We start from the raw sequence: 63,177 nt of genomic DNA on the forward strand, positions 1-63,177 counted from the left end.
AATTTGCATCAAAAATTTTTTTTTAAAAAATCAGGTATTTAAAATTTTATTTCTTAGGAACTATTGGATAGATTTCATTCAAGTTTTGTATTTTGCTATATAAAATTACATTCTTTTAAATGATGTGAAAATTTGTGCACCTCACGTTTCAAAAATGTTTGAACTGTTATGAAATAAAGTAGTAAAAGTTAACAAATGTTTATTTAAAATTATTTTTTGATGAAATTATCTTTGGATAAGCGAATTTTATGATTGTGTGCAAAAATGTCTTAATTCGCTTACAAAGTTTTCGAGATATGGTGAAATAAGCAAAAAGTAAAATTAACATTAAAGGAGCCAAACTTTTTCTGCTCTTTTGTCCAAACTATTGAGACCATACTTCCCAGTTTGCTGCTATCCCCTATTTTTTGCGTTTTAGAAATCATAATACGTTGAAGAAAAAAAAGTTATATTGATTCAGAGAAAGATACGTTTTTGTGTCTGATTCCATAATTTAAAATATCGCCTGTGTTAACTAATAAGCGTATTTTAGGTCACCCCTTAAATATATTACGACTGAGTCCTAGTACGTGAAAATCCGATCATTTGATCAAAAGTAATTCAAGGTTTTATTCCCCCCCCCCCCATTTTTTTCTTTTTTCGCACACACTGACCCCATGCCTAGGCAATGTACGAATTGTATCACTTCAGGCTTCATCGATTTTTGGCATTGTACACAATGTCTGTTTTTTTTCAACTCTTCTTGTAATATACAGATAAAGAAAGGAAAAAAAAGCAATATTTTATACTATCCTATATTATTATAATTGTAAATTTTCAGTAGATAATTCGAGTTGCATCCCAAAATCATTTATACATTTGTGTCTTATTATTGTTTAAACTCGTGTCAATCAAAACCCTTGCACATATAGCCAACAATTAAGCTAATCTTGCTTAACTGCAAAATAATGTAAAGCAATTTTTGTAAAACAACAAGGAAAAAAGTAACTTCTATAAAGAATTTTTATTTCTCTCTTTCAATATCAATTGCCTTACTTGACGTTCGACATCAACATAAGCACAACATATAAATATCTTTGATTATACAATTTTTACAAGCACTATGTACAAAGTTGTTTAGACATTTCTCTTTTAAAATTCGGTATTGCAGATGCTTTAAAAAGACTATATACAGATTCACCAATCAATTTAAGGACGACAAAAAATATTTGTACTAGAATAATCTTTCAAAAGAGTAAAAAGCGGTGGAAAAGTTATTTTTTTATAGATATGATTTTGAATAAAATGCAGTGCTGTGACGTATCGGTAGCAATAGACCACATAGATATCAAACATAAATTATCTCCATTCTGAAATAAAAAGTCTGATCTAATGTGGCAGAAATAATTTCCATCACTTTTTACTTCTTTAAGGCTGTTGCACACTCAGACAGTGCAGAGGCAGGCCTGCCAACTACTACGCTTTTTGTAAAATATTTTTCAGAGTGGTAGACATTTAGAAACGAAAACTTTCAAAATTTTCGGTAATTTTTGATAACATTCCACCTCGAAAGAGATGGAACAAAGTGGCGTTGCGTATGAGCTTTTAAATCATTTATATGTTGTAGTTTGGAAAATGAGTTTAAATGAATAAAAAATAATACATTAACTTAGCCACCACTAGAATAAATTTTTACAAAATGCGTAGAAAGTTGGCAGCCCTGCAGATTCATTGCCTCCTATAAATGAAACCCTCCTCACGGTTTCTTGAAGATAGTCCGTTCAGACAACGCCTCCTATAACTGAAAGCCTCCACACGGTTTTTTGTAGGTAGTCCGATCAGACCACTATGAAGGTAAACCATTTAGTGAAAGAACCATTTAATATGAAATCTATTAAAAATTAGAAAGCGGTAGAAAATATATATTTTAAAATTTTTTAAATTTATGAATATAATTGGTTTGTTTTATTTACTTGTCCGCCACTACAGATTCAATTCTCAAATATACGTATATGATAAATTTCTCTCAAGTACTTTTAAAATAGAACTTGGGTTCATGCGCACAAGTGGTTCGCTTTTTAAATAATCTGCGCAGACTACTTATAAGAAACAGTGAGGAGGCTTTCTGATGTAGGAGGTGATGGTTCAGACCACTATGCAAGTAAACCAGTTTATACACTAGCCATTTATTAAAGCCTACGTTGAAACCAAAAAGATGGTTGCAAATATTTGTATTAAAATACGTTTAATGAATGGATAGGATTGGTTTTACTTCTTTGTTAACTAAAACATAATAATTCATCAAATGTATGAATATTAAAAGAACATTTCTTCAAGTGTTTTTGTAATAGATGTTTGGCTCATGCGCAAAACTGGTTTACTTTTTAAATAGTCTGCGCAGACTTCCATTAAAAAAGCCGTGTAAAGGCCTTCTGGTGTTGGAGGTGATGGCAGAGGCAATCTATATTTCGCTAACACATGTAAGGAAAGTATCTATGCTGTGCTAATAACGAAGACAAAAATGCCCGTCTATATTCGTCTGTCTGGTAGATTGAATATGCATCAGGGCCTGTATTCATAATAGGGTAACTTGTGGGTGGCAAGCCCACAACAGGACTAGGCTTAATTGGTAACCTGGATTCATGATTCAAGATTGTATTCGAATGTAGGTGATCTGCTGTACCCAGAATCGAAGCAACAGAAAATGGTATATCTGGAGAAGTCCTTAATGTTTCGGGTGTTCTATAACCACCCGATGTTCGAATGTAAGGCATTGTAGGGACATTAAAAGGTTGCTGCAATGTCTGACTGATCTCTTGGCTCTGTAGAGATCGTTCTGCCAAGCATTGTTCCAAATAGTTATTGCATTTTAAAGATGCCAGTCTGTCTATTTCTGCTGCTGCGGGTAGTTTAACAGCATCATTCTGCTTAACCACATCCGGTTTGGATGAATCTTGGTCACGTGTTGATGTATTAGCTTTTTCTTCTTTGTCTGCTAGGTTTTTGCTTGGCGATGAATCGGACTCTGAGGTTGTCCATTTGCTTTCGTCAGCGTTGTCGTCCAGTTCTTTCTCGAAGAAGAAATCATCAGATGCTTTCCTAGAAAATAAGATAATGTCCCAAATTAAATATTAATATTGTAACTAACAAAATTAGTAAAACAATTGGGAGAAAGAAAGACCTTGGTACACTTGAGAGAAAATTTAAAAGGAAAATAAAACTAGATTTTTATTATCACTAGTAGTATTTTAAGTTTTATTCGTGTCGAAAAGCTAATAAAATCAGTAAATCAACCATTAAATTATTTCTCGCTATTTTTTAGAGATTCCGATTGTTACAGTTATTCCTGATTGTTTAACCTTTTACCTGGCAGACTCTTATTTTGCAGTAATGGAAAAAAGTGTCTTTATGAAAAATATGATAGAAGGTTTGCAAGTAAATTGTATGGAAATTTTATTCAATTAACAACCGATTTGGTTAAAAAAAAACATAGCAATTGCTTGATTTTAGAAGAAATATATATCACAATATATATAATTTTATATTATTCTGGTTAATCGGAATATTCAGTTTCTCCACTTTAAGTGCTCAGAATGAAAGATTCTAGCTATCAGTCTTTAATATTCATGGATTAAAAAAAATAATAATGTTGTACTAATTTGATTCTAATAATTTTATTAAACTGAAACCTTCGTAGGTTAGGTTTCAGTTTTAAGATTTTTCAAATGGAATGACAAAGTGACTGGTTCAAAAAAATTGAAATGTTGAAATTTTAAAATTTGCATGCAGTACTGTGCTTAGCATTCATGTACTGACAGTGTAATTGTTCACCAATAAAACATAATTTTTTTTTTTTATCTTTTAGAATTTACTTAATTTAGAATTTTTAGATAATTTTTAATATAATATTTTGTTAGTTTTTACTTTCTCCGTTTTCCTCATCTATTTATTTGGTCTCAGCATCTTAATTTGTATGTTAAAACTATTTACTAATATTATTTAAACTTTTTATTCACTTAATTTTTAATAAATTTTAATCATTATGGGGTAATGAACCTAATTAGTTTCAGGGTTTTATAGATGGTAATTAATAACTTTTAATGTGTACCATAGCATGAATATTGCAATTGTAAAGCTCAATAATTTTTTTTCTCAAGTTTGTCTACCATATTAATTTTTTTGAACCACTAAATGAATACCTAGGCTATCCTATTGGATCACTAAATTTCCACTGCTGGTGTAAATCCTAGACATGTTCCAAAAATGAAACTTTGGCGCTTAAACGGTGAAGTTTTGTTTATTTATAGTCTGTACCCTCTTGGCAGTTTTTTAATATTTGAAAATATTGGCACGCCAACACTGCATTGTGTGAAGTGGGGGGAAGCAAAAAGAAGAAAATAATCACCAATTTTAATGATTCTCATATAAGTAAACTTATTAAATTTTTATCTAATAAAAGGGACACCGGTGTGCCATCTTCGTAAAACGATTAAAACATTGAGATTTCTATAAATAGAAACACTAGACAAATGTGGTTAATCCATTTACCGCTAGAAAATGTCTGTGGTTTAACATTGCCCCAAATCCCAACAAATGTTGAAACTAGCATGGTTTTATAGAAAATTGGCCTTTGATTTTTTGCCTGCAATTATGTTTGAACTTTCCTTCAAATAGAATTGGCGAAAACGCGGAATCATCAGCGAGAATGACTAAACATTTTAATTTCCTCTGTTAAATCAGCTGAAGAAAAAAGGAAATATTGCTATAAAATGTTTTACAGCGATTGTTAAAAAAGTAATTGGAAAACTTTTATTGAATATAATGTATTTTTAATTCTTTTAAACAAAAGTGCTCACATCATAACAGTAATTGACTCTTGCACATAAATAGATTTCTAGTTTTTCTACTTCTTTTGAAGTGTACAGTTTATACAGTTCTTAAAATAGATGATTGCTTCATGATATTTAAATTTATCAGGTGCTTTTATAAAAAGTGTGCAATTCGTTTATCAAAAAATGCTCCACTCACCTTTTTAAACGCTTCGAGCCGCCTGATTCTCTAAATCCTTTAGCAAAGGGATTATTGTCTATCTTCAGTTTGGTAATCTGTAAATGAAAATTGCATATATTAATTAAATTTTAACCTAAAAACTAACCTTTAACCTAAAAACTCTACCAAAAAAAAAAAAAGAATTTATGATAATAAAAGGCATGGAATGGACAGAATATTAAGTATATACGTGTTAATTTACACGTTACTATGCAACACTAACTAATACACGTGTTTCAACTTTACAGAACATTACTTTTTCCAACTACATCGCATTAAGCCTTTAAATCAGTGTTTCTCAAAGTGTGGTACGCGTACCCCCAGGGGTACGGGATCAGTTAAGCGGGGGTACGCGTTCGTATGCGAAATATCTTGCAACAAACGAAAATTGCAGCAAAAATTTATTGAAAAACAAAGCTAACCATGAAAATTTACGATCACGTTTTTTTCTGTTGGCTATTTTTTGCAGAGTTAACAGTCAATAACTAAAATATATTAATAAAAATGTTAATAAAAACATATTTTTAAAATATGTATTTTTATTAATAAATATGTTGATAAAAAAATATTTTTAAAAATATACATTCATTTTTTTATTAGTGGTACATAGCAGCGTTACGAAAAATTTAGAAAGGGTACACAAAAGTCATAAGTTTGGGAAACACTGCCTTAAATAAAAGATTATTAGATTTTGCAAAGCTTTAAATATTATACAGTTAATTGACAAAATTTGATCGAAATTGGTCATTTAAAATCTTTGGTCCTCTGATCATTAAGATTGCATCTTCGTTATTAAAATATACAATCAATATATCAAAAGTTACAAAGGCTTTCCATTTGTACTTTGCACTCTGTACAACAACTACAAATTAAAAATTGTTGTTCAATAATTATTTGTGAAATGCTTTATTATTATTTTTTTTATTTAACTTACCTTTTTGGAAATTTACGGACATTAACAATATCAATTTTAAAGCATCCACTCGGTATATCATCGAAGTCGAGCATCACTGGCAGGGACCACTTTGATCAGTCTGCGAAGGGAGCGAGGTTGTGCGGTATTGATCCTTATTAAACTGTTTTACCGTAAAGTGTTAGATTTCTTGTCCAGGTTGTAGGGCTACCAAAAAGGGACTGATACCTCTCAGCCTCGGTTCATACGCAGGCTGATCAAATCGGTCACCCGCTGCTTACTGACCTCAGCTTGTGATGCTTGACTTCGGTGTTCTACTGGAAACCGAGTGTCCTTACGATTAGCCATATTTAGTTTGATCACTGAGGGACTTTTGTGATCAAACTAAATATGGCTTGTAAAAATATATAAATAAGCGTATATGCTTCAGGATAAAAAATCATTAGAAATTAGCAAATAAAGTAAGACATTTATGGCCTTAAATCAAATACAGAGTTCAGTTATAATCAGACGGTACAATCGATCTTTGCCGAAATGGAACATACCTTTTGGTTTTGGTAAGCAGTGACAGCTATGAAGTCTGTTTCTTCGAAAGTGAAAGTACGGAATTTCTTGAAAGGTAGCCTAGAAATATCGTCAGCTCTGACAACGTGAAACCTTGGCTGATATTTGTGCATCGAATTCAATATAGTCTGTAAAAGAGGAAAATTATTAACAAAAACAATACGTATTTTTTAAATTGCAAAAAAAAAGTTTCATTACTTAAAAAAAAGAACAAAAAATCTGCAGTATTTGCTAGGAAATCTTTAGGAAACTGAGATTTCATAAACTTTTCTAGCAAATACAATGTAATTAAATAAATTGCAGTACTTCCAAGAAAACCTCTAGGAAATGAGAATTCCACAATCTTTTCTAGTACCGGTACAGCTTCTTCTTGGTAACGAAGTCTACGTAACTTAAAAAGAAGCTGAACTACTGTACTAGAAAAGTTTAAAGAATCTCAGATTCCCACAAATTTTCTAAAAAAAAGTACTGTATAATATTTTTTTTTCTTTAAATTTCTGTGTGATTCCGCGGACATACAAGGAAGTCTACTACTGATTTTGTTCAAGATTTAATTTCTATAATAAAGCCGTAGTAAGGGCCGGGATAGCTTGTTTGCTAGGACGTTGGACTTGAGTTCCTGAGAATAGGAGTTCGAATCTTGTCGGCCGAAGAATCCCTGCGTATTAAATAGTGCCTGGTACACTTTAAATCTGTCGGGATCACAAAGTTCTCCAAGTTCCTAAAACAAATCAATACCTTTGGGGGTACTGATCCAGGAGTTCTCTTGTTTTCTGGATTAGGTTCGAAATTACAAAGCTACGGGGTTGAACATTGGTAGTCGGCTGTTCAACGACGGTTATAAAAAATAAAATAAAACGGTGCAACATTTATTCTTATCTATTTAATTGTTCTATCATAACTCTTAACATACATAGCAAATTATTCATTTTGATATACGAGTATACACACACAAGAGTTTCAAATTTTAGTATCTTCAATAGATTTTTGCTATTTATTAGTCGCCACTTTTTACTTTTTTAGTCGCCGTCTTTAAAATGATTTTGACCATCACTACAAATAAATAATAGCGTACATTTAAATACACAATTGGTGGGGATGCTGTTATATAGCAATGTGTTTTCCGGTTTAACCTTTCTAGCACTTTAAACACTTTAGTAATAAATCCATCCAATTTCAGAATTTCAAATTATGTTAGAAAACAGTTTTCTAATTAAAAGGTCTAAATAAAAATTATATTTAATATGAATAATCCATAATTCCTGCAATGTTTTAATAACTTTACGTTTGAATTGTTCAAAAAACTATCCTATATATTTTTAAAATTGCTTTTATTGTAGTCAAAATAACTGTTTGTGGAATCTAATGCACATTGCGAAAAAATGCTATATAAGTATGGTGCATTTAATAAGTAAGGTATAATGCTAAATCAATATAGTGCTATTAAGTTTGCTAAATAATTCTGGTGCTAAATGTATAATAATGCTAAATAAGTATAGTGCATTTAACATTAGCAATGAAAAAATGTGAAACAAATTATATATTTGCCGAGAATTAAACTTGCTGGACGAATCTTCAACGATTATTCAATCAAATATGATAGAACTCCATTCGGAACAATTAAATTCTTTTCAGCGACAAGAAATTAGGCTTTTACAAACTTTTTTTTAAAACCTCTGTCTTCAACTATTGATTATAAATACCACGGTATTTATTTAAATGCAGATATTTTTAATGAATGAAAAAAAAAAAGAACTTACATGGCTGTGCTTGTTTGATATGTTGTTTGTGATTTTCAGTTTGTGGAATGAAACAATTTTCTGCATCCATTGTTCACCAGTGGATGGTGAATCAGGATGGATATACATCCTCTTGGGCATCTCGGGGTCGGCCTTCCCTGCCACTACCCACCGGCTATTATGGAATTTATACCGGCAATCGTCTGCCGCTACTATGTCCATCAATAGAATGTATTTAGCTTTCTTGTCTAGGCCGCTCACTCGGACTTTAAAAGCGGGGAACATCCGCCTATGGAAAAGAAGTTTATGTTAATTCTTTTTAATGATTATATAGTTCAAAAACAAAAAAAAAAAAATACGTTATAGATAATTGACGCTGTTAAAAGCGATTTAATATTAAATATAAACTGTGAAAGAAGTATCTGAACAATTTGGACATGCAGTAACGTTTGAAATAATTATAATAATAATAAAAGACTGCCAAGATATGTTGCGCAAATCACTTTAAATCATAAAGCTACTCATGATAATTATTAAGTAATTCGCAATAACTATCTAATTCCATTCAGATGCTATTAAGCGATAAAATAATATTTGTTCCTTCAGTATAACTTTACGGATAAAAATGAAACTCAAAGCGTTGTGGTAACATGTGCAAGCAACCTATCTTATACATTTTTGTAGCTAAAGTTGCATGCGCGTATAAAAATTTCAGAGTCTTCTTTTTTAAAAATATAAATCTTAATACATTGCATAGAATGCAGCACGTAATTTTAAAAAAGAATATAGTCATTTAGTGCAGAGGCTCCTAAAAGGGTTCCGCAGAAGAGTCATAAAGCGTAGGCTTCGAGAGTTTAAGTTTTTTAAAAATCAGTAATGATTTTTGAGATCTATAATTAAATTTGTATCAAAACGAGAAAGGAGGGAAGAGTTTTCTATTAAATCCTGAAACTTTCCTTTCTAGTTATTAAAGTATGTCATTTAACTCAGAATGAGCTGCCTACTGAAATTTTCAATCAAAATTTGCCATTCCATAAGGGTTAAATGCAGAGATGCCATCTACTCTGGTTACGACAAAGTAAAACACGGTAAAGAACTACAAACTGAAATTTGTAGATTTTCGGTAAATTTTGCCTACATTTAAAAGTCTCAACACGGCTGAACATCAACAAATTGGCGCATCACATAAGTCTTAGAATTATATAAAAGTAATGGTGAATGTCGAATTTACTAGACCAAGAATCATACATTAAAAGACTACAACTCAAAAATATGTATCCGTTGTAAGTTTTGGAAGAGTTGGATAGTTCTTACATGGTCTGCAATTGGTCTATTGTAAGCCAAATTGGTGTATTGTATAGGTCAAAAATTCTTCAAATCTGACTTTTTGTCCACTTTTTATTATTTTAGGAACCAAAGGAAAGTATATAATTATTCAGAAGATTTTGACGAACACCTACCTTCCAGATTTGGTGATGACCATTTCTGTTCCCAAAGCATGGAATCTTGTCCATAAATCTTTTGATTCCAAAGTAACTTCCGGGTCATCTTTCACTCCATCCTCTTCTTCAGGCTCAGGGGGGTAGCAGTAACCTCCCATGGGGAACTCTTTAGGCAAACATTGTGGGTAAAGGAAAGGGGTAAAAAAGGGCAAAGAGGTAGGGGGAGTCAAGAAAGAATTGGTTCTGTAGTCCATCATTGGCGCCTGAGGGGCATAGGCACTAGGGGGTAGGTCACAGGGGTAGAGATGAGGGTGAAAAGCCATCCCTGTGGGTGGTAAAAACGGTGAATCCAGTGTCATGAGTTGCGATTCTTGTTAAACCTAGAACAAAAATAAGAATTTAGTTTGTACTTGGAATTGAACAAAAACAATATGCACTGTTTCTTTCTTAAGTATGACTGCGTACATTTTGAATTTATGCTAGCAATGTTACCACGGGAGAATAAACATGCAGAAATTGATGTCTAATAAAAATTCAAAATTTTATTTAAATAAACTATTCTTTCTAGCATATTTTTTACAGTTTGATTTTAAAAGTAAAAACAAAGAACTGAACTGTATTAAATATTTGGACAACCGAGGCCGCTTGCGGCTCTTTTCCCATTCACCTTTAACTTGAACATAGTGGGTTTTCGATGATGTGGTGGAATGCAAATGAAATAAAGGAGTATTCATGTAGATCATTGAGTTCGGACCATGTAGTTATATGCAGATAAAAGCATAATGTAAAAATATGAGGTATAACTCGAGCCATGATGAAAATGAGGTTATGTATATGCTACTGATGTGGGGAATATGATGCATCACTGCAATAGTATGCTGCTATTGGTCTCTTGTCTTCAGTTAAATATTCATATGGGAATATTTCATTGAAATTTGCTGCAGAGCAAGAGATGGCTTTTTCTTAGAATTTGATATTTAATTTAGTTATATGCGTATCTATTGTATTTATTTTGAGATAGTAAATGACAAGTACGTCTTTGGTTTAAAAATTAAAAGTTTTAAATGTAAATCATAGTGGTAGTTGAGACTTAAAGAGATAATAAATGAACAATAATGAGTTGCGTTTCTACCACTTTTTACATTCCTGGTCTCCTGTGGCATCCCTGTACTAAAGATTTCACTAAGGCAAAAAGTATCTTTAGACTATTAATGAAATACTTCATTATCATCGCATTTACCCTTTAATTTTATTTCTCAACGATTATTTATTTGTAATTCATTAGCATTGAATCTTAATTATTAGAAAAAACTTCAATTCATGGTTATTTTAATTTTAGACACTTTTCACAACCTTTGAATGTTAACATTTTTATCTATAACTTAAGTTTTGCTGCCGTAGCTGTATTTGTGTATTTGAACTCTATATTGCTATAACTAAATGTTTAAACTTTTACATTCGACGAAACTTAAAAAAAGAAAAAAGTGAATAACATATAAAATTCAAGAGAATAAAATATTAAAATAATTTTCATGTTCCGTTTGTATTAATATTAATGTTCGGGAATTTTAATTATGAGGAATATTTCCCCCTCCGCTAAGGTTAACTGCTAAATACTTGATAACACACTAGATGGCAGCAGTGTATTTCTTAGAATTGATTTGGGCTGAGATCTCTAGTCAAATTTCAAGGTCTGGCTTCCAAACGGTTCTAATTTTTCTTGAAGTTTTGTAAGAATTGTTCTATATGATGTTAAAATAATTCATATTTATTTTTACTTTCTGTACTTGACAGTATTTATTGTTTTTCACACATTTCTTCTTAAGATTAAAAAGTAAAATTTGAAAATACCAATATTTATTTTACCAGTTTAATGATTTCTTTCATTCTTAAAAATATATTATCACAAAATTATAATTAAAAAAATATATTTTTACCAATATTTAACACTAAAAAAAATAAATAATTCATATTTAAATTTCAGAACTTAAATCAGTATTTTTTGTAGCCATGTAATATGCAACTGACATAAAAACATGATTCAAATTTAGCAAACTTGTAGAATAAGTGTAATTACACCCCCTCTTCAACGGAGTCACCACAAGATAAATACAATAAAATTGCATTTCAAGTGATAATTTGAATTTTTGATTTATAATGGCAGGCCTGCCAACTACTACGTTTTTTGTAAAATATTTTATAGAGTGGTAGACATTCAAAAACCAAAGCTATCAGAATTTTTGGTAATTTTGCTAGAATTTAAAAAGCTTTATTAAAAATCAGCTGGCAAAAGAAAAAAAGGTTTGGATATAAACTTTTTAATCGTTTATATGAAGTGGCGTAGAAAATAAGTTTAAACGAGTAAAAAATAATACATTAAAACATAAACTTAGGTACCACTTAAATAAACTTCTACAAAAGGCATAGAAAGTTGGCAGCTCTGCATAATGGTAAAAAAATTACTTAGAATGAAAAATGCTAAATTAAAAATAACTTAGCCATTGGGAGGAAAATTACCATTATTACCACCAAATTACCTTAACATTACCATTGGGGAAAAAAAATTTATTGGAATTTTTTTCTTCTTTTTTTTTTTACAAATCGGAGCAAGTTGACAAATCTGGTTTTATACACGTTTCATAAGAACTTAATTTGCTTTCAAAATAAGAAATTTTTAATTTAGTCAATATTGCCAGAAAAAATATTTTGTTAAAACCTCAAATGTTAGAGATTATGAACACTGTTGAAAACTAGTTGATTATGCTTTGGTGAAAATCCACTTTATGATCCTCTATTAATTATTTATTAAGACTTTACTAATTATAGACGAATTCATAAACAAATCTTCAATAAAAATTTTTGTTATACTCACACATTTTTCTTACTATTGTGTGTACAAGAAACACTTACACTTCAATGCAAGAAAATGAATTTATTTGTAAAACCAAATAACTTCAAACACGAATCACGTTACGATGCAACACACTATCTATAGATATCATCAGAATATACAGATATCATTAGAGTATCTAGATCGATATCAGATGAAAATGTGTCATCATTGTCTTATCCACAATCTCTAACTCATTATTCCTTATTATCAGTGATAACTGCTTTCAACACTTTTGCAAAAAAATGATTAGTTTTGCAAACGCAGCAAATTTATCACTCTAAAAGTATAAAGTAAAAAACACGGAAATGTTTATGCAAAATATAGGTTTGAAGTTCTGTAGCGCTTAAATCTAAGACTGCGTTGTATTTAAAGGGTAAAAATTTTAAAGAATGATAAGGCTTTTTCCTCTCTTCACCTTAATGATCTTCGTATTTAAAACAAAACAACCAATATTCAACGAAATCAATAAACTTAATATTATTAAAAAAGCATGTTTTTCTAAAAAAAAAAACATTTACATAAGAAATTCGTACATTTACTTTACATTTATTCGTACATATTTACATAAGAAATTAAAACATTTACATTAATAAGATTTCATAAGAAAATCAGTAAATGCTAAAAATCTATGAAATTTATAAAATTTTGCTTTTAAAAAAATATGTATATAATAACCTACTTGAATTAACGTACTTAAAAAATAACCTACTAAGGGAAATCTTCCTCACAAATATGTTAAAATTTTGAAACAAAAAATGTAATACTAAAAGCAAAGCATTCCCGCAAAAGCCAATTATGGGCCCAGGGAGTCACGAATGATCAGGCTCCACAATTTAGTGACCAACGGCATAATTGCAGAAATGTGATCAGGACAGCACACAGGCCGCCTTTACTTCACAGACAAGCTGATACCCATCGATCTGAAAATGGGTGGGTTTCAAGCCGCCACTTGTTATCGAACCCAATCTCTTTACAATGACAGCTCATTCCCTCAACCACTAAGCCATCGCTGCCCAAAATGTAAAACTATCACCAGATTAATGAAATACTTTTTTTTAAAATATATATATATATATATATATATATATATATATATATATATATATATAAGGTGAAACAGCTTTTAGTAAAACCTTATATAACTGGTTTTCAGAATGAGTCTAGTAGCTTTTACTGTTTTCAATTATAAACTATTTATCATTATCTATATAGCTGCTAACCATTCTGAATTTTCTGCAAAATTCGATTTTTTTTTTTAAATCGCTGCAAAATTCATTTATAAATTTATTTTAATATAACTCTACCAGTACGTTTGATTAATTAAAGAATATAAATAAAAACGCTTTAATAATATTAGAAGAAGTGGTATTTAAACAATGTATGCTCAGCATTAAACACAGCAATAGCTGGTTGTAACGTATACATACTGGCAGTTGCTCAGGAAATTTAATGAAACACTTTTCTACGCAGCAACCTCACTGGCTGCTGACCGAAAAGACTCGACACAAACTGAACTTAAATTCAGGATGAATGATTGCCAGATAAATTGCCCTACTAGCACTAGAAAATTTTGTAGTAAATTCCTTTTTTATTAGATCCACATATCAACTAACGTGTACTGCTGTTGAGGAAAAATTTTCATAGTGGTAGCAACAGAATAGCGTTATGACGCATTTAATCTTCAATTTAACGTTTAAAGAAGAAGAAAAATTTCAACCTACCACGACAAATCAATAATTAAAAAATATCTAGATATCTATTTGGTAGCTTATTCAGCTCTTAAATGATTAATTAGTTAAATTTATAAAAAATATTTCCAACTATGTTTTTTTGCTACCCTTTTATAAAATCTTTTTCAGCAACCGTTCAAGTTGACACGTATGCATCCAGCTTTAAAGAATAAGTGAAATGAACAAAAGCATCCTCTCCTATATGAAACTTTTATTTTGTTTAGGTAATTTATCTACCTCACACTGACTGTTGTGGACGCGATGAATGAGTAAAGGCCATGTTAGACTCAGGTATACAGCTCCATTTGATAAGTGAAGTGGTATATTGTGTTTAACATGTGATAACGGGGAATTATATTTTTGCCTATAGGATAGAGTCTCGATATTTCAAGGAGGACAAGACCCAGACTACCTCAAACTTAAAATTTAATAAATATTTTAATTAATTGAAACAAAGCAATTTTTAAATTTTACCATTTAATTGAAAAATATACCATATTTAACACATTGCTGACCGGTCACGAGTTAACTCGTGCATACCTGCAAACTCTTCCGGATTTTCCGGAAGATTTTATTTTCATATTTAAAGTGGTAGTAAATATATACTTTTTTTTTCTTTTATAAACTTAATTTTTAAATGATTTTGATCACCACTATTCTTACAAAAGTTAAGCACATATATTAATATGCGTTACTATCATGGTTGTCAACTTAAGTTTTCACAAATGCAACGTATTTGTTTGCTTAAAATGGAAATTTTAATTCCATTTTAATACCACTGGGAAAAATGATAATGGAAGGGATTAAAAGTTGGCAGGTATGCTCGTGTTTTCGTTAGCAGTGATCTCGTGGTGACTATTTTAAAAAATGGGTACACTAACTGATTATTTGTTAACCACTAACTGATTATTTGTTAATAATTATAAATAAAAAAATAATAAGTAAATGATATAAAATAAAATATTGACTTCATTTGTTTGTTTATGTTATTACCTCTCTGTGTTATCTTCTTTTTCCACAATATTATTTAACTACCTAACATTAAGTTTACTAACCCAAATAATTTCGACATCAATGGCCTTTGATTCAGTTTGTAATCATATCATTTACACGAGGTGGTCTTTTTGGCCAGGTACTCCGCACTCACGGAAATGCTCACGGTTTCGGCACCGCTTGGCGCGGTCGAGAATAAGCTCTCTGAAAACCGCAAAATTAAGAATATGGTAACCCAACCGATCTATGCGTCACATCTTGCTACAGCGTGCAACCCTATTACGTTGATTGAGAAGGAAAATGATGGTTCTATTCCAGTTAAAAATTTCTTTCTTATTCACTTCTATCTTCACACCGCTCTTGTATTTTTTATAAGCGGTTTCCGTTTTGAATAAAAAATTCATACTTAATTTAATGTTTATGTCTCAGAATTTTATTTAAAAATAGATTCTTGTAAATATTTTACTTTTCAACTTCTTTTTTTTTATTATTGTTCTTGAAAGTGTAAAATCTATTGTTTTTTATTTTTATTTTATTTTACTTGCTAAGACAGTTTACCATTCTTTACTATGCTATATATATAAAGGCTTGTGTGCTCACTATATACTAAGGCATATTGCATTCAGTTTCCAATTCAAATGTAAGAAAATTTTATATAAGGTATTTTTATTGCAGTACATTGCAAAAATTACCTTTATCGCTAAATTCAGCATTTCAGATGCGTAATTAGGAAAAAAAATTAATTCTTTTATTCCAAATGCATAATAAAAATTCTTCACAATGAAATACATATTGTTACGCTAATAATGAACTATAATAGATTTGAGAAATGAGTTAAAGAAGAACTTTATACAGTTAAAAAAAATTGCCTCACTTTTATCAGATGGAGGAGATTTTATTAAATCGTTTTTTCTCAAATAAAACATTTAATCAGAAAAAGGTGATAATTTTCAATTGGAAATATATATAAGAAATTTTTCACAAAGGAATCGATACTTTTACGCAAATAATAAATTAAGATAGATCTGAAAAAATAAACCGGAGAAAGCAATTAATACATTTAAAGTGCTTTAATTTAACCTTATCATTTTAGTCATTTGTTTGCAGTTTCAAAAGTAATAAAAGTTTCAAAAAAAATGTTTATTTCATTCTCATACGCAGCACTTTACTTTAACCTTATTATTTTATTCATTTTCAATAAGATGAAGATTTTAATGACACTACTTCAATATTTTGAAAGTTTCAAAAATTATAAAAATTCAGAAAAAAAAGTTTTATTTAATTTTAATCCGATCAAATTTACTTTAACATTATTTTACTCAAATGCAATTTCAAAAGTGATGAAGTACAAGAACCAAGTTTTATTTTATAATTAAACGACTAAAAATTTGCCATTTCTTATAACATTACTAAATAAGATATTATATAATAGTATAAGAAAAAAAATGAATGGTAGATTCAAAATAAATAATAAGAAATACTTCACAGAAAAATCGATATTTCTACACAAATAATAATTAATTGGGGAATTTCTTAGGAAATGGATCTACAAAAGCAAATTATACAATTAAAATAATTTATCCTTAGAATGCAACAGTAAACTATTTTGTTAATATGAATTATATTTCAGATGTTTTTGTAAATAGTTTTAAAAACTTAAATAAACATGTATAATAAAATTAGTTACAATTCCTTGACATAAGAGTTTCTCTGTTTCTTCAGTTTGATTAGACCAATCTAAACTTAAGTATATATAAAAGTAAAATATAATTTATATTTCAGGGCCCTAAGAGAACTTTTGCTTTTATTTGTTCTTTAGCATTTATGCTATTTTTAACCTAATTGATTTGTTTTATCCACCGTGATTGCTTGCATCTTAAAAAATATCTGTAGTTGATTTATAGAGAAAATTACATTGTCAACTTTCGTTATAATTAATAACACTTAAACACGAAAAAAAGTTGTTCGCAAGTATAACACTAGTTTCCATTGCACGCATTTCAATTATAAATTTGGAGTTTAATTAAAAAAAAAAACTATAACTTTAAACGCGATAAAATGATTTTATTAAAATTTAAATCAAATCAGTAAAAATGATATTTCATTTATCTATTTAATTATTATTTTTTTTTAATTAAGAAATTGAAAATAAAAAACACTTCTGAGAAAACTCCAAACAAGTCAATACAATCAAAGTATCAGAATACGTCATCAGATCAATGCCCTTCACAGTCATAAAATTTTAAAATTAAATTCCAGCTTAGAAGTTCAGATTAAAACTAAATTTGAAAGATTTAGTTAAAATTATTACTAAATATTGCAAATAGAATTTTATGTTTTAATATTTGAGTTACATTATCTTATGAAAACACAAAAACAATGAAAAAAATTGTTATAAAATAGTGGAAACAATTCTATCCCTTGTTTATAAACGCTACGCAAAAGCAATTTGGCGACAGAGCAGGTTTGACTTAAAAGTTTCCGCCAAGAATGCCAAGCGGTGCCGAAACCGTGAGCATTTCCGTGAGTGCCTCCGGTGAACCAACTACTATTTAGTTTCCGCAGTTTAACGAGATAGTGAATAGCAAAATAACAATTTCACATCAAATAACTGTTTGCTTTTAATGTATCGTCATACATGCCAACTCTTCCGGAAGATTTTATTTTCATATTTAAAGTGGTAGCAATACTCAGGTTATTCCAATTAACTTTTTGAGTTATAATGATAATTACAAATGAGTTTGACCACCACTACATATAAATAATTACAATAAATATATAAAAGCATAATAATCCTTGCACTAGAGAATTTCAACGGGATCAAAATATAAATATATTTTTGAGTCAGATTGTTTTTCGTTTATTGTTTTACAACCACTCTGAAAATCCATTATCGGATAGAGAGAAAGTTGGCAGGTATGTATCGTCTTGTTTAGGATGACTTGGTTGGCTTATAGATTTTTGACTTTACGATAGCGAGAATTTAAACCTGGTCAAAATAGAAATCTATTCTTATTTAAATATATTTTTGAGTAAGATAGTTTTTCGGTAATTGTTTTACTACCAGTTTGAAAATCCATTCTCCGAAAGAGTGAAAGTTGGCAGGCATGTATACACATATTATTATTATATTGTTACTATTAAAGGTTCTAGATATAAGTGTGTGATAATCAAATAATCCTGTGTTTTAATTTAGAAATGTTTTTTTTTTTTTATTCTCAAATTGAATTAATTTTCTCTTCACTATTACTTTTAAAATCATTTCCAGAAAGAGTAGAAATTGTCAGTTACGAAATACTATATTGCGAAAGTACCATATCGTTTAGTATTGCAGGGTTCCGACCGTCTGGAATTTTTTTTTTAAAGTGGTAGTAAAAGTGATTGACACACACACACAATAGCATATATATATATATATATATATTTGTCAATAGCGAAGAAATGCAACCTTATTAACTTTAATTAATGTTTATCAATTTAACTTTTTCATGCTTACTGTCTTGGCCTATTTGCCAAGAAAGGCAAAAAGTGGTATTCATTAAAAAGCTGTAAACAACAAATAAGATTACGTGTAGAGAAGTTTTCCTATTTATTTATTTCAGATTGTTATAAAAATAACAGCTGAGAAAATTTTCGATTTAAACTTATTTCTATAACTTTTTACATTTTTAGGTGCAAGTACTATTTCTGCATTTAACTAATAATAGTATGTAAGTTTAAGTAAGGTTGCAGTAAAATATCAGGGTTGCTACGATCAAAAATGATTTTTTTTTTAAAATTTGCAGCAAAAATGAGAAAAATAGAGATGCTTTAAGTAATTCTTTACAGTTAAAAAACATTAAATTTAAAGAAAATATATACGGGTGTGAAAAGCCATTGAAATGTTTCAGTAATGCTCGTTGTTCTTTCTGCAGTTAAAAAAAAAGGGAAAAAGAAGGGGGGAAAAGGATGCCATCCCTAAGTGTTTACTAGACAAAACCCACATTTTGCACAATAATGATTTAACACTTGGCGACCTTACATAAAGTCGTTACTAACCGTGTATGCATAAAGTTTAGTTACAAGCGCAAATTATTAAGGGGGGTTGGTAGGGCATATACTAATAATGCTAAAACGTATCTTTTTCGATGTAACTTTTTTCAGCATCTAAGCCAAACATTGTTTCCGTTTTTTTTTTTTTTTTCAAGGAATATTTACAGATACATGTTTACACTGTGATAACTGTTAATACATATCTTTAGCCGAAATTTTTGTTTAAAAATTATGAACAGAAAACTTTTAAAAAGTTTCATAATTTTTGTGCAAAAATCGTTCTTAACAAGTATTCCTGTTCACTATAACATTATTACAAAATACAACTGATGTGATCTCAAATAACTCCCAAAAATTTCGAAGCGATATCATAGTTTCTTAGAAAAGATGCAATGAAAAAGATAAGTTTTAGCATTATTGATATATGCACTACTGACTCTCCTTAGTACATTTTACATAGTCATGAAATCATTTTTCTACCACTATTTTATTTTTAAAAAAATATTCAATATTTCTTAAAAAATTGAATATTTTTTATTATTACATACCTGCCAACTTTTAATCCTTTCCAATATAATTTTTCTCAGTGGTATTAAAATGGAATTAAAACTTAAATTTTAAGCAAACAAATACGTTGTGTTTGAGAAAATTTAAGTTGACAACCATGATAGTAACGCATATTTATATATGTGCTTAATTTTTGAAAGAATAGTGGTGATCAAAATCATTTAAAAATTAAAATTATAAAAAAAAGAATAGTATATATTTACTACCACTTTAAATATGAAAATAAAATCTCCCGCAAAATCCGGGAGAGTTGGCAGGTATGTTATTATCTTATACATTTGAGATTGCATATCCCCATAATAAAAGAGAATCTCATTTTAATGCTGAAGTGTAGTCAACGGAAGAAAGTCACTATTGGGTGCATGCAGAGATACTAACTGCTCCGGATCCGGCAAAATATTTTAAATAACGGTAGAGATCTACAAACAAAATTTGCAGGATTTCGGATAATTTTACCAGCTTTTTAAAAACCTCAACCTGGCGTAATTGCAACAAGGTGGCGTATCGCATGAACCTTCGAATTTTTTTGGATGTAGTGGTGGTTCAGAACCCTATAAATCGAATTTTTAAATCAAAAAACACTTATTAAAAGACTACCACTCGATTAATCCGCTGTCCGGAGCAAGTTGGCATCTCTGGAGTATGCATACTTGCCAAATCTTCCGGTATTCCCGAATGATTTTATTTTTATATTCAATGTGGTGTCAAAATTGTATAATCTCCTTAATAATCTCAATAAATAATTACAGTTTAAAGTAATTGTGACGACCATTACATTTGAATAATTAAAACATATATATGGTAGGCTTGCTAGCTGTCTCATAGTTCTCAGTATCAGATTATTACATGTCTACACAGTCCAGATAAATCGGTTGGTGGCGCTTCTCACCCAATACCGAGTTAGCAACAATAAATACCCAGCATCCTCTTCTCTAAAAGTGTTTTTATTTGTTAGATATATTTCAACTCAAAACCAACATACTTTCTTAAATTAATAGATTTCAATCTACCACTAGGAAAACACCTTCTTTTAAAGTTTATAAGTTGGCTGGTATGTTTACGTAACAGGCTTAGATATGTATGAAATGCCGGCACACTTTTGTATTACTAATAGCATATTTGCTAACTCTTCCGGATTTTCCGGAGGATTTTATTTTCATATTTAAAGTGGAAGTAAATATATACTATTTTTTCTTTTATGAATTTAATTTTTAAATGATTTTGATCACCACTATTCTTACAAAAATTAAGCACATATATTAATATGCGTTACTATCATGGTTGTCAACTTAAGTTTTTTCAAATGCAACGTATTTGTTTGCTTAAAATTGAAGTTTTAATTCTATTTTAATACCACTGGGAAAAATTATAATGGAAGGGATTAAAAGTTGGCAGGTATGTAATAGACTACCGTAATAAGAAAAGTACTGATATGAAAAAAGTGGTAGCAAATTTGAAATATTATTAATTAGATATTTTATCAAATTAAGTATCTGTTTAATTACTAGCCATGATTAAGAAGATAGTCCTTATCTACAAACTAATTAAAAAAATTTTAGCATATGCAAATACTACCTCTAACTTTTTTTTTCTTTTTCAATTAAATAAAAGTTCATATAATATGAAATGTTAAAAAAGATTTATGCATCATTCATTCTAAGGACATAGCTATAAATTAAATTCTGACTCAAATGTGTCCAAGATTAATGCAAATGATAAGAAAGTTACCATTCGTAAAAAGAATTGTTTTGATTTAAAATCTTCAGAAAGAGTTTAATTACTTATTTTTTCTTTGAGTGTTGCAGATTTGCTTGAAGCCAATTTATTAACGAAGTGTGAATGCTGTGAATTATATTACTAAACATTATTTATTCATAATCAATAAACACTTTTTACTTTTTGAATATATAAATATATATAACTACAATTATACTACTACAATATAACTATAACTGTATATATAACTACAATTATGTATATATATATTAAATTGTAGTTCATTTATTTCGGAACTTGGTAATAAAAGCTATTTCATATTTTTTTCATCACAATCTACGTTTACTGATTTCAGTCTTATGAAAGTAATTTTATTCTTACAATAAAATTTGAACTGAATCTTTATTCTCTCATATGTGGAATATCAAGTTTGCAATGGGTAGACTAACAAGTAAGTATATAAATAAAAATTTTCGTTACTCATAAAAGTCTTTCAATAAAAAAAATTTAAATACGCTTTAGATTTTTTCTTCTTGCGTATCATAATACGCAGACTTGGCATAAACAAAAAACTTTAAATTATTTTATTTATCGTCACTCAGTAAAATGTAGTGTACCCATCTTACAAATAAAAAACTAAACTAACAAAAACTTGTTTCAACTTTTTTTTCCTTATATTTTCTTAATAGCTTATCTATCGTAAGCAGTTGTTATAAAAACAATAATTAATTAATTATTATTATTTTTAATTTATAAGAAAGCAAAAAAAAATGTAAGGAAAATTAAGATAAATTAATGACTAAATACAATCGCAAAATATGTCAAGATAGTACTAAATAATGTGATATGAACTTTTTCTTAAGTTAAAATCTTTTGATCAACCGAGTCAATCATAAGCAAGACATAGGAGTTGGTTTTTGTTTGTAAACAGAAATTTTATGTAAAATTATTTAATCGCATTAATGAAAATATATAGATTAATAATATACATTGATATACTGATAAATAATACTAATTAATAATATATACTGATCAATAATGTTATTACTACTATATTTTTCATAATGTTGCATTTCACACCATCTGATATTACTAATAATACTTATTACTAATAATATTAATTACCAACAATAGTTTCCAAAAAGATTAATGAAATAAATAAAATTCAAAAATCATCTTCTTAAATTATAAGTAAAAGCAGTAACAAACAAGTCATTAGATATTTAGCCTTTTCTTTAATGCATAGGATTTTTATTTATTTACAAACAACCTTTGTTTTTCATATTCAGTTTAACCGCAAAGATATTTAAATAATTGCTTAATACAACTCAACACAACTTACCTTTTAGAAACAACGAAATGATTGGAACACTTTCTCAGAAGTAATTTCCAGTAAGGCTTCGGAAACAAACGCGCACTGTTTCTAAAAACATGAATTCAAAAATTGAAGGAGAAAAAAATAACAGTTGAAAAGAAGCAGCAGCAAGTAAGCACAACAACCTCCTTCAACCATATATTCCAAGCAGTGATTCCACTATAACCGCTAGGGTGGGCTCTGTAGAGGCGGTGGTGTTGCCCCCACTATTCCACCCTCGCTGTAGGCGCCTGAAGATGGGATGTCTGGCGCCGGGAGTCGTGTTCATCGCCAGGTCTTCAGCCAATAGAAAAGCTAGAAATAATGAGGTGGAGTTAACTGATAAACTTCTCGATAGCTAGTGACATCTAGCGGTGAGCGTTAGTTTTTTCAAGAAGAGTAATAGTAGTTGTTTTGTTCTGGTATTTTTTAGTTCATGGTTTAGATGACGAGTTATCGGATTTTGAGAATCTGTTGTAAGCTTGATTTGAGAAAAGGAAAAATGACTAATGTCCTTTTCTAGATTCTAAGTAACCTTTTCCCTTGATCGTAATTTCATAAAATAATAACTGAATTGGCATTGAAGGGTCGTATAACAAGACAATACTAAGCCTATCTGTAGACTATTGTCAGGGAATAAATTAAATATTTCATTGCTTAAATTAAGTTATAGAATAATTAATGTTTATGAACAGAAGTGATGATTTGAGTTATGGTTAGGAAATATTGTGATGATAAATAAAATATGTATATTTATTAAAATATATTTGTATTATTATTAAAAATAAATCTCAAAAAGTAGCTAAATAAATAAGTGTTTAATTAAATGTAACACAGACATAAGAAATGGTATTATTGTTTATCAAAAGTTATTTTAATTAGAAAATTTTAAAAAAAGTACTTCTAAAAAGTAGCTTTGTTTTTCGAATATGCGAAGATTTACATTATTTTAATTTATCATTAGCTATAAGCAGCTTGTGTCAAGTATGGACTGGATTAACTCATCTATTCTGTGCGAAGGATCCTTTTTTGCATTTTTTTTTTTTATCAATGTCGTTGAACAGCAGCCCAATATTGAGTTTACTACTTAATTTTTAATTCTGTAGTCTTGTAATTTTGAACTCAATCCAGAAGACAAGGGAACTGCGTGATCAATTATAGGGAGAAATTTGCCTTTGTGGTAGACCTTTTGATGAAACTAACCCCCATTTGTGTTACATGGAGAGGAAAACCGAAAAACCTCCCACCGTTAGCTTCATGGCAAGGGGACTTCAACCCATGATCCGTCTACCACCGAGGATATTTTACATCAGTAATGTGATCGGCACGAGTCCGGTGCGGAATTCGTATCGACCAGCCATAGCTGGAATTCTTACGCGGATTACCTTATTGGGAGGCGAGAGCTCTATCCATTGAGGCGCGACGGCTTTCTAAATGTATTATTTTATGAATAAACAAAAAACTCTACATTAAGCATAGATGTAGCTACCACTAGTAGTAATTTGTTTTCTAACAGACTATAAATTTGACAATCACGTGTATACATAAGCTAATCATTGTTTAAATGATGATGGTCTGCTGGTATGAGTAAAGTTATTCTGAAAAATTCTTTTATTTATATTTTTTTGGGGTCATTTTTTCATGAGTTAGATTCTTCTTTTATAAACATATCTTATTATAACAAAATATTAGTATAGTTTTAATTAAGATATCAGGATTTTTTCTAAAATTTAAGCAACTATGAGCAGAGCTTATAAGCGTAACTGCCTAACTGAAATATTTTATGCATCATCTTAATCACCTAAACATCATGGTCAAGTTCTTAGCCCCATTCTTAAGGTTCTACCTTTTAACGGCAATGGTAGAAATGCCACTTAATTTTGACCCTGGTCAGACGATGTGGACAGCGCCTGAGCTGGTACCTCTCACTCCAAACTTCCATATCAAAACTAATATATATCTCATACATATACGTATGGGTTATTGATTTGTCTTGATAGGTGAAAGAATTTAACTTTTAAACTTAATATTTATAACGTTTATAAATACACCGACATAGGACGACTTCAGGCATAATATTGTTTAAACATATAGCATTGTTGTCGCGAACTTTTATTTCCTCTAATTGAAGTGCTTATATATTTATAATCATTTAAATTTAAAAAAAAAAAACTGCTTTTGATAAAAGATTAATCAAACTTCTGTTTACGAAAAAAACAAATAAAGGAAAAATAAATAAATCGACTAGTAGCAATGCCACAACTGTCACACTTTTCTTAACCTAAATTAAAGGGAAATCTACTATCATTTCTAAAGATAATTATATACTTAGAGACATTTAATAACAGTTATCATTTATCATGTCAAAAGTTATCTAAGTACATAATTATGTCAGAATTAAGTATTTTAATTTTTAAATAGTAGTTGATTTTACTTTAGGTTTTGGTTATAAATTTATAATTGATTGTAAATTTGGATATCTACCTTAGACTCTGTTATTTTTAGTCGAATTTGTAAAAATATATTTTTCATATAAAAATAAAAGTTAAATTAATCCTAATTAGTGTTACAACCACAAATAACGGTTAATTAAAATTCAAAGCAAAACATGCGTTTTCTAAATTAATTAACGCAATACATCATTATTTAAAATTAGTTGAAAGAAAGCCATTATATTTCAGACTAAAAATTATCACCAATATTTGTAACAGATAAAAGAAAAATTTACAACTATTTAGTGTAAGTTATGGTGTACGTGTTGACCAGTCTCGAGAATAGTTTTTGATGGAAAAAATAATTAAAAATATATTAAAATTAATAAGTTTGTAAACTGAGAAGCTAATTGACCGATTTTGATCAAATTCTGTATATGTACGCTTGCCTAGTTTAAAATGATGTAAAAATGTATATAAATTACCACTCAATTGTTTTTTTTTCTTTCTTTTTTTTACTATTAAAAAATAAAGTAGCTAAACAATAATTATCGGAAATTTTTGCAGCGATGCCAACTTGCTCCGCCTTGTAAAATAGCATTTTCTAGAGGTAGCGAAATTTAAACTACTTTCAGTTTAATATTTTTCCTTTTAAGTAATTTTTCACCACTTAATATCAAAAATTATAAGTATCATATAAAATACAACGTTAAAGCATCTAACTATTGGTTACTGTATTAAAAGGTAAGGTGTACCATACCCTCCAACTGCTACGGAATTTCGGTATTTTCAAGATTCTTCTTTTCAGACGGTAGCAAAATTAATGTCTTAATATTTAAAAAAAAATTAATTTTAGCGTAACTTGTCCACTATTACTTATAAAAGTGCAGGCCATATGGCTAGATTCTTAAGTTCTGATAAAAGTTTTATGACAGATCCATTTGCTTTAAAAATTTCTACTTTGGTTCGCTACCACTAGAAAGAATTATTTTCAAAATCAAGTTGGTGGGTATGGGTGTAACTATCTTTCTTTAACGAAATTTACTATATAATTTGCTACTACTTTCTTAAAACTAATCCAGAAAGCGGAGCAGTTGGCATCTCTATTATTGTTCACATAAAATTAACTTTGGATTTCCAGAATTTATAGTTGTGTTTAAAATTTTCTGAACCTCTTGGGGACGGGGGATTAAGAAAAGCATTCGTAGAAAATCAGGATCAGGATATAATTAAATAAAAAACGGTAACTTAAATGTAGTCGTTACTAATTTGACAGAGTTACTTTGCTTTTATTTTAATTATTGTTAGTTTAATCATATATATAATCAATGTTAGTTCAAAGTATAACTAAATAGTTTTATTTTGAACTAAAGTAATGGTGAATTAAATGTATCAAACAATTATAACTCCGCCCACAAATAAACTGCTAAAGAAATACTTTGATTACCAGTTTTAACTTTTTACCCTGATTGATACGGTTTTATGCTGTCACGTATTTGTGACAGTCAGCGCGAAAAGGTTAAAAGTTCGCGGGACAGAGCGAAATTCGCAATAAAGGGAAAGTAACATTAAAAAGTTAAAACTTTCAATTTCTCTCCTGACTAAACCTTTGTAAAAGCCAGATTTCAGATACCCGACATTTTAATGAACAAAAATCCAAATATCTCATTAAAAAAAGCATGTTTATTCAGAGAAAATGAATTTTTGACGCTGATTACATGTTTTCACCCCTTTTCCCAACATGGAAAGTTAAAATTCTAAAACAAAAGTACTGTATAATGTATATTAAATAATTTAGTGCTTGCATTAGTTCAAACAGTACTTTAAAGTACTCGTAGTGCAAAGGGTTAAAAATATTGTTTGCATCAATTAATTAACAAATTTAAGGTTAAGCATTCGAATCGATAAGATGGTACGTGATAATCCAATAGTTAGAACAATACCTATTCAGGGTATTAACCCTTTTTTTATGCACTGTACAGTGCACACAGACAAAAAAAAAACAAAAAAAAAAAATGAGCAGACCCTCCTGTATAACTTTTGATCTAATTATCTCATTTTTACGTTCTAGGAGTCAATCTAAATGGTTCTAGAGGGTGAGATTAAATATGCTAATTAATTAGTGCAGACGATATTTTAAGTTACGAAATCAGTCACGAAAACGTACTTCACAGAAACGTTTAATAAGACGTATTTTAAAAATCAGATATCTCAGGAACTATTTCACCAATTTCCCCCAAATTTTATATTTTGCCTTATTTTTATATTCTTTAAAAGGATGTAAAAAAAAATGTATGCTTTGCAAATCAAAATTTTTTCGACAAATATTAAGTAAAATAATAAAAAATGATACACAAATAATAAACTGTATTTTTTGTATGAGATTATATTTGGATAAACGACTCTTATAAATAAGTGCTCATATTTTTCAATTCGCTTAGAGATATGGCGAAATACGCAAAAAGTAAAATTTAAATTAAGGGGTCCAAACTTTGGACCGCTTTCCATATTGGGACCATTTTTACCACATTGCGGCTACCCAATTTGAATCCGTCAGGAAAAAAAAATTATCTTTATTCAGAAAGTACCTTTTTGTATCTGGTTTCGTAACTTAAAATATCGTCTGCACTAATTAATTTGCATATTTAATGTCACGCTCTTGAATCGTTAAGATCAAGTCCCAGAACGTGAAAAACCGATTATTAAATCAAAAGTTATTCAGGGTGGTCCGTTTAGTTTTGTTGCGCACTATACGTCAAGGCGAAAAATAATAAAACTGGTAAAAAATAATTATAATATTAACTATATTATTGCTTGTTTTCATGAAGACCAAAATGCTAATTCTTTTTCCGTGAGAAAGTATATAATTTGTAATGAAAGGTAGAGAATAAATATTTCAACCATTTTTATAAGTTTGCTAATCTGGTGCAACAATTGGAGCAAAAATTTATGAATAAAAAATATTTCGTTTATAAGCTATGCAAAAACCAGTATAATTTAATAACTAGTATTTACTAAATTTAATAACTTGATGAAATCATTGAAGTCTTGTAAAGCTCAAGTTTAAAATTTAATAATTTTTTTTATTTTTTTTTAAAAGTGGTAGTTTCAAGGTTTCCCTTCTGTATTTTAATTTCAATATTTTTTTCAAATACGACATTATAACTTCTACACAAACAAGATGAATCGCAGATTAAATAACTTTCAGTTCATTATAGATTAAGTTTAGAGAAATTTTACTTTAAATATAACTTTCAATTACAACTTCCACAAAAAAAAAAATTTGCGAATCGCAAATTGAAAAAATAAAATAGTGGCATTTTTTTGATAAAGTTTAGAGAACTCTCTTTAACTGCAACTTGCAATTAAATAATCCAAATTTTAAAAATAATTAGCCTAAAAGTTTTTTTTAATTTTTTTTATAAATACTGAAAAAAATAAAATTAAGCTTTTAGCATTAATCTTTTTATAGTTTTCCTAGAAACGTGAGACTAGTTTAAACGTACCGGTAATGCGGTATTGCATGTTTCATACATATGCAGGTTTGTATTCTCATTAGAAAGCTCGGCTCATAAACAATTGTCAAATTAATGAACAAATATAACAATTTAAAAAAAAAATGACTTCACGAAGATGTAACTGAACATATAACCACATGTCTATGATTATGTAAAGACAGGGGCTTACAAAGTAATGGAAACACTTCTATACTAATAAATTTTTTCACATTTCTCAAGAAATACTTAAAAAACAAAAAATAAGGCGTGGAGTCCCTCCGCGCGGAAGAAGTTAAACTTCGCAACCTGCGACGTTAATTGTAGAAGAATCAGCAGTCGTAGAAGGATCACTAGTTCTATTCAACGACTCTTTTTCCTGCTCCGCTCGCTTCCGTGCTCTGTAATCACGGCAATATTGTGCATTTTTCCCTCGTGAACCTCTTGAACCAGTGGAAGTGTTTGTGGCTGTCTCATCGTCTCGCCCTGGAAAATGTATTAATCATGTACGTGAATGCGTCATAATGTAATTTCAGAAGAGAAAACCTAACAATCAATTGATATTCACAAGAGACGTACCTTGACATAACCTTAAATCCGTCGCATTGTCCGTGGGATTGTTTTCACTCATTTTTTACAATTGTTATCCACTAAATTTGAAAATAAAAAATACTACCCTATTAAATTATATGTGCATCAAAACAAACTAAAAAAATATTTATAGAAAAACAATACTTTTATGACTTTTATTATTTTTATGCTAGTGAGAACCAAAACAATATGGAAATGAATGAGGGAAAACTGGATCCTACCACGTGATTTTCCGGCCAATAAAAATGCTGCGTTAAACGTTTAACGCAGTCTTGTTGGAAGTCGCATAAGAAGTATAACTTCAATAATTTTGTAACTTCAGAACTGTTTAGATCATGCAATTTATCATACTAAGTTTAAAGTTCTTAGAGGTTCCGACAAACGGAGAATAGTATTTTTGAGCACCCTATGGCAGAAAATATTGTAATAAATTTGTAACCTGCAAATTTTCATTATTTAATCATTCACGCGTTAGCCTTATAGAAACAAATCGATAGAACCTTATACCTAGTATAATGGGAGGGACCAAAGTTGCCTCTTGGGTGTTTTGGTAGGCTTCCCAAAACCAAAGGTAGTTTAGGATATAAGGTTCTCTTTGTATACATAAGGTATGTATAAAGTGTATAACAGGGGTTTCCAACTTACATGAGGCCACAATTAAAATCACAAATCAAATGGCGGGCATCAACTTCATCAAAATTTTATATAGGACTCTTTTATGTTTGAAGGAACATTAAATATTACTGTCCGGTTTTTATTAAAGTTTTTTTAATATTAAAAAACAAAATAACAAGCACTACAAATAATGCTTGTTACGTATCATTTTGAATATTCTCTTAATCAGAAACTTAGTGACAAGATTTTTTTTAAAAATTTAATTCTGTGATAAATTAACATTTTTTTCGACTTATTAGGAATTATAGCAACAACAAAAAAATTCTCGAGCATCTGAAATTATTTTTTTTTTCTTCTTTTCCGCTCATGCGATATTCAATTCAAAGAATTTAGATAAAACATGATATTCATTCCCTCTTTTATGCGCTTTAAAATTCACAAATGTAAATAATTTTGTCCGAAATGAGTGGTTTCAAGAAGTTAAATCGGAGAATTTCTTCGAGAAAATTTTTAATACGCTCATGCTAAATTATATTCACAAAATACAAAAAAAAAGAAGAAAAAAAAGAGCAACATACACGATTATTTTTGTATTTGAATAAATATTTTCTTGGATGTAAAACCTAAGAAATTTTTTTTTTCATGTCAAATTTCACAAAAACAAAGAAAATTAGCTTTTTTTTTTTTTTTTTTTGAGGAGAAAAATATTTTGGACCCTTATTATAGATTTCTACGAAAATTGTCCCCTAAAAAATGAAAACTAATATATTTTAGTTCGCTGGCAACAAAAAAAAAGGCTTCGAGGACCGCCAGTTGGAAACCTCTGGTGTATAAGATATATATCAAGGACACCAGTTTCACTAACCGCTTCTCTAACCAATATTTTTAGGGGAAAAAAATTTTCAAAAAATCAACAAATTTTTATTTCATTAATAAATACAAGAAACCAAAGCAAAACATAATACACAAGTTTTAAATTGAAATTTCAATTTTTATGTATAAAAAACATTTAATTTACCATCCGAGTTCACCGATACCAATTTACCATCCTATGCCGAGTTATCTCGGGCAAATGGAAATAGTTGACTATTAGTCTTTGTATGATAGTTTTCAAAACAAGAAGCAACCACAAAGTGATACTTTTCAGACGCCAGTGAAGTGGCACGTCATTTTTTTTACTCTTTTCTCGATGTAAATTCAACAACCATCGCACGTTCAATCGCACGAAACATGTGTACAGTCCCACAATCAAACAAAAAAACTTAGCAAATATCCAATCACAGTAGATAATTATTATTATTATCATTATTATTATTTTGTGCTTAGTAAACACGTGATAAAACAAAACGACCGAGTTTTCTCGGCATAATAAATATTTGCAATATATACATACCCGAGTTAACTCGGCATAATAAATATTTGCAATATATACATACCCGAGTTAACTCGGCATAATAAATATTTGCAATATATACATACCCGAGTTAACTCGGCATAATAAATATTTGCAATATATACATACCCGAGTTAACTCGGCATAATAAATGCTTGCAATATATACATACCCGAGTTAACTCGGCATAATAAATGCTTGCAATATATACATACTCGAGTTAACTCAGCATAATAAATATTTGCAATATATACCCGAGTTAACTCGGCGTAATAAATACTTGCAATAAATACATACCCGATTTAACTCGGCATAATAAATACTTGCAACATATACATACCCGAGTTAACTCGGCATAATAATATTTGCAATATATACATACCCAAGTTAACTCAGCATAATAAATATTTGCAATAGATACATACCCGAGTTAACTCGGTATAATAAATACTTGCAATATATACATACCCGAGTTAACTCGGCATAATAAATACTTGCAATATATACATACCCGAGTTAACTCGGTATAATCTGGGCAGTTAAAAACAACAAGCGAATTTCAGCATATCTATTATGAGAAAATGAAGCTCAATTATCCAAGAAACATATGTATACGTATAGTTAAAAATAAGTGTTCCGTTTAATCAAATATTTTTAGTAACCAAAATCGAAGGAAAAAAACCATAGAATTTTGATAATCTATAATAAGTTTTAATTAAATTAATTATGATTATATTTCAAGGTATTGGATGACTTATTGATCTACACTTAAACAATTTGGAAAGAGGAAAACTGTCCCCTTCAGTCTTTCTAGCTATGCAGCAATGTTAATTCAATGTATTGCTTTTTTAGATATGAGAATCTTATGCAAGCTGGAGAACAACAATGAATCACATAAAAAAAATTTTTTAACAAAATTATTACCTTTATCTATTTAAAAATTAATCTATCTTCAAATGATGATACTACAGATTCTTGAAAAAAATCACTGAAATGACAGTTAATGATAGTACAAATTTTATTAAAGAAATCAATAAAATGACAGTTAAAGTATTAACTGAAATGACAGCTAATGACGGTACAGATTGATTAAAGAAATCACTGAAATGACAGTTAATGACGGTACAGATTGATTAAGGATATCACTGAAATGACAGCTAATGACAGTACAGATTTACTAAAGATATCACTGAAATGACAGTTAGTGAGAGTACAGATATATTAAAGATATCACTGAAATGACAGCTAATGACAGTGCAGATTTACTAAAGATATCACTGAAATGACAGTTAGTGAGAGTACAGTTATATTAAAGATATCACTGAGATGACAGTTAATGAGAGTACAGATTGATTAAAGATATCACTGAAATGACAGCTACTGACAGTACAGATATATTAAAGATATCACTGAAATGACAGCTAATGACAGTGCAGATTTACTAAAGATATCACTGAAATGACAGTTAATGAGAGTACAGATACATTAAAGATATCACTGAAATGACGGTTAATGAGAGTACAGATTTATTAAAGATATCACTGAAATGACGGTTAATGAGAGTACAGATCATTGAAATGACAGCTAATGACGGTATAGAGTTATTAAAGAAATCACTGAAATGACAGCTAATGACAGTGCAGATTTACTAAAGATATCACTGAAATGACAGTTAATGAGAGTACAGATACATTAAAGATATCACTGAAATGACGGTTAATGAGAGTACAGATTTATTAAAGATATCACTGAAATGACGGTTAATGAGAGTACAGATCATTGAAATGACAGCTAATGACGGTACAGATTGATTAAAGATATCACTGAAATGACAGCTAATGACAGTACAGATTTACTAAAGATATCACTGAAATGACAGCTAATGACTGTACAGATTTATTAAAGATATCACTGAAATGACAGTTAATGAGAGTACAGATATATTAAAGATATCACTGAAATGACAGTTAATGAGAGTACAGATTTATTAAAGATATCACTGAAATGACAGCTAATGACAGTACAGATATATTAAAGATATCACTGAAATGACGGTTAATTTGAGTACAGATATATTAAAGACATCACTGAAATGACAGTTAATGAGAGTACAGATACATTAAAGATATCACTGAAGTGACAGCTAATGACAGTACAGATTTACTAAATATATCACTGAAATGACAGTTAATGAGAGTACAGATATATTAAAGATATCACTGAAATGACAGTTAATGAGAGTTCAGATACATTAAAGATATCACTGAAATGACGGTTAATGAGAGTACAGATCACTGAAATGACAGCTAATGACGGTACAGTGTTATTAAAGAAATCTCTGAAACAATAGCAAATGTAAATATATAGAAAGGGAAAATAGGGCGAGTTTATTGAACCATATGACTTTACTGAGAATTGAAACGTTATTGTGCTTTGCTTAGTTGACATAAAAAGTGAATTTCTTTCCTATCCTAAAAACGTGATATCGTGTCTGACACACGCGACATCAGAAACAGTATAATAAAAGGATAAAAGTATAATTTATATTAGTTGAAGTTAGCTGGACATTATTTCGTTAACCTATCGCAAAATTTAGAATTGCAAAGTAAGCAAATTTTTGTTTCACTTTAAAGAATACAATTTTACATGGCAAAATACAAAATTTGAGAAAAATCGGTTGAATGGTTTCTGAGAAATTAAATAAAAAAAAACTCAGATATTCAAAATTCGATTTCTCAGGAACTATTCAACCAATTTTGCTCAAAATTTGCATTTTGCCATGTAAAATTGTATTCTTTAAAGTGAAGCAAAAATTGTGCTTTTATAATTCAACATTTTTCCGACCATTATTAAATAAATTAATAGAAAATAATAAATATTGACTAAAATTATTTTTTGCATGAAATTATCTTTGGACAAACGAATTTTATAACTGCGTGCAAAAATGTTTCAATTCGCTTTAAAGGTTTTGAGATCTAGCGAAATACGCAAAAATTATCATTAGTGGGTCCATACTTTGGAGCACTCTCCTGACCAAATTACTGGGACCATATTTTCCAAATTTCAGCTACACTCTATATTTTAGAAGTCAGAAATGCGAATCCGTCGAAAAAAGGTATGTTTATTCGGAGAATTTTAATGTCTGGTATTTTAACTTGAAATATCGTCTTTTCAGTAATTAATTAGAATGTTTGAAGTCACCCCCTCAAGCCATTAAGATTGAGTCCTAGAACGTTAAGATCCGATCATTAGATCAAAAATTATACAGAGTGAACCGTTTTTTTTTCTTTTCTTTTTTTGATGCATTCTATATGATGAAGGCTAAGTTATAAAAAAGAAATGGTGGAGGGACAGCTTTTAGAAATGATGTCATTCTTATCCATACAAAATTAACATCTATCAAAATGAACTTAGAAATCTGAAAACTTTTTTTCTTTTTAGAAACCTCTGTGATTATTAATACTGCATTTCTATAGAATGATATCAAAATTCTATGTTGTGTGTTCTATATGGCATTAGTTTCTTCAAACCATTTTAGTAACGATAATATATAGTGGAGCATCATTTATACGACGATCACTTATACGTCGTTTACATTTATACGACGTTTTAGTGTGGTCCCAAATCATTCCTACTCATTTCAATGTAAAAATATATCGTTTATACGACGTACAGAATCGGTTATACGTCGGTTTTAAGATTTTGTTTACGTTTATTTAATTTTTTATTTTTTCTTGTGTATTTTAAAAAAGGGCGGAATTTGCCAACTTGAATGATACAGAAAAGGGTACCAACAAGAATGCTTGTATGACGACCGTAATTTTTACTCGATGACTGAAAAACTAGACAATGTTATGAAGAGGCAAAAACGAAACATTTTGCTATTCATCGACCAATATTCAGCGCACCCATCGATAATAATTATTTTGAAAATGTAAAAGCTCCCTTTCTTCCTGCAAATTGCACAAGTGCGCTTCAGCCATTAGATTTGGCCGTGATTAGAATTCTGAAATTGCATCATAGAAAGCAGTAAGTTCAACTCGCTATTCAAAGCATTGTAGAGACTAATAGCAAGAACATATAATTAAAGGTAACATACATTCTAATTGCTCACTGCAATTATTCTTCTTTGGTTATTTGTTTGTTTTGCTTTGTCTAATTTAAAAATTTATATAAATCAGCCCGTTAAACTTTAAAATTAACTGAAAACAGAGTTAGTTTCAGTTTTAGAAGTAAAAATCGATTGGTTATACGGCGTTATCGTTTATACGACGTTTTTCGGTGGTCCCTTCAGCGTCGTATAAACGATGCTCCACTATATAAAAAAAAAATTACTCGAATTATGTATTTCTAATAATCTCGGTTTCGCCGGTTGCCGGTGACCCCCGTGGCGCTACGAACAAGCTCAGTGCCAGTCACCGGCGACCCCCATGGCATTCAACGTGTTAAAGAATTTGTGGTCAGCTTGAAAGTACTGATATGCATTGATGCATTGCAATTTTGTTCTTTTAAAATGAACAATTGGCTACGTGTTTAAAAATCAATTTCTGTTTGTTCCGCATGCAGCGCGAGACTTAAAAGTTTTCAGAGTATCTGTGGTCAATTCAAAAGACCTATTCATAGCAATTTTGTTCTAAAGAAAGTAGCTACAATTGACTACACTGTTGCAATTCACTACGACTGTTTAAAAATCAACTTCTGTTTATCTGGTACAGTTTGAGGCTACAGCATTATTTACGGCACGTGACTTAAGACATCCACGTGAAGTTTTCAAATAATTTGTGATCAACTTAAAAGTACTGATTTCATAGCAATTTTGTTCTATTGAAAACGAACAATTGGCTACGCGTTTAAAAATCAATTTATAATTGTTCCGCACACGGCGCGACACTTTCAAAGTGTTTGTGGTCAATTCAAAAGATTGCACCTTTTAAAAATCAACTTCTGTTTATCCGGTATAGTTCGAGGCTAGAGCATTATTTACGGCACGCGACTCCAAAGTTTTCAAAGCATTTGTGGTCAACACAAAAGGAAATTTCCTTTTCAGAACAAATTGTTCTTGAAAGGAGGGATTTTCGATGGGGGATTCGAAGTCGTAGGAGGTCAGGAGGCTCACAGGGGGTGGAGGAGGCGTCGCGACGACCCGGCGCTAGGAAGTGATTATTAGTTTGTCTTATGTTCTGTGTCAGTTCTTGTAATGCCGATGCTTTCACACCTTTCGTATCACTTTTCAAGATAGTATCTTCTGAGGGGGTCTTTCATTCCTTTCGGAGTTCTTAGAATTGACCACTTGTCGAGATTGATTCCCGTTTGTTCTGAGAAAAAATATATTACACAGGGTGGGTTGGGGTAGTTTCTGTATTGGGGAACTAGTTAAAAGTGCATAGCTGGCCCCTTTATTTCTTCCTTTTTATCCGAAATGTTTTTCTTTGTGCTTACTTTTAAAATTCGAGTCTAAATTAAAAATCTTCATGATTACTTGTTTTGAATTGTATTGTAATTATCTATTATAACTTGTCTTTGTTATGTTTTATTCAGTTATTCGGAATTATTCACAGTTCCATAATTCTTATTTAAAATATTAAACTTTTCTTTCCCCGTTGATGGCAGATCATTAATATTGCGAAGATGTAAAAAGTGCCTATATGAAAAAAGTGAAATAAAATAGTACATACAGGTTTGTACCAATTGGATATTTCCTTCTGTTACCAGCCATTAAAAGAGGGAATTGTGCTTCAACTTCATGTCTAAATATGGTATTTATATTGCCAATATATTATAGTAGACAGAACTTAACTAATGTTATTTACTCTTTCCGGGGTGGTGGTCTAAAAGCTGCCCCCAGTTATTTTTGACAGTTAAGATTTTCGTTCTTAAACAAAGCAAAACTCAAACATTTTTCAAGACTACTGAATAATCCTTAAAATCGCCTTTCATTTATGAATTTCAAAAATATTCCCAAGGTGATTGTTGCACCCATATACACTAAATTAAATAATATATAATGATAACTTATAACATCATGTTATAACTTATATATCTCACTTTTTACTACCACTTTAAAAAAAAAATTGCCGACTGTGGAAACCCCGTTTAACACATATTGCCAAACCACTTACAAAGTGATTTATATATAAAAAGCATAGATTCGAAAAAAGTGGTAGTGTGTTTATGTTTACACAGCAAGCCTGAAAGCGAGACGGAAAAGAGAAAATACTGGTAGTAGAACTATTTCAATAATAGATAATTTTCGGGAGGAGTAAATCTATTCTTAACAATAAACAATTCAAAGTTATTTAGTCTTTCTCGGAGCAGAAGCAATTCAATATATAAATTGCATCCGTTAAAAATTTTTGGTAATCATGGATATTGCATTGTTCCCGAAAAAAAAACTAAAAATGAAATTTATTTGTTACCAGTTTTTACTCTTTTCCGTCTTGATATATATAGACTTTCAGTCCTGTTACACATTCCTGTCAACTACTACGTTTTTTGAATTATATTTTATATAGTTGTACGCAATCAAAAACTAAAGTTTCAGAATTTCGGTTAATTTTGCCAACAATTTAAAGCAATTACTATGAGATATCTGGTACGAAATAACCTTTTTTTATGAGCTTTAAATTGACGTGACATAACTTTAATCAAAGCAACATACCTTAAAATATAAACTATGCTATCACTAGAAGAACTATTTCCACAAAGCGTAGAAAGCTTGCAGCCCTGTGCTTACACCAAGTGGGTCTTTCTTTCTGTTATGTGAAACACTCTAGCTTTAAAAAAGAACTTAGTGTTGATTTTGCATCCCAATTTTAATGTTTATATCATTAATATATCAAAATAGAATTATCTTAATTCCGCTAAATAAATTCCAACAATGATTCTATTTGTTGGAATTAATATAATTTTGCTAATTCCCTTTTCTTTTTTTGAAAAACCGTCCCTTTATGTTGCGTTATGTATTGGTTTATGTTGGGTTCCCTTATGTTTCGCTGGGTTCATCGATGGGTTAAATATCCCAACAATAAACCAGGGGCACCTCAGATGACCAATAAACTTTTTGGAAAATTTTTCAAATTAAAAGAAATCAAAAAATATTTAAAATACTGTAAACTAAACGAGCAAATAATAATTAAAAAAAAAAAGAAAAGAAAAAAGAATAAAAAGAAGAGAGAATTGAAGAAAGGAAAAACTCGGAACTGAAAAAACTGACCCTCCGCAGAGTTTTGCAAACGATCGTAAATTACCTTTAATGTGGACTATCCAAGTGGCGCCACCTTTACGAGTAGACCATAATCTCTTTTGGAAAGACCATTTTCTTCTTTTTCAAAATCCTTTTAACCATTTGATTGAGCATGAAAAAGCAGACAAGAATGGGAGAAGAAGTGACGAGAGCTTATTTAGAATATTTTTCTCCTTTTCTTGGTCATCTTTTCGTTAAACTGACTTGATATCTGCAGAACTTTCGGGGTGGTCTGAGTTCTGAGAACTATCAAAAGGTGGAGAGGATTCGTTTTCTTATTGTAATAAGCAGTCATTTGGTGACGAAGCAAAACAATCGATGACTGATAAGCTTCTTGGAATCTTTTGTTTAAGCTGCATTCGTGAGTTGAACATCGAATAAGAATAAATATGTTCCAAAGTGTTAATTATGAAAACGATTTCTGTATGAATTTTTATTTAGTTTGCAGCTTTACTTGGGAAACAGGAAAGAGAAAAAAAATTATTTAATTTAAAAGTTATGATTATCACTACTGGCAACACCCATAAATTTTTTTAAAATTTTTTTTTTAATCATTTCTTCTTATATTTATGAATACATTCAAGTATTATATTTGTAAGCATGCTATCTTCGATGTTTTGTTTATTTACTTATTTAATCCTTTAGATAACTGAAAAGAAAGAAAGAAAATATCAACTTTCATTCCCTTTAATCCATTTCCCACAACACACGAACCGTGAATGGCTAAAATGTCGATTATCTCCCTGTTAAGGAAAATTTAAACGAAATTATATAGCATGTTAATTATACAATACACTAAGCGGGGAAAAAAAACCCAACTAAACTTAACACCCTGGATAACTTTTAATTTAATGATGGGATCTTCATACTCTATGACGCTATATAATGGGTTCGAGGGGGTGACCTCAAATATGCTAATTAATTAGTGAAGAATATATTTTAAGTTACTAAATCATGCACAAAAACCTACCTTCTCTAAATAAACGTACCTTTTTTTAAAGATAGATTCGGATTCTAACCCCAAAAATATTGGCAGTGGCAGCAATGTGGTAAATATGGCTGAGATAGTTTAGTCAGGAGAAGTTAAAATTTAGACCCTTTAATATTACTTTTTGCATATTTCGCCTTTTTAAGCGTACTGAAAAAATTTTGCACTCAATTATGAAATTCGCTTATCCAAAGACAATTCCACGTAAAAAGAAAATTACTTTTAGTAAATATTTATTATTTTATTTAAAGATAATCGAAAAAATTTTGAATTGCAAGGATTACGATTTTTTTTTATCATCTTAAAGAACATTATTTTACATAGCAAATCACAAACTTTGAGTGAAATTGGTTGAGTAGTTATTGAGAAATCGAATTTTTAAAAAATGTCTCATTTTAGTACGTTGTGTCTAATTTTGTTATTTAAAATGTCATGTGCGCTAATTAATTAGCATATTTGAAGCCATCTTTTGAACCATTAAGATTGAGACCTAGAACGTGAAGATTCGATCATTAGACCAAAAGTTATTCAGAGTGCTGATATCTTTGTTGCTAAGTGTTCTGGTTTTCAAAGTTTTAAAAATGTACATTATATTTCCTCTGAGTATTTATTTATATATTTATTGTCATTATTTTTTTAATATTTTAACAATCCGTCTGAAAAATGCTGACCATAGCTTTTTATTAATAAATAATTATTGAGTATATTTTCTACGGTAACTATCTTTACATAAACTAAGTTTATTATAGTGTGCAAAAATGTTTCGATATGGCAAAATACTCTAAGCTTAATATTAGCATTAAAGGGTCCAAACTTTCGCGATCAAATTATTGGTTACCAAAAATTGATAAACAAAGCAAGAAATGTATAACATTTCATACAATGTCTAGAATTCTATAGAATGACCAATCAGAAGTCTACAGTATTTCAGCAAAATGACTATGCTAAGCATAAAATAATTCTAAAATATCATACTTTGTCTAAAGTGCACACTTGTAGTTCTATAGAATGCCTAGTCTTTCCATACTATCACAAGGCAACTAGTCATTCTATAGAATGAATATGCAAAGAATATACTAATTCTCATCTTTCGTTCTTTGTTAAAATAGCCTAAGTTCGACATTTTATACAATGACTGGACAAAGAATATATTAATTCTCAAATTCCTTTCTTTGCTTAAATAGCCAAGAAATAGACCTTCTACATAACGATAGAGAAAAGAGTATATTAACTCTCATATTCATACTTTGCTTAAATATTCCTAAGTTAAACATTCTATACAATGACATGCCTGCCAACTTTTAATCCCTTCCATTATCATTTTCCCCAGTGGTATTAAAATGGAATTAAAACTTCAATTTTAAGCAAACAAATACGTTGTATATGAGCAAACTTAAGTTGACAACCATGATAGTAACGCATATTAATATATGTGCTTAATTTTTGTAAGAATAGTGGTGATCAATATCATTTAAAAATTAAGATTATAAAAGAAAAAATAGTATATAATTACTACCACTTTAAATATGAAAATAAAATCTTCCGGAAAATCCGGAAGAGTTGGCAGGTATGCAATGGCTAGGCAAAGAATATCAGGGCTGCCAACTTTCCACGCTTTTTGCAATCATTTATTCTAGTGGTACCTAAATTTATGTTTTAATGTATTATTCTTCATTCTTTTGAACTTATTTACCACACCATTACATATGAATGATTTAAAAGTTCATATGGAACGCCACTGTGTTCCAATTACATCGTGATAAAGCTTTTAAAATAATGGCAAAATTATCAATTCTGAAAACTTTAGTTTTTAGATGTCTGCCACTCCATGAAATATTTCGCCAAAAACGTAATAGTTGGCAGCTCTGGAATATATTAATTCTCAAAATTCTTATCTTATTTAAAAACAAAAAGCATTCTTTTCATTGAATGGGCATTCTATATAATTATTAAGCATTCTAGAGAATGCCAGCATTCCTTCATTACGGTAACGAATACATAGAATGTATTTTTTTTTTAAAATCTTATTTTAATATCCTTATTTCAACAATATGATCACAATTCAAACAAAAATGAACCAAAATAATTCAGTGTCTAATAAGCGATCGAAGCAACTGAAATCAGTTCTGGGGGGGGGGGGTCAAGATCTTTTACTTCTATTTATTTTACTATATTTACATTATGATTTTCCTCTTATTAATAAATAAACAGGAAATCGTAATCAAATAAAAATTATAGAAACATTTTCTTTTGTCATTTTTGCACCTTCTTTGTAATAGGAGACTGGTCGTTAATTTTATAAATATAATGCCTGGCAGTCTATTGAAATAGACATATTCATTTACTGTTACTTATGACGCGCAGATGCAACAAAGGGTAGAATAGGAAACCATAGGACATGAAGTGAGCTTTCAAAAGAAGCATCCATCACATGGATGATTCTACATTCTTCTCATTCTTCCAACTGCCTTCTTATTTCCTTTGTGATACACTCATCACTTTCATTCTCTCATTCTTCATCCTGGGCATCCTTTTACTTCCTTGACTCCTCCTCTTTACAACTAAAATGGCTTATGTCTGTTCGAAGCTAATTGGCCAGAAAATAAGTTTTTTTTTATAAGGGTCATATGAAAAAATGGCTGATGAATGATAAAAAAATAAAAATATATAATAGTTCAAATTAATATTATGAGGTTTAAGCATCCGCAAACTTCTTTTTCTTCAAGTGGAAGAGTCTTAACTATTTAATTTATTTAATTAAAATTGATAGAAGAAATATCTGAAAAATGTACAAGAGTAGTAGCTGATGAAAAATAAATAAATAAATAATAATTTGAATTCATAGCATGAGATTAAATCATGGCCGGGACAGCCTGGTTGGTAGGGTGCTGCACTCATTCTCGTGAAAACGGGAGTTCGAATCTAGCAGGCTGAAGATTCCCCTTGCTGTAAATGGTGACTGGTGCATGCCCATGTTCCCATAACAAATTACACCTTTGGGGTTACTGAAATGAAATTGATCTTTCTCTGATTCAGGTCGAAATTACGATCTGCGAATGGATGTATGAATGGGTCCGCCCTATAAACGGTTGTGACATTTGGGTGTTACAGAAATCGAATTTTTGGTCATAGATGGCGCCACTGGAAAACTAGAGCAATCACATCCCTTGCCTTAATGGCATACGAGAACAACAGCAACAAAACCTCAGCCAATTTTCACTTTTTCTCCAAATGGTAGAGTAATAACTACTTAATTTAAATTAGCTATTGAATTTAAATTGCAAGCAGAAAAGTTTTAGAATTTTACAAAAGTTTAAACCCACCAGTGTATTTATATATATATTTAATTCATTCTAATTCAATGCTGCTCAAAATCAATTTAAGTTATAATTATGAATCTGAGAATTAAATAGGGATGCTGATGAGATTCTGCTGATAATGAGTATTTTGCTGATAAAAGTTAAAGAAATATATTGACCTTTTTAAGAATAAATTGCTTTAGAAAATGGAATGTACGAAGAGAATAAGAAAATAAACATAAAATGGTTTGCTCTACCATGTTTGTGCAAAATCCCTTCGTATTCATCTTATAAAGTTGTGGGTTTTTCTGAAAATATATCTTTTAATGACAGGAAAAAAAGTCCTTAATCTCAGTTTTTATTAAAAAAATAATTGTTTTGGACTTCAACTAGTGAATATTCGGCAGAGACAATATACCACTGTCCCTCTGAGAATAATCGTGGCCATTTTACAGTCTTAAACCGAAAAGTTTATCTTCTTTTGATGGGCACTCTGAATTTTCATTTGGGGAGATTTCCTCCCTTTGTATTAGATGGATAATTAACGCACAATAAAGTTCCGTACAAGGAGCTGGTGCAGCGAATGGCCTATTATTCTCCTAACATTTATATTGGTGCGATGGCAGCAGTGATAAACAGCATTCATTATCTGACACACAGTTCTAAAAGAATCTCCTTTTCTGTTCAAGTTAGCGTATATCTTTTCAACTTTTTTGACGCAATGAACATAAGCCGATGACTTCGTTTCATTGTTTGATATTTCGTACGAGATTGAGAAATGCAATTAGGTTTTTGTTCGTAAAGGCTTCTTCGCACATACTTCGTCGCCTTTGCCGGTTTTTTTTATTCAAAAAGCTAAGCGACGCGCTTGAATAAATGAGTTTTTCTTTCTGCGATTCTGATGATGAATTGAAATTCCGATTTACTGAACCATGGAAATGGGAAATACGCTTAATGGACACTTTAGAATTGTTTGTTGATATTTTTTGAAGATTCATCCATCATAATCTCTTGCCTTCCTAAATCTCTTCCTTTTACTTTAAACTAATGAGATTTTGCACAATTAAATTGTATATTTAATCAGATGGAGAATTTGTACGTGTGTCAAGAGGGATAAATTAAAGGAATTTAGGGAATTAAGAATGATAAGTATCAATGATACTGTCAGATTCTCCACTCTATTTCCCTCTCTAAATTAATGAATCTTTTTTTGAGTTTAAGAATGAGAATTACAAAATGTTTCGCACAGCTTAATTCGCTTAAAGCAATATGAAGAAAACTATGGTAACATTGGCTGTAGAAAACTATGATGGGTTTCAAAAAAATTGTGATAACCCACAGAAACAGTGAAATTTATTCTTGCTAAATGCAAATAGTGTGTAAAAGGTTTGTGAGTAATGGAATTTTTACCGATAACACCTATGCCGAGACAATGATAACCAACAGAAACTGTGAATTTATTTTTGCTAAATGCAAATGGTGTGTAAAAATCTTGTGAGTAATTTAATTTTTGCCGATGACAACTATGCCGTGACAATGATAACCAACAGAAATTGTGAATTTATTTTTTGCTAGATGCAAATGGTGTGTAAAAATTTTGTGAACAATGGAATTTTTGCCGATGACACCTCTGCCGAGACAATGATGACCTGCAGAAATTGTGAATGTATTTTTGCTAAATGCAAATGGTGTGTCAATATTTTTTGAGTAATGTAATTATTGCCGATATTACACCTATGCCGAGAAAATGATAACCTACAAAAATTGTGAATTTATTTTTGTTAAATGCAAATGGGGCGCAAAAATTTTGTGAATTTTTACCGATAACATCTATGTCGAGACAATGATAACAAACAGAAATTGGGAAATTATTTTTGCTAAAGGCAAAAGTAACACACATTTTCTGGTGTGTAAAAATTTTGTGAACAATGGAATTTTTACCAATAACTCTAAAATGGAATCTCCTAAAATAGTGACAAAATTAATTAATTAAAAGAATAGAGAAATATGGATTTTGCTTCTTTTTTTTGTTGAAAAAAGTAACAAGTAAAATAATTACTTCTTATTTTTTTCACTCGGTAATGACGTACAACAATTGACAAATAAATCTAACATTATTTAAAGGATAAAGAATTTATCTGAAGGCAATGAATAATAATATTACTTGAGTATGAAGATTCATGAAAAAAGTTTAATTTCAAAGTGATTTTTTTTTAAATAGTATGATGTACTTATCAAAATTTAAAAACTGGTGAAGGCTTAATGCCAAACTATCTTTCAAAAATGTGTTATTCGCAGAATTATCTTAAAATGAGAATTATTTTACATCAGAAAAAAAAAAAAAAAAAAAAAAAAAACAGTTTATAATTCGAGAATAACGCTAGCTATACTTTCCTTATTCTAAGTAGGTAATGATGGTCTTGTATTTTACCTTGTTTGAAGGATTCTACTGATTACGGTGAATACCCAACATCAATTTAATTGAGAAAAATAAGTATTAGTAGTACCTTATTTATACTTCACTAGAACTGACACAATCAGCTATCGGCGACGATATGAGAAACATACCTAAGAATGATCCAAATAGAATTTTATGATCCAAAAATCTTCCGCTGTAGAGAGGATGGATCCCCGCACTTAACAAAATCGATCATTTTACGATACAACAGTTAAAGGAAAATTTATACCAAGCACCTTTGGACCCCTTGCAAGATGATCAAAGCGGCCACCCACCATCTTGTTGACCAGTACAAGTAATGCTTGACTTCGGCGATCTAGGTTCATGAAAAGTAAATATAGATAATTAAGATCATATTTAACCATTTAACTCTACCCCCTCCGTTATGTCTTACCCTTCACTCTTATTGTTAAAGAGATCTTTTAACCTATCAAGTAAATATCTAATTTTCTTGTATTCGTCTTGAAATCCAAATTCAAAAAGCCTGTTCACATAATAATAATAATCATTCCTTTTTAAATAAACAAACAAAACATGCTTCAATTTTTTTTCTAATGCAATCCACATCCGCTTCCACAAAAATTAAACGTAAGTCTGGAAGTCAACAAACCATCAGCCACGCCTCCAAGCGTCGAACAAACAAACTATTACCAAGCACACTCATTGACAAAAATCACAGCCCATTCAAAAGTGAAAAAGCTACTAAAACGAAAACTACCTTTCTTACCACTCGTGGCGAGGAGCACAAACCATAAAAGACAAGCAAACAAACAAAACAACAGCGACAAGCCTACCTTTACTACAAACCAGTCTTTTACAAATTCTGAAAATGGTGCTTAGAATACTAATAAGCCATTCAAACCGAACATGAATGAAGGACCAGGTCTCAACCACCGTTCATCATTGGAGATAAAAAACAAATAAAAACCAGACCTGACATTTCTGGAATGCATATTTAAGCTTTCTACAGCAACCTCCCCCTTAATTTTTGTGATAGAACATTAGAACAGGGAGGGAGAGTTACGTATCTTTATAAGCCTTTATCAACAAAGAAAAGAAGAAAAAAAGCACCTAGTTATTAAGAAGGCCATAACTGTGCAATCGTCCATTCCATATAGCGTTGGCTTCTTAAATATACTGGCCAGACAGCTTTTTCAAACTGTTTTAAAGATTGGCCTGTGGCTACAAGGCTGGACGTAATTGATGAGTACCATGTTCCATTCGCTTCCAGTGACGCTTTTCGTTTTCGAATGTTCCTTCGTCTATAATCATTCTCGAATATGGTGTTTCTGGGGTTGGAATGTTGATCAATTGGTTTTGTTACAATAATGAGAGGTGTTTTATATTACATTGAGAAGGTGAGTGTGGTGATGAATTTTAAAATTGTGAAGGAGAAACGACTGTTGAGATGTGATTGATTTCTTGACAGATATTGACGAAGCTGGAGGGAAAAGTATGGAGTTGAATTTCAAATAGCCATTGATGTTCAGGACGATATCAAAAAATGTAAATAAAAGACGAACAACCTGAAAAACTTGTGATTTAATAATCGAATTTTCACGCGCTTAATGAGTTAATTTTTAATAGCTCGAAGGCATTATTCTTTAATATACTTATTCCTGTGTAGACGATATTTGTTAATAAATTAGGTACAAAAACGTACTTTCTCAGATTAAAGATGCTTCCCCCCTTTTTTTAATTAACACGTTGAATGCCACGCTAATTTTACACGGTAAATAACTACTAACTAAATTTGCAAACATAGACAGATTTTGCTAGTTTATAAAAGGTTTAGCATGACATATATGAAAAAGGCGGTGAATTATTTATGCCTACGAATTGCTTAAAAATAGTGGTGGATAAAAATCTACTAAATTGAATTTATGAAACCTAGAATCACAATAATTAAGTAAATTTTGAGGAAATTTTCTGCAATTAAATAAAAGAGTGTAAATTTTATAGTTCTATATCATGCTATACGCTGTCGGCCAGCTGTTTTTCGCGGCCTATGTGAAAGGTCAGAGTTAGCAAGCAGTGGCAGGCGCAGCCTAAATGTAATTTCAGTGTCAGTCACTGGTGGCTGACGTAGCCTAAATGTAATTTCAGTGTCAGCCACCAGTGGTTGACGCAGCCTAAATGTAATTTCAGTGTCTGCCACAGGTGGTTGACGCGGCCTAAATGCAATTTCAGTGTCAGCCACCGGTGGCTGACACGGCCTAAATGGAAAGTCCAGTGTCAGCCACCGATCTCACTGCATGGACCAACGATCTTCATTCTGGTATAACGACTGTTAACTACTGGCACTATTATCCTATGTTCATGTATATTAACCAAATTATCTATTTATAAAGCATTCCTTTTAACCCTAAAGTTATAATTAAATTATATGTATTCGGTTTAATATTCGGTATTATAATGAAACAAACAAATGCGATATGAAAAATAACCACGTTGAACTGCATGCATTTAAACTTATAATTAAAACTTATATTTTGTAATTTTAATATTATTATTTTGCTTATAATATTTCTCAGTATTTCTTTTGTTTTATGAAAATTTTTTACAGTTTAACATAATCTTTCAAATTTTGCTGGAATTTGCTTTATGTACTTCGCCAGAGATATTTTTTAAAAAACTGAATGAAAATATTTCAACTGTTATTATAATATGGGGCTGAATCTCAACAGGCCATGACTGTTTGGCAGAGCACCTCAACAGAATAGGTATCCTTCCATCTAGCGAGTGCCAAATCTGCAATTAGGGAACCATGAACTCAGACCACTTGCTTGTAAGCCCTTTACTGGACTAACAATCCCAAGAGCGGGGTGATCTGTGTAAACTTTACTGGGATGCCAGAGATCACATGAACTCTCTGTAAAGACTACTCCTCATTCTTCATTGTATATATATATATTTTTTTTCTTACTTTAATTTTTTTTTCTATGTGTTCTTTTTGCATTAATATGTGTTTGTCATGTGTTTTCTGTGTTTGTTATTGTAATTTTGTTCCTTTTTACTCCTTGTTTAAGTCCACTTAAAGTTTAACATTGTATATGGATTAATATTTCCAATAAAACCATATGTAACAACATAATATGGGGCTTGTTCACAATCAACTTAAAGCAACTAAAAAGAGAAAAATCTGTTATTTTCTCATTTAAAATATGAAATTTAAGTACGAAATAAGTATTAAAAAAATTTTAGTTTTAAAAAAGTAAAAAAAAAAAAATATCCATAACGTTTTGAAAACATTTTAAAACTTTTTGTAAAAAGAAAACGTGTTTTTGTGGTAGATGAAATATAATATTTATAATATATACATGTAGCTTACACACACAATTTTTGCGGAAGAAATGAGAACAGTTTTCCCAAACATGCTATGAAAGAAAGGAAAAAAAAAAGACTGAATGAGCTTTTTATTTATAATTATTAGTATATATATATATATAAAAAAACTTTTTATCTATTCAATAAATAGAATAATAATAACATGAAAACAAAAAAAAAAATTAAATTATTTGCTTCAATATTTTTAGGTCATTAAATATCCCGTTACCTTTTGGATTGAATTTTCCACAAATATACCGTAAAAGCTTAGATGCAAAGCATGAATAAATAGTTCATAACCACTTCCCAATTTAAATAAAGCGCAAAAAAAAGAAGAAAAAAAGGAAAACATCGTTCATTTTCTTCTGAAAAAGTTTTAAAAAAATTATAATAAATACAAAAAACATCTAGTCAAAACACCTTGGGTAAGAAAAAGAAGGAAAAAAAAGAAAAAAGAAAATCGAATCCCTATCTTGCTAACGAGGAACCAACTAGGCAGTTGTCGACAGATTTTCAAGAAACCATCTTTTCCACTCCCTCAAAATCACCCACTGCCCTCCCCCCCATGGTAATTACCACTGCTCCGGTGGCCGATGTTTGCTCAACATTTGACCCCGACTTTGATCCTGCACAGTCCCCCCTCCCCCTAAAGTCTACGGTTTGAAATTTTTGTTGATTTTGTTGAAGCCTACAACCTGTGATTCACGTTGATTTAGGAATCGAGAGAAGCATATTGCTTAGGCATGGTTACCTTGAGTCTTGGCGAGAGAGTTGGCGTTCTTTAGTTGTTATACCTGGTGCCAATTTCTTGTTAGCAGTTATTTATATTTTAATGCGGCATTCAACGTGTTAAAACATTAACGTAGCTACCATTAGAATCAATTTTTACAAAAAGCGTTGAAAGTTTTCAGAACTGCAAAGGGAAATTTTATATCAGGATTTGTATAATTGGCATGTTGTGGTGGAAAAATAAATCAAAATTAAATTTACGAAACTAAAATTAACTTAAGCTTCAACTTCCATTAGAAAATATTTTCTTACTAAGCAGAGCAAATCGGCATCTGAGATAGAAGGAAAGGTTATAAAAATTTAAAGTTCTTCGAATTTTAGGTAATTTTGCCAGCATTTTGAAGGCATCAACACGAAGTCGTGTTTCATATGAACTTATGAATTATTTCAATGTACTGGTGAGGAAAATAACCTTAAATCAAATTTACAAATTAATGAAGTAAACACTGAAACATAAACTTAATTACTACTGGAAGAAAATATTCCCCAAAACGTAGAAATTTGTCAGCCCTGTGAATGCAATGATTAAGAAGAGGACTATAAGAATAATATTTCATAACGTGTAAGAAGATGGGGACACTGATTGCACAGACGATTTAAAGGGAACTACCAACTTTCTGCATATTTTGTAAAATGTTTTTCTAATAGTAGCTAAGTTTATGTTTTATGTATTATTTTTTAATTATTTAAACTTATTTTTAACACCACAACATATAAATTATTTTGAAGTTCATATGCAACGCCACTTTGCTCTATCATGGTGAGGCTTTTACAATGTTGACAAAATTACCAAAAAATATGAAAAATTTGGTCTACCACTCTATAAAATATTTTTCAAAAAGATTAGTAGTTGACATGCCTGTGTAAAAGATATAAAGTGGCTTAATTTGTTTCTTCTTTATTTCAAATAAAAACATAGAAACACTAACTCCTTATTTTGGATTTGCAATTTAAAAACAAGAGTTTATGTGAGACTAAAATCGGTCTAAAAAGGATTTTTTTTTTTTCAATTCTGTCTTGGAGACAGTTTACTGTATAACTTAAAAAAAAAGAATGGAACATTTTTAGGGCACAAAATCTATCGGAGAAGTTTAGCAGGAAGAGAATCTCAAACAAAAATCTCTCTTAGTGGTTTTGTTATTTACCAATTCTTTTTAAAAACTAATTTTGGTTCTACAATTTCATTTGAGAGATTATATTTTGAGATCTAGTAAGGTCAAAGACTGGATTTGGTTAGGCCTCCATCTTAATTAAAACTTAACAATTTACTCTCCCTTCTTACCCTTACTAATTTCTATAACTTTTTTACCTTTAATAATTCGTTTAGCAAAAAACTTTATTTATAAACTTACTTAGATCCCAAATCTAAAACTTTGATCACAGCTACTTATTGAAAATAAAATAATGACAAGACACTTTTGATTTTTCTATGAAACTAGTTATTTTAACAACGATGGTATTTTAGCAATTTAAGTAATAATACCATTTTGTTTTAGAACTGCATATAGTGTCAGTTTTAAAGCAAAGTAAAATCTGTTGTTGCTGTGTTGTTTCTAGTGTCACCTGCCAGTCCAGCAAGCCAACTTGATACAAAGTGCATTTAAGGCAAATGATGCGTTTTTTCTTTGTTTTTCAGTGGAGACCGCCATCTATGGTCAAAAACTCGATTTCTACTTCATACAAACGTCACAGTCCGTTTATAGAGCTGACCCATTCACACTTTCATCCACAGATCGTAATTTTGACCTGTACCAGAACGCTCAACCTCCGATTCAGTTACCCCAAAGGTATGATTTGTTATTGGAATATGGAGGACTTTGCGAACCGCCAGATTTAACGTGAACCAGTCACCATTTACTGGACGGGGAGTCTTCGGCCTGTGGGGATCGAACTCGCCATCTCTTGGACATAGGCTCAACGCCCTAACAACCAGGTTATCCCAGGCTCAAAGTAAAACCTAGAAACTAAATATATTTTGTTAGCTTTAAGTAAATTGAAACTTTTGATTGGTAGTTTAAAGTAAATTCATTACCACTTTTTAATATTTTATTGGACGCTGAGACCACTGAGTGTTTTAGTTGTGATTAACACGTTGAATGCCACTCAATAACTCAATTTTTTCATTTTTAAAAAGAATGAGACATTCGCATTCGCCAAATTATTACAATTTTGATATGGAAGTAAAGCGGAAAAGAGAAAAACTGTGAAAAACCATTTCATTGTTCATTTTTTTCATGTTTTTCCATCTGCTCATTTGTTTCCATGGTTATTTTTTATTATACACTGTAAAATAATAAAATAGTGTGTGTATATATTTAACAGTGTATATTCACATTAATACGTTGAATGCCACGCTAATTTTACACGACTAATTTTACGCGTCTTGAATGCCATATCTGGTCTGGTCTGTTTGGTCCAACTGGGCTCCTGAGGCCAATAATGGCCCTTTTTTCATTCATCCTGAAATGAGAACTTAAGCAAAAACAATAGACAGATTACATGAAATGCAACAATTAAATGGCGCATGTTAAGGTAGAGGAAAAAATAATGGCACCTTGCCATGGCAATAAGTAACAATTAAAAGTATGTATAGAAAAAGTACAAGACATATTTACAAGAAGAATAAAGTTACAAAATGAGAGAAGAATTAGTAAATATTCGATATGAGAAACGACAAGATCATAAAAAATTTCATTGACAACAAAGTGTACCTCTGTTAAAGTAGAGACCCGACCGTCCTGGTTACTACCATTCGTGTCGATTCTGAACAACCATGAACTAAAAAATGTACACATGTCTGAAAAAAGTGGTGATTTATCTAAACCTGCGAATTTTTTAAAAATAGTGGTGGATAAAAATCTACTAAATTGAATTTATTAAACCGAGAATCACAATTAATAAACTACCACTTGAAAATATTTATTCGCTGTCCAGAACAAGTTGGCATCTCCGTGTTAATAAATAAAACTATTTTGGTGTGTTCTATATTACATTAATTTCTTCAAACTATTTTAGTAACGATAAAAATTATTAAAAAATAAAAAATTTACTCGCATTATGTGTTTATAATCATCTTGGTTTCGCCGGTCACCGGTGACTCTCGTGGCACTACGGACAAACTCAGTGCCGGTCACCGGTGACCCCCATGACATTCAACGTGTTAAATAACTAGAACTTCAATTTAGATCGATAAAACTTCGATCTTATACAAATTTTACATCAATCTATATTTGAAGTGCTATTATGCAAAAGTCTAATAAAGTTACACATTTTGCGAGCCCATCACTTTTTTAACCCTTTTTACTCTATGTCGTCTCTGAGGCGCCATCAACTGTCACAACTCTAAAATTAAAATATTTTACATCTTGATAATTAGTAGGCACATTATTTTTCCCTTATTGTCATTAAATGACCGTGATGGTGCAGATAGCCTCCCAGGTTAGGTACTTTACTCTAGTGGTAGCTAGTTTTATGCCTTAATGTATTCTTTATTATTCATTTAAACTTATTTTCCGCACCACTACATATTAATGAAAAGCTCATATGCAACGGCATTTTATTCCAACTAACTCATTGGTGGTGAGGCTTCTAAAATTATACAAGTAGATAATTACCAAAAATTCTGCAGGCTTTGGTTTTTGAATGTCTGCCACTTCATAAAATATTTTGCAAAGAGAATAATATTTGGCAGGCCTGGGTACACTACTTCATTAATTTAAATTGGTAATTATTTTAAGAATGTTAAAAATTATATAAAAGTACTAGGAGGCTTCGCCCCCTGCTCGCTAACGCTCGCCAACCCCCGGAACTGCTTTCGCAGTTCATTTCGGATTGCGAAGCAATCCGATGCTCTCTTTGCTCGCTCATTGGATACGTTCTTAACGTCTAGCTTTTGTATACTTTTTTGAACACTGAAGTTCCGAAAACTTTTCACTGTAGAAAATTCTAAGCCTGTACATTTCAATATTAATTTGAAATTGCAAACAGTTCACATATTTTTCTTAATTACACTATTCTAAATTTCAGTTGTTGAGAAAAGTAACTGTTGTAAGTTTTGTTTTAAAGTCTTTCCCACCAGAGGGCTAAAACCATGTGTTGTAAAACAATATGAAATAGTACTGAACGCCGGATGTAAAGCATCGGCTCTGATGAAGATAATTTTGTGAGAATTTTTTTGATAGTTCGGTGAGAATTCACCCAATTAGACATATGATGCTCACTACGTGCTCTTGCGCGCCGAAGCCTATCAATTAAAACGTATAAGCGTTTTATATAATATAGATTAGCCATATGATGCTCACTACGTGCTCTTGCCCGCCGAAGATTATCAATTAAAAATGAAAACTGTTGCCAACGCGAGAAAAGAAATATCACCGGTTTTATTGATACATACGTACGTATTAGCGTTTTATATAATACTAGGAGGCTCCGCCCCCTGCTCGCTAACGCTCGCCAACCGGCCTTTTAAAGCATTCTCACTTCAATTAATTAATTAATTCCTAATTGAGTTTAAATTAAATATTGTCATGTTTTTAGTGCATGAATCTGAATTGAACAACCTGATAATGCTCACTCTGGTTATTGTTATCTGGTTGCTCACTACGTGCTCTTGCGCGCCGAATCCAATAAATTAAAAATGAAAACTGTTGCCAGCGCGAGAAAAGAAATATCATCGGTTTTATTGATACATACGTACGTATTAGCGTTTTATATAATATAGATAGATTGTTTTAAGTATTTTGAATTATTTAGTGCTTATATTAATTCAAACAGCATTTTAAAGTACTCAGAGTGCAAATAAGGGCTAATCTATTCGGGATGGGCAATTCATAAAATCATTCGTACAAAATCAAGTTGAAAAAAATTTTATAATAAAGAACAGAGCTTAAATGTGGGCATGGCTAACTTGACAGTCTTACCTTTTTTTTTTTACTTTAACCCGTTTTACCCCGACTTTATATATTGAAGTGGTGCAAAAAGTGGTTTTTATGAAAAAAGTGGTATAATATGTTGTTCAACTAAATGGCTAATATAAACTATTTGTTACCATTTCAGTTCGAAATGTCCTTGCACCTTATAGTTCTAGATCTAGTGATAGAAACTTAAATCACTAATAAATTATAGTGGAAGGGAAACTTTTAATTCTCCTAGATAAAAGACAAAATTGAAACAATTGTCCTACCACAATATATGTTTTTGGAAAAGGAAACTATCATATAAATATGACGCTGGGCACTAACAGGTTAATCAATGTTAGTCCAGGAATGCCAACTGTTCCGCTTTCCGCAAAAGTTTTAATAAATTGGTAGCGCATACCTGCCAACTTTTAATCCCTTCAATTTTAATTTTTCCCAGTGGTAGTTAAATGGAATTAAAATTTCAATTGTACGCTATATAATACGTTGTATTTGAATAAGTTTTAGCTGACAACTCTGAGAGTAATGCATATTAATATATATGCTTAATTTTTTTAAGAATAGTAGTAATCCAAATCATTTTAAAATTTATCTTATAAAAGAAAAAAATGGTATATATTGACTACCACTTTAAATATAAAAATAACATTTTACGCCAAATGCGTAAAAGTTGGCAGGTATGGTAGCGAATTAAAAAGTAAAGCTTGCAGAATAAGGATAATTACGTCTACATTTTAAGAATGCCTCCATTGGATAACTGATTAAAATTGCATTTGATATAATATTTTGAATTTTTAATGTGTAGTGGTGGAAAAACTACTTAAAGTGAAAAAAATTAAACAAAATATAACTAAAATTTCGTTACCACGGGAAAATATTTTTTATAAAGTGGAGCAAGTTTTCATCTCTGTTAGTCTACTTATCTAATCAATGTTATCTAAACTAAACTCAGTGGCACGACAGCTCATAGAGGGCCAAGGCCTACTGTGCCCATCTCAGAAAACGACCTTGGGCTCTGGGGTGCAGGAGCCGATGTTCCGGTTAGGTGGTCAGTCAAACGCGGAACACAAGGTGTTTAGTTCCCAAGCATGCTTGGTACTCATTCATCGACCCACTGAAGGGATGAAAGGCTGAGTCAACCTTGCCCGGCCCGAGGATCGAACACAGGACCTGTGGCACGGGAGCGCGAAACGCTACCACTCAGCCAACGGGCGTCATCAATGCTAATTACGTCAAAATGTAACTGCATAATTTTTATTTTGAATGAAGTATAGGTGAACTGAATAAATCAAACAATTTTAACTCCACCCAAAAATAAACTGCTAAAGAATTTGTTTGTTTACCAGTTTTATCTTTTTATCCTGATTGATAACATTTCCTGTTGAGAAGGTATTTACTCAATAAACACGCTAAATAAAAAATATGCCTTACAAAATTTTGAACTTTAATCTCTCAACAATAATTATTCTATTTCTACAATTCTAGCATCGCCAAAAAGAAACTTCGCCAAATGCGTCCCACCATTTCGCAGACAGCTACTTTAAAAATCAGAGTCAAAAGCGTGAAAATCCGAGATTGAAATAAATAGTTGGGCCTTTAAAAAAGTCAAAAGTGCTCACGTATTTTCTACATTTCATTCTGTAACCGTCACTGTGTTTTTATTCTAATGGTTTTACTTGATCACACAAAAGCTCAGAACTTGATTCTACCCTCACGATTTATGGGGATAAGCTCCCCAGCAGGGAACTTTTGTTTATTTATTTATCAGCTTTCCATTCGAATTCTCTTTTCTCTTATGTTTTTCCTTAAAAGAATTTTTATTGTTTTATTTTTTATGATTTTTCGAAGCCAAACTTTTATAAAGAGTGTGTTTATTTGGGTGTAAAGGATTGAATCACTTTAAAGTATAGATAATATCTTTTGCTCGTTTTTTGTTCGATTTTTCTCGTACTAGTTTTAAAGATATGATGAAATACGTTAAAAGTAAAATTAACATTGAAAGACTGAAACATTTGACGTTTTTCCTGACTAAACTATTTGGATCATATTTTCAATCTTGTGACTGCTCTCCTGACTAAACTAGTCAGATCATATTTTCAAATTGGCAACCGCAGAGCCGGAATGGCCTGATTGGTAGGGCACTGGGCCCATGTCGAAGATGCCGTGGATTCGATCTTTGCCGATCGAAGACTCCCCGTGTAGTAAATGGTGACTGATGCATGCTAAATCTGTCAAGTCACAAGGTCCTCCATGTTCCCATAACAAATCAATACCTCTGGGGGTACTGATCCAGGAGTTCCCTTGTCTTCTGGATTGGGTTCAAAATTACAAGGCTACAGAGTTGAATATTAGTAGTCGTAAACCCAAAAATTGGGTCGGCTGTTCAACGACGGCTATAAAATATAAAAGAATTGGTGATCATTCTTCTGACTAAACTAGTCCGATTAAATTTTTAACTTGGCGTCCGTTTTCCTGACTAAACTGGTCGAACCTTATTTTCAAATTATTGGCGACCGTTCTCCTGACTAAACTGGTCGAACCATATTTTCAAATAATTGGCGACCGCTCTCCTGACTAAACTAGTCTGACCTTATTTTCAAATTGGCGACTGCTCTCCGGACTAAACTAGTCGGACCTTGTTTTCAAATTGGCTACCGCTCTCCAGACTAAACTAGTCGACCTTATTTTCAAATTGACGACAGCTCTCTTGACTAAACTAGTCGGACTTTATTTTCAAATTGGCGACCGTTCTTCTGACTAAACTAGTCGGACTTTATTTTCAAATTGGCGACCGCTCTCCTGACTAAACTAGTCGGACTTTATTTTCAAATTGGCGACCGCTCTCCTGATTAAACTAGTCGGACCTTATTTTCAAATTGACGACAGCTCTCTTGACTAAACTAGTCGGACTTTATTTTCAAATTGGCGACCGTTCTTCTGACTAAACTAGTCGGACCTTATTTTCTTTGACGACCGCTCTTCTGACTAAACTAGATGGACTATACTTTTATAATCTTTTTATTATAATTTTTTAATTATCCTTTTATTACACTTTTTTTATTACAAATTTTTAAGCTTTCATTTTTGTTGTTGTTATTATTATTAATTTAGCGTCCTAATTATTAGATAAATTTAATGAGTTTAGAATGTTTATTTTGTAAATTTATTTTAATTATGATGGAGCCAAACGATTTACTCATTTTCGCGAGCGTTGACAGGTCGACGGGATAATTCAAAAGTGCCGAAAATATTGTTCAAACACGTGACTCATATCTTGAAATACGTGTCGCATGTTTGCCATGCGATGAGCATTTACAATCTATGTCAACGAGCAATTCAAACTAAGTCCAAAATTGAAAGGTCACCGACATCTATTACTTATTACTATTTCATTACTATGGTTATCGACTCAATTCAGCAGCCAAAAAAAAATTTCGAAATAAAAAAAAGAATTTGTTTAAAATTTAATTTTATGCTTAGTAATCAGGTGTCCTAAAATTATCAATCCAAAGTAAGGTTTAAAAATTTATATAACATTTCTTAAAACAAGTGCACACTTGAGAAGAAAAAAAAATACACATTTTCGTTAACAGCTGAACAACAAATTGTAATTCATTATTTTCATAATAATTTTTTTTTCTCGCGATATAATTATTTGCGTTTCGAAATAAAATTTGAAAATAATAAATTAAAAAGCACAATGAAATGGACATAAATATATCGCTTAATATTGAATTTTTAAAAGATAAAATTCCAAATACTCTTTTTCAAAGCTTAATAAAAATAACAAATTCACACTTAAATTCATAGCTTTTTGTTCGAAATATAGCTCACATTATATAAAAAATCTAAATGCAAAACTTTAAATAATTCTATAATGAACTTTTCCTGGAACGTGTGTTAGCGTAAAGAAATTTTCTCATAATCAACTTTCTTCGTAAGGAGTGTTTAAAATGCAAGAAAATTCTGACATGTAAAAAAATTCTGACAAAAATCTTTTTTTTAAAAATTCGAAAATAATTTTGAAAATAAATTTTATTTGTCTTAAATATAAAATTTATTCAAAAGAGATTTATTCGGAGATCAAAAATTTGAAGGGTTATGGAAAGCTAATGAACTGAAGATCAACTATAGATGATAATAATAATAATAAAAATAATAAATACCGATTTTCACCCAGTTGGTGTTCTAATAAACTAAATTAATTGGATACCTGAACTCTTAAAATTTTATATTTGACTATAAATTGTAGTCAGTTCGATATTTTTCTACTCCATTTATTACAACTGAAATTCAATTCAATTCTGTGCCTGGATTATCTAAGCATGAATATGATAATAGAATTCATACTCCCCTCGTTCCTCTTTAATGTAACGAAGAATAATCAAATAAATTACGGAATTTATTTTTTTCTGGCACTTTTTTCGCCACCCTCCTGTACGGAGTGATTATTTTCATTATTCATTATCTAAAAAAGGGCATAGGGTATTCATCGTGTGAAAAAATATAGATTTAATAGAGATAGTAACGATTTCGTAGGCGCCGAACTATGAATAACACGGTATATTTATGCTTTCGGCTATTGTTTCAGAATCGTCTTTCTGTTGATTGGTCCACCGATATCGTCTGCTTTTTTTTCTCCCACCTCTTTTGCAAGTATGATTTAATGTAATGGAATCGGAAATGTTAGGAATCAAGTGTAGTTTTTTTCATATTTTTTTTCTGTCACAATTTTATTTTATTTTTATTAATTCATTTTATTTTTAATAAACCGTCGTCGAACAGCAAACCCAATTTTGGGTTTACTACTACTCCGTAGCCTTGTAATTTTGAACCCAATCCAGAAGGCCTGGGAATTCCTGGATCAAGCAGTGAGAGAAATTTGCCTTTGTGGTATACTTTTCGATAGAAATAACTCACACTAATCAGTTACATAGAGAGGAAAACCACTCACGGTTAGCATGAAGGCAAGAGCGCACTAACTTTCTTTTTTTTTTTTTTTATCTTTATAATTTTCTTCTTCTCTTTTCATTATTGCATAATTTTTTCCATATATTATATATATGGAAAAAATTGAGCAATAATGAAATATATATATATATATATATATATATATATATATATATAAATAAATACAAGAAAACACTAAGAAAGTTAAGTTGTTACACTCAATTTGCGCTTTTGTTTTCATCTTTTGTTTTCATATTTTGTAATCTGGCAATCTTTCTGCGAAAACATTTTTAAATCATTCTTGAAAAATAACTGTCCATGTAAGTTGTTATGATTTTGCTACTCGCTTTATAGTCCCCCCTTTTTAATGTTTTTTCTTTTTATTTTATTTTTTCTTTTTATTTTATTTTATTATCTGTTTTTACATGTTATATTTACTTTTTATGATCTATTTTTATGTAGTTATTTTATAAAAAATTTTTTTTGAGTGCTCCTCACACTATTGTATTAATATATTTTGCTTTGGCTGTATTGATACAATATCAGAAAGCACTCTGTTTAGCGGATATAATTGTGTGGGCTGAAGAAAAGATTATATCTTTTTTTTTTCGGCTTTTTTTCCGGTTTTTTAATTAACATTTCTCTTTTTTTTTTTCTTTTTTTTTTTTTAATAAAATGTTGTTTGTTGTTTTTTTACTTATTATTTCCCACCCCTTTTTTTCATATGTCTATAATTTTTCTTTGTTTTATTCTTCATTTTGAACTTATATATATATATATATATATATATATATATATATATATATATATATATATATATATATATATATAATTAAGCACTCTCTAATTACAATACAAGAAAAAATATATTTCAATATTTTTTAATTCTAAAAATGTTAATATTTACTAAAAAATTTGTTAGATTATCGGAATTATGTTTGTACTAAAAAATAAAATCCAAAAAATGTAGTTCGAATTTTTTTTCTCCATTCATATTCAAAAATTTAACAATTGATTTTGTAAATTAAAGAAATTTCAATCTCGAATAACTGATTTTTTTTAGACTTAAATAACTGCAAATTAGTGCAAATTTGAAAAATGATTGTTTGGAAGTGAGTAGTTTTTTGAAGATTTTGCCTTTAACGCAGAAAAATGCATCATATTTCATGCCGTATTTCACAACCATAAATTATTAAAATGCTAAATATCATATTTTTCGCTTATTTTGACGTAAATGAATACAAAATAATGAAAAAAGTATAAAATTATGTTTAATACGAACTCTGCGTCTAAATGTTAGTGCATAGATAGATACTTATGTAGAGTGCAGTGTATTTAACCATTCAGTATCGAAGGAAATGAGATAGAAAACCAAAACAAAACACAATATATTCGTTAACCCTTTTCTGATCCAGGGCTGAAAGACCTTATATATCAAGACGGAAAAGAGCAAAATCTGATAACAAATAAATTTCACTCTTAGCTTTTTCGTGAATAATAAAATATCCATAACTACCCAATTTCTTTTTCAACGGATACAATTTATATATTGAATTGAATTGTATCTTCCCCAAGAAAAAATTAATAGCAGTGAATTGTTTATTGTTAAGAATAGATTTACTCCAAACGAAAATTATCAATTATTGAAATATTAGTTCTACTACCAGTTTTTTCTCTTTTCCATCTCGCTTTCAGGCCTGTCCTGATCATATGTTCAGATATAGGATCACTTATTTTAAAAGTATATAAAACCAATGGAAATAATAAGATTATTTACTTAAAGATGTCCCTCTATTTATTTATTTTCTTTTTTTGTTTTTTTAGCAATTAAGAAAGCTTACAACTTTCTACGCTTTTGGTAAAATTTTATTCTAGTGGTAGCTATGTTAATTTTTTAGTGCATTATTTTTAGTAATTTATACTTATTTTTCACACAACTACACGTAAATGATTCATAAGTTCATATGAAACGGCATTTTGTTCTAGCTATCTAATGGTGAGGCGTTTAAAATTTTGGCTAAATGACCAAGCTTTGGCTAGTATAGTATTGTTTAGTATATTCGATTTAAAATTACTTCCCCTACGTCTACATATGAGAGATTCTAATTTTATGTAGAAAGCTTTTTTTTTTGTTGCTCGGATCTCTTGTGGTAAGGAAAACCACAAGCATATCTCTCAGACTCTTCAACTTTTCAAGAGACTTTTTAGAGCTCCAGAGGTAGTTGAGATCGTAAGATTTCATCCGTCTTAGTTCTGAATCAGCAAACAACGACAGATACAATGGTTTTTTTCATCGTCAGCTGGATTTCAACGAGACCCCAGCATCTGAGAATTTAACATCATCAGTTTTTCTACTTCAGTGCAGTTGTTGTTGTTAATTTACGTCGCACTAGAGCTGCACAATGGGCCATTTGCGACGGTCTGGGAAACATCCCGGAGGATGATCCGAAGACATGCCATCACAATTTTGATCCTCTGCGGAGGGGATGGCACCCCGCTTCGGTAGCCCGACGACCTGCGCGCGAAGTCGAGCACTTTACGGTAGCACAGTTTAACGAGGACCAATACCGCACACCCTCGGTCCCTACGCAGACTGATCCAAGTGGTCACCCACCCGCACACTGACAGCAGCCAGTGATGCTTGACTTCGGTGATCTGCTGGGAACCGTGTCTTAACGATCAGTCCACTGCTACTTTAGTGCAAGCAGCATCTTTATGCACAGTACACTTTTTCATTACGAGGGCGTGCCTTCTTGACCAGATACCCTTTCGTACTCGTCCTTTGTTTCCACAGTTCTCTTGTGTTAAAGCTGTTAAAATATTGGCAAAGTTAATCCACGCACTGTAAGTTTTTGATTGTCAGCCGCTCAATAAAATATTTTGCAAAAAACGTAAAAGATAGTGTTCTGCCTGCCTAATATTTCTAATGAAAATTTGCCGTTCTGGAAAAAGTTAAACATAATTAGGTGGAATTATGCACTTTTTGATAGAATCTACGGTCGCAGCAAGCTAATGCTATGTTTGACTAAAATGTGAAATATTTGCGAAACTTTGTTATTAAACTGAAATCTGTTACTCGTTTTTCGTACTGCTAGTAAATGTCATAATTCCCAAGCAAATGCAGAACATTTTCTGAACGTTCGTAGAACTAATGCAGAACATTTGCGAAACCAATGCAGAACATTTTCTGAATGTTTGCAAAACATTTTCTGAACATTTTCTTTTCACTGAGTAAAAACGAAATGAAACAAAACATATTGACAATTTTTTCCCAAGCCTGCATCTCCGATTTATTTTAAATGTATTGAAATGTAATTCTAAACGCCATTCAAACCTGTCTTGTTGCAACAAGTAGGTTAAATTTAATTTTTCATTTTTATATGAAAATGTTGTTTCCCTTAACAAAAAAGGTATATATTTTATTACGTACAACTTTCATTCTTCTTTACGTATTTTGAATTATTTCCTTTAGAAAAACATTTATATTTTTGAAGAATGTGCTTCATTTTTATAATAGCATACCAGCCAACATTTCTCTTTTGCTGAGAATGAATTTTCCAAGTGGTAGTAAAACAATTACCGAAAAAGAACCTTACTCAAAAATATATTTATATTTTGACTAAGTTAATATTCGCTATTGTTAGGATTAGTATGCTTTTGTATGTTTGTTGTAATTATTTAAACGTAGTGGTGGTCAAACTCATTTATAAT

At 30.5% G+C, this 63,177-nt stretch overlaps 1 protein-coding gene across 1 annotated transcript; it reads right to left on the reverse strand.

Annotated features, from left to right (window-relative positions):
- Positions 1–988: 988 nt before the first annotated feature.
- LOC107450977 (uncharacterized) lies at positions 989–23,226 on the reverse strand. The gene is made up of 6 exons (XM_043043542.3): positions 22,960–23,226; positions 9,705–10,066; positions 8,266–8,533; positions 6,487–6,633; positions 5,008–5,084; positions 989–3,078 (listed from the first exon to the last, which is right to left on the reverse strand). Exons 2-6 carry the CDS (start codon positions 10,043–10,045, stop codon positions 2,451–2,453), a joined length of 1,461 nt encoding a protein of 486 aa, XP_042899476.2. The 5' UTR covers positions 10,046–10,066; positions 22,960–23,226; the 3' UTR covers positions 989–2,450.
- Between the last annotated feature and the right edge of the window lie 39,951 nt (positions 23,227–63,177).

This window comes from Parasteatoda tepidariorum, chromosome 4 (genome assembly GCF_982258835.1).
Source record: "Parasteatoda tepidariorum strain Cologne lab strain chromosome 4, Ptep-v5.0, whole genome shotgun sequence".
Taxonomy (NCBI): Eukaryota; Metazoa; Arthropoda; class Arachnida; order Araneae; family Theridiidae; genus Parasteatoda; species Parasteatoda tepidariorum.

Coding starts and splice junctions, on each gene's coding strand:
- LOC107450977 (XM_043043542.3), bottom strand. CDS start 10,045: ATGACACTGGATTCACCGTTTTTACCACCCACAGGGATGGCTTTTCAC. Junction 6,634..8,265: donor TATCAAACAAGCACAGCCAT/GTAAGTTCTTTT, acceptor CCTCTTTTACAG/ACTATATTGAATTCGATGCA. Junction 3,079..5,007: donor GGCTCGAAGCGTTTAAAAAG/GTGAGTGGAGCA, acceptor CTTATTTTCTAG/GAAAGCATCTGATGATTTCT.